We start from the raw sequence: 71,773 nt of genomic DNA on the forward strand, positions 1-71,773 counted from the left end.
AAAAGCAGATCCAAAGACTTCTGGGTCCCGGCAGGCTCCGAAGCCTGGGGCCCTTCTGTTTGGGTGGTTCTCCAGCTCCTCTGTGTCCCCACCGGCCCCAGGCCCGGGAACTTCTCCAAAGGAAGACAGAGCAGTGATGAACTAGCTCAGGCTGGGAACCAGAAAGGGCTATTTTTACAAGTCATACACAGAAGCTGAGTCTGTGACATAGAACGAGTCTGTGTACAAACAGGAAATGTGACCCATCTTGTGACGACTTTCAAACGTCACAGAGTCTGAGGTCATGATGACATATGAAAGGAATGTTTCCTCAAGGTCTAGGATCTGCTGAGTTTTATGCAATAATAAAATTTGGAAATATTCAAATATGAGAATAGTTTATTAAAATATCCACATTTGAAAATAGTGTCAAATTAGAAATACAAGTATATGACAAATTGCCTAATATCACTAAGGATGAGAAATGCAAATCAAAGCCACAGTGAGGTCTCATCTCATGCCAGTTAGAACAGTTACTATCAAAAAGGCAAAAGTGAACGAACGCTGACAAGGCTGCCAAGGAGAGGGAATTCCCACACGGGGTGTGGGAATGTAAACTAGCACAGCCACTTTGGGGAACGGTATGGAGGCTCCTCAAAACACTGCAAATAGGAATATCACATGATCCAGCAACCCCACTAGTGGGCATTTGCCCAAAGGAAAGGACATTAGTATATCCAAGAGACATTACACCCTCATGTTTACTGCAGCACTTTTCACACTTGCCAAGATATGGAATCTACCTAGATGTCCAACAACAAATGCATGGATAAAGAAAATGTGGTATATATACACCATGGACTACGATTCAGCTCTAAAAAAGAATGAAATTGGGAGGTTGAGGTGGGTGGATCACCTGAGGCCAGGAGTTTGAGACCAGCCTGGGAAACATGGTGAAACCCCATCTCTACTAAAAATACAAAACATTAGCCAGGTGTGGTGGTGGGTGCCTGTAATCCTAGCTACTAGGGAGGCTGAGGCAGGAGAATCGCTTGAACCTTGGAGGTGGAGGTTGCAGTGAGCCGAGAGCACCCCAGTGCACTCCAGCCTGAGGGACAGAGCAGGATTTGGTCTAAATAAAAAAGAATGAAATTCTGTCATTTGTGGCAACATGGATAGGACCGGAGGATGTTATGTTAAGTGAAATAAACCAGGAACACAAAGTTAAACATCCCCTGTTCTCCCTCATATGTGGAAGCTTAAAAAAGCTGATCTCATAGAATTGAAAAGTAGAACAGAGGATACTAGAGGTTGGGAGGGGAGGGCAGCTAGGGAGAGATTTGTTAAAGGATGCAAAGTTACAGGTAGATAGACAGGAGGAATAAGTCCTAGTGTTCTAGACCAGCAGTCCCCAAACTTTTTGGCAGCAGGAACTGGTTTTGTGTAAGACAATATTTTTCATGGGCCAAGGTAGGGGATGATCCATCTCAGATCTTAAGGCATTAGATTCTCATAAGGAGTGTTCAACCTAGATCCCTGGCATGCGCAGTTCACAATAGGGTTTGCACTCCTTTGAGAATCTAATGCTGCTGCAGATCTGATAGCAGGTGGAGCCCAGGCTGCAATGCTCGCTGGCTTGCCACTCACCTCCTGCTGTGCAGCCGGTTCCTAACAAGCCAGGGTGCTGATCCATGGCCCGGGGGCTGGGCACCCTGTTCTATGCCACTGTGGGATGACTGTGGTTAACAATAATATATAGTTTCAAACAGCTAGAAGGAGAATATGGAATGTTCCCAACACAAAAACGTGCTAAATATTTGTGAGACTGGGTCCGCTGATCACCCTGGTGTGATTACTGTACATTATATATACTGAAACACAATTTTATGAAATTCAGCAAGCCCTAGGACCCATAAACACGTACAATTGTTATGTGTCAATTAAAAATGCATAAATAAGGAAAGTCTTGAAAACAAGCCTGAAAGTATTACCCTGTCTTAAGGAAAGCTCCCTGAAATGGTGGGTGAGACTCGATTTATTCTGAAGTGCAACTCCCCAACGTCATACTGTCTCCTAAACTGAACTCGTCTGATATTAGTTTAATCTTCCTCCCTCTCTCCCTCTCTTCTCCTCCCTTTCTTTCTCTGTCTTTCTCTCTTTCTTCTCAGACAAGAACAACTGAATGCGGAAATGGTCAAGCCTGGGAAAATCCATGACCCGCTCAACCAACTTTTGTCTTTGACCACTGCACCAAGATCTTTCAGACTACATGGACAAGCAATTGTCGATTGATGATTGAAGATGAGCCACAATATTAGGCCTAGTCTCAAGAGGGTTTCCAGAAAGATGTGATTGTCCTTTCAGGTGGCAGTTGCATAAATGTGCTCCAGACAGCCTACTTTCCCATGAGAATGGCATGGAAGCATTGTTCATGAACTCACGCAGCATCTTGTGGCTGAAATGTATTCTTAGCTTGCATTGACTTTTGTTGAGTATGGAGTTCCGCAGGTTTGCTCACAGTGGCGGGGCTGCTCTTCCTTTTGCCTTAGGCTTGCATCTCTCATGCTCTGGCGAAGCTGTTTTGTTGCAGTAGAGATTTTGTTGAGTGGTCTCTGTTGGGTTGATTTTCTGGGCACCACCAACAGAATTACTTAATTGGGAGTAAGTTATTTAACTTCTGTGAAATTTGTGTTCTCATCAATAAAATGAGGATAGTCCTTTCTCATACTGATTGCTAGATTAGATGTAACGTTTCCAGAATTCCTAGCTCATAGGAGTCACTCAGATATCTGTGATCTGAAAGACATCAGTAACGGTTCCCTTCAGCTTTATTTTCATCTCAGGTGTCTACAGCATCATGATTCAATCAGGGGATTTTCGACTTTGGCACTACCAATATTTTGGGCCGAGTGAGTCTTGGTGGTGGGGGTTGCCCTGCACATCCTAGGATGTTGAGCAACATCCCTGGCTTCTACCATCTGGATACCAGGAGAAACCCCTATGCCGGGTGTCTCCAGACATTGCCTAGCATTCCTGTGGGGGCAAAACCCCCCTGGCTGAGAATCACTGATTTAACCTAAAAGGATAGAGTTTTTAGTTATGAACTTCAGACTCATAGTGAGTTTGGGGGATTCTCCAGATGCCACCCTACAGCTTTCTGACATGTCTCCAAGGCATGTTAGCCCACCTCAGCTTCCCTAGTAGCTGGGATTATAGGCATGTACCACCAGGCCTGGCTCTTTTTTGTATTTTTTGCAGAGACCAGGCTGATCTTTAACTCCTTGGCTCCAGCGATCTGTCCATCTCAGCCTCCCAAAGTGCTGGAATGCACCCAGGCTGTCTGTGCAAAGGGAGGAATAGGTGCTTGAACAGAAGAGAGATGCTGCTCAGAACTACTTAGGGACTGAATAGTGTTGTTAGAATCTGAGTAAAAGGATGTGGTTTTGAGGCTATGGCTACCCCCAAAGAAGATAATTGGTACTAGGAATTTGCCGTGTCCTTAATTACTGTGACCATCTTTAATTTTCTGTCTGCTTCCAGAGAAATGTTGGAATAGTTTTATGAACAGTGGTTGTACCAAGCATGATAAACTTTATTTCCTTTTTTTGAGATGGAATTTCGCTTTGTCACCCAGGCTGGAGTGCAATGGTGCGATCTCAGCTCACTGCAGCCTCTGCCTCCCGGGTCAAGCGATTCTCCTGTCTCAACCTCCGGAGTAGCTGGGATTACAGGTGTGTACCACCATGCCTGGTTAACTTTTGTATTTTTAGTAGAGATGAGGTTTCACCATGTTGGCAAGGCTGATCTTGAACTCCTGACCTCAGGTGATCCACCTGCCTTGGCCTCCCAAAGTACTGGGATTACAGGGATGAGCCACCGCATCAGGTCATAAACTTTACAGTGCTTCTACATGACAAATGTCATTTGATTCAAGATCTATGTCTATACATCAATAGATGCTTTCATGCTTCCACCTATTCATTCATTCTTCCATCCATTCATCTATTCGTCTGTCAAAGTCCCTTAGAGGTAACCTATCTCAAAAGGCAAAAGGCTAAATGTTTTAGTCAAGTGCAGAGAGAATCAGGATCTCCAGTATGATCTGCTTTTAAAGATGATATATGTGCATATATATACACGCCTATAGGTATATATGTTTAAGTATGCATAGATATATGTAACATATATTTTTAATATATGATATGCATATCTATTAACACATATGTTATCATAAATGATATAATTAGAATCAGATACTCTAGGTATATGTTCTCCAGTAAAAATGGCATCAGGCATAGAACTTGCATATGTTAGTGAGAGGGAAGACAATTTCTGTTCTCAAGGACATTTTAATCCAGTGAAGCATAGCATATGAATTAACAGTATATTTTTAAGAAAAAAGTAGCAGGAAATAAGAACATTGTTATTATTATCATTGCTATTATCTGAGACAGAGTCTCGCTCTGTCACCCAGGCTGGAGTGTAGTGGCACCATCACAGCTCGCTGCAGCCTCGACCTCTCGGGCTCAAGTGATCCTCCCACCTCAGCCTGCTTAGTAGCTGGGATTATAGGCGTGCACCACCACGACTGGCTAATTTTTGTATTTTTTGCACAGACAAGGTTTCACTATGTTACCCAGGCTGGTCTTGAACTCGTTAGTTCAAGCAATCTGTCCACCTCAGCCTCTCAAACTGCTGAGATTACAGACATGAGCAAGTGCACCCCACCAATATCACATTATTAAATATGTACTTTCTTGTGAAGGAGAAAGATGGCTTGGTAATTGGGAGACTGTTATTTTCCTTATGAAAACTTATTTTTCTGTGCTCTTTGAGTCAGTGATTTCCTTTTGCTGAGTCTCAGTTTACTCACTTTTAAGATGTTTTCATTTGTATCTACTGGAAGTTCTTGCTAGAGCTTATTCCACGAGAAATCTGGGACTCCTGCAATGACTGATACCACCTAGTCAATTCCTATTTTCCTCCTTTACTTACACATTTTCAAAACTATTTCTTAATCTCTTGCTTGTCTGAAGGAGGTTTTTTTCCACTGTGTAAATGTTTGAGTCTAGCTGGTTGATTTTTATGAGCTGTTTGCCTGAAGCTTAATAAATAAGACATCATTTTAAAAGGGCTTTTACTTTATGAAGAATGAGAAAAGTTAAGCTGCAGTATTCCCAGATTTGATCCACAGCATGCTCGATGTCACATGTACACTTACAGATGTTTTTATTGGAACCCCCCTTTTATTTGTCAGTTTTCATCTGCTTCCCATCTTTACAAGTCGTGGCTTATGTCTGCAACTCTCCAGATTTCATCTATTTCCAAAGTCAAATGATTTTTCATTTATTTGAATCAAATGAGGTCTGCTGTTAGTCAATTTTGCAGGTGTGAAAAAGATATTGTTCATTTTTTCTACAACATTTCCCTTTCTTGTAAAATGACAAATTCTAGCAAATCAAAATTTGACGGGAAAGCAGTTCTCATATTTACATGCTTAGAATAAGCAATAAGCAGGTAACTTTTAAAACTCTTCCTTTTAACCTAAGAATTTAACTCTTCCTTTTAAGCTGAGTAATAAATAAAAGTTTCGTTCATTCACTCTTCATTCATTTAATTAACATTTGGTGAATGTGATAGATTTTGCTGGGCTTTGATAGAAAAAGAAAGCAAAGAAGGAAGGAAGGAGAAGGAAGGGAGGAAAGAAGAAAGAGAAGGAAGGAAGGAAGAAAGGAAAGAAAGGAAGAAAGAAAGAGAGGAAGGAAAGAAAGAAAGAGAGAAAGAAAAAGAAAGAAAGAAAGAAAGAAAGAAAGAAAGAAAGAAAGAAAGAAAGAAAGAAAGAAAGAAAGAAAGAAAGAAAGAAAGAAAGAAAGAAAGAAAGAAAAAGAAAGGAAGAAACAGAGAAAGAGAAGGAAGGGAGGAAAGGAGGGAAGGAGTAAAACACACCACCAGGGGTTTCCAGGCCTATCTTCTGGTTCCGCCATTCTCTCCCTGGGCACACACAGACTCAACTGCACAGGTGTGTGGGGCTGTCTGGGAAAAAACTGGCGCTTGGCTCCCTGAGGGCCAATGAGCTAGAACCTCTTGGGTGAGACTCAGACATGGGTAATTTGAAAATCTCCCAGGTGTAAAGTATGCAAGGTTGGAATTGCTGGCCTCGTTAGACAGGCAGGTAAACAGATCTCCCATGTGGTGCACTGAGTGCCCTAACAGAAGCTAGTGCCAGTGCCAGGATGGAGGATGCCTTGGTTCTCTACCTGGTAGACAGCACGCCCCAGGAGAGACTGGGCTGGACGGGGAGGAGTAGCCCCTCACAGCTGTGCATGAATGCCTGGTTCTTGGGAGCACAGCAGCCTTCCAAACGCACTCCTGCTGGGTGAGGCCCACGCTGTCGTGCTGTGGAGTGCCCTACATGGTCAGTGTGGCCAATGTGAGGTGGACGGTGCTCCCCTCCAGGGCCACACACTGACTCTGGATCCCCCAAGGTAACTGGCTGGGCACCAGGACAGACTCAGACTCTGAGAGGGGGACGACCTTGGTACAATCATCCCATAAGATGAGGGCGCTGGCCTGTCACCCGAGGGCCACTCTCTGGTCTGCATACTCCACTGTGGTGAGTAAGAGACACATCCTCCTGGATGGGGACAGAGGGCACGCCACCAGATGAATTTGCCCAGCTGGGACAGCACAGCACGATGGCCCCCTCTGCCCCAGCGATCCCAGACTGGAGGCAGAGATTCCATCAGGAAAAAGGGACTGCAGGGATGGCACCCCTGGTGACTCGTAGAGTTAAAGTTAATCAGACTTCCTTCCTTCCTGTGTTTTTCCTCTAGATGGAAACCTTTTAAAGTTTCAATTCATTATTAAAGAATGCTGACAGATCTGCCCTTGCTCCATAGAACCAGTGCTTCCTAGCACACCGCAGGGTCCCAAGTATTCCAAAGGGCGTCTGGTGGGACTGAGAAGCGTGACTGCAAGGGACTGTTTACAGCTAGCTTTAGTTTTTGCTTGTGTTCTCTGTGGCCCTCTCTAAGTTCCTCCTTGGCCCTTAGAGTGTGGTACATATTCGCTTTCATGCCCACATCACCTCTCTCTGGTGAGTGCTTTTCTTTGAACAGAGGAAGTTGGGCCAGGCAGAAACTCAGCACCATTCAGGTCAGCAGTGACTCAAGAGGAGCCCTGAGGGACAATGAGGCTGGGCACGGAGTCCAAGTGCACGAGGCTGGGCTCTGGCCTTCACCCGTGCGTCCCACAGCCCTGCCACGGCCTGGGTCTCATATCCGTCCCTCAGAGACTCCTTGTCCCCTTGTGCAAATGTGCCTATTAAATTCCCAGCTCCTGGCCAGGTGTGGTGGCTCTCACCTGTAATCTCAGCACTTTGGGAGGCCGAGGTGGGCAGATCATGAGGTCAGGAGATCGAGACCATACTGAGACCATCCTGCTAACATGGTGAAACCCTGTCCGTACTAAAAATGCAAAAAGTTTGCCGGGTGTGGAGGCGGGTGCTTGTAGTCCCAGCTACCTGGGAGGCTGAGGCAGGAGAATCGCTTGAACCCGGGAGGCGGATGTTGCAGTGAGCTGAGATCGCGCCACTGCACCCCAGCCTTGGTGACAGAGTGAGACTCTGTCTCAAAATAAATAAATAAATAAATAAATAAATAAATAAATAAATAAATAAAATTCCCAGCTCCTGAACAAAAGAGATGGTCAACAGGGAGTGCTGGGAAAACCGAGGTGATCATCCATTTCCAAATACTTGTTTTTGCTTTTGTTTTTGACAGAGTCCCCCTCTGTCGCCAGGCTGGAGTGCAGTGGTACGATCTAGGCTTACTGCCACCTCCATCTCCGGGTTCAAGCGATTCTCCTGCCTCAGCCTCCTGCGTAGCTGGGACTACAGGTGCCCACCACCACGCCCGGCTAATTTTTGTATTTTTAGTAGAGATGGGGTTTCATCATGTTGGCCAGGATGGTCTCGATCTATTGACCTCGTGATCCACCCACTCAGCCTCCCAAAGTGCTGGGATTACAGGCATGCGCCACCACCCCTGGTCAGTTCCTCCCCTTCTTCCCTCTTCCCCTCCTCCCCTCCTCCCTTCCTCCCCTCCTTCTCTCTTTTCTTTCTTTCTCCTTCCTTCCTTCCTTCCTTCCTTCCTTCCTTCTTTCTTTCTTTCTCTTTCTTTCTTTCTTTTCTTTCTTTCTTTTCTTTCTTTCCCTCCCTTCCTTCCTTCCTCCCTTTTCTTTCTTTCTTTCTCTTTCTTTCTTTCTTTCTTTCTTTCTTTCTTTCTTTCTTTCTTTCTTTCTTTCTTTCTTTCTTTCTTTCTTTCTTTTCTCTCTTTCTCTCTCTTTTCTTTCTTTCTTTCTTTCTTTCTTTCTTTCTTTCTTTCTTTCTTTCTTTCTTTCTTTCTTTCTTTCTTTCTTTCTTTCTCTCTCTCTCTTTCTCTTTCTTTCCCTCCCTCCCTCCCTCCCTCTCTCTCTCTCTCTTTCTTTCTTTCTTTCCTTCCTTCCTTCCTTCTTTCTTTCTTTCTCTTTCTTTCTTTCTTCAGCTTTTTACCACTAGCAAAATTTCTCACATTGACTTTTAATGAAGTGGTCTGTGCCTCACTGTGGGAGCCCAGCAGAACCATAACAGGGAACATGAGTAACTGACGGAAAGTGGGCTGGCTTCCTGGAGCAGCCGTAAGGAAGCACTGCACACTGTGGGGCTTAAAACAACTCAGATTCTTTCTCTCACCGTTCTGGAGGCCGGAAGCCCAGGATCAAGCTGTTGGTGGAGCCACGCTCCCTCCAAAGCTCCAGCAGGATCCCTCTTCACCTCCTCTGGTATCCAGGGGCTCCCTGCCATCCTGACATTCCTAGGTTTGCAGCTGCCTCACTCTGATCTCTGCCTCCCTTGTCATGCAGCCCTCTTCCCTGTGTGTCTCTGACCTTACATGGCATTTTCCTCTTGTTTTCTTTCTTTCCTTCTTTTCTTTCTTTCTTTCTTTCTTTCTTTCTTTCTTTCTTTCTTTCTTTCTTTCTTTCTTTCTTTCTTTCTTTCTTTCTTTCTTTCTTTCTTTCTTCCTCTCTCTCTCTCTCTCTTTCTTTCAAGATGGAGTCTCGCTCTGTCACTCCATCTGTCAGGCTGGAGTGCAGTGGTACCATCTCGGCTCACTGCAACCTCTACCTCCTGGATTCAAGTGATTCTCCTGCGTCAGCCTCCGAGTAGCTGGGACTACAGGTGCGCATGACCACGCCCAGGTAATTTTTGTATTTTTAGTAGAGACGGGGTTTCACCATGTTGGCCAGGATGGTCTCAATCTCCTGACCTCGTGATCTGCCCGCCTCGGCCTCCCGAAGTGCTGGGATTACAGGTGTGAGCCACGGCGTCTGGCCTTTCTTCTTCTTATAAGGACACCACTCATGGGATTAGGGCCCACGCTAATGATGTCATCTTAATGATATCTGGTAAAAAACCCTATTTCCAAATAAGGTCACATTCACAGGTTATCGGGTTAGGACTTCAACATGTCTTTTTAGGAGGCACAATCCAACCAGCTGCAGAAGATGAGAGGAAATAAGAGTCATGCTCTTCTGAAAGATGGCAAACATGAGCTAGCAAGAAGGTGTTGGTGAAGGTGGGGAGCACGATCTTGGGGGGTCTCCAGAGACATGAAGATGGGGCAATGGCAAGTCCTCTGCCATGTACCATTGCCCCCAAAACACCTTCCAGTTCCCGTGGCAGTGGTTTTTCACTTGTGAATACGGTGTTATGTCATTGACAGAATGTAAATGAACAGAATTTAACCATCTTGATTTGTGGGGCAGAGTCCACAGTCTGTCTTCCAAGCCGAGTTTTGGCTGGACTGGAAGGGGGAACTGGGTCAAGGTGAGCAGACACAATGAAGAAGGCGGACGATGACTTCATCTGCGGTTCTGACCTCAGGCACATGCTTTACAGCATGGCCTGGGCACCACGTGGCACCTCTGCGATCCCCTTCATGTCCTCCTTCTGGTTATGCCTGCCGCCCTGGGAGCTGTCCTGGCAGTGTGGGTGCACCCGTGGAGCTGTGCAGCCCTGCCTCTGACTCCAGAGGCAGGGACTTCTTCAGTTTAAAAAGCAGAACACGAATCATCAGATCCAAATGCTCCAACACTATAATCACCATACTTAGAAAAATAACCATAAAGCTGAAGGGTTATACTTGTCCTCTAAGTTAAAAATGTAAAATTGTAGAAGTGAGTTTTCCAGTGACACATTTGTGACACACAAGGGGTTTCTGGTTTCCTCTAGGGGACCTGTAGGGCTCTTAGATGCCATAAGGCTAAATTAAGACTGATTTGCTTTAATTACCAGGACAAAGAGAAGCACTAGAAAGTGGCAGGTTGGGCTGGTAAGTGCATGAGCTTTAGAACTGGTCAGACCCGGCCGGGCACGGTGGCTCACACCTGTAATCCCAACACTTTGGGAGGCCAAGGTGGGTGGATCACGAGGTCAGGAGATCGAGACCATCCTGACTAACACAGTGAAACTCTGTCTCTACTAAAAATACAAAAAAATTAGCCAGGCATGGTGGTAGGCACCTGTAGTCCTAGCTACTCGGGAGGCTGAGGCAGGAGAATGGTGTGAACCCGGGAGGAGGAGTTTGCACTGAGCCAAGATCGCGCCACTGCACTCCAGCCTGGGTGACAGAGCAAGACTCCGTCCCCCCCCAAAAAAAAGAATTGGTCAGACCCAGTTTTTAGTCCTGATTCTATAAGTGCTAACTGTGTCAACAGGTCAAATCATTTCGGACAAATGGAAGTACATTGAACCTCTGCCTTGGGCTTGTGGTGGGTTGTGCCTGAGACTGCGTACAAAGGACTTGGTGCGATGCCTGGGACTTGGTGGGTCCTTGGCAAGTGTGTCTCTGCACAGCGCACTGATCAAGGATCAAACCCATGAATGCGGTGTGCTATGGAGGGAACTGTGGTCCCCCCAAAAAGATATGTTGAAGCCCTGACCCCTCATACTTCAGAGTGTGACTTTATTTGGAGGTAGGGTCCTTACAGAGGTAATTAAAGTTAAAGCAAGGTTATTAGGGTGGTTCCTAACCCTATCTGAGCTGAGTCCTTGTAAAAGTAACGTGGGGACACAGAGATAGCCATGCACAGAAGGAAGGTATGCAGTGGAGTGGGTGGGACACAGGGGGAAGATGGCCACCTAGGAGCCAAGGAGGGAGGACAGGAATGAAGCCTTTCCTGGCAACTTCAGAGGGAGCATGGCCCTGCCAACACCTTGATCTTGGATGTGTGGACTCTCCAAACTGTGAGCAATAAATGTCTGCTGTTTAAGCTCCCGGTCCGTGATACTTTGCTGCGTGCGCCAGGACATTAATACACAAGGGTTGAAGCATCACCAACGCAGGAGATTGGGGGCACAAATTCAGTGGATGCTATAAAAGTTGGGGGCTGTTTGCACCATAGGGTCCAACCATATTCAGTACAAGTCTGCATCAGCTCCAGTAAATGCCACAGCCGCCAAACACCAGCGAAAGCACAAATATTCAATATAAAGGTGCCCTTTTTAGCAGCCGCCTTGCAATTTCTTTCTCTATTTTTATTAGTTAGGTCTATAAAAAGACCAGAACATCTTGAAGATTGGGAAAGCATTTGGATGCAGCATAGCCACAGAAAAACCCCCACCAGAGAGAAGAGTTCGAGTGCATCTCTGACATCATGCTGTAACAATGTATAATTATAGGAGATATTATTAAATTGTAAAATGTGAAGCTGGGAAAACATGTAATTTGGTAAGCTCGGTCTCCTGCCTGGTATAATTACATGCCTCTCCTTCCGTTGACATTGTATTTACAGGGCGAATATTTTCTGGGCTCTTGCCACAGTGGTTAATGTGAGACACGTCAGAGAATATGCCAAGGTGACAAGTCAGGGTCGAAAAGAACACTCATCTTATTTAGCACCTAATTTTTTATTTACACTATGACGTGATAAGATTGATCATTCAGTTTTAATGAATGCCGACTGGAAAGTTAATGGTGACTTCCTTCCTTACATTCTACTTTCTTCTGTGGGCTTTGTTTTGTGTGACCCGCTTTGGTATTTATGATGTGACCATTTAAATATGTAAATTAGTAATGATTGGATTAGATGAATGACTTGAGTTTTAAAACATTGTAACAACTTAGAGCCTGAATCTTTGGGATTAGAGCAGATTTTTCAGCCTCAGCACTGTTGATGGGGTGGGGTGGGATGGGATGCCTGTCCTGCACATTGCAGGTGTTTACAACACCCCTGCTGTGACAAGCAAAGTGTCTCTAGACACTGCCAAGTGACCCTTGTGGGACGGGGGATACAAAATTGCCCCAGCGGAGAATCACTGGGCTATGGGAAGAGGGTAAAGGATTATGCAAGGATTAGTCAAGGTCAAATCTGGCGTGAAATCGTAGCAGCTCATGCACCATGCCTGATGCTGGAGTAGTAGAAAATCAATGTGGATTTTTATCTTTGGACAATTAAAATTCCACTTTCCCAAGTCAATTGTCTTGTTTGTTTACCCAGTTTTGCATGACGAAATCAAATACGTAGTTATTGATAAAGCTGAAGTGAATGCTAAGATTGTAATTCTGTCCAGATGTACTCCCAATATATAATCAATCACAGAGAATGGGGAGAAATGAACCCCTATCCTCTTTAAGCAAGGTCTTTCCTTTCTAGCACTCCTTGTCCCCGCTGGTGGCATCATCTTGTTTGGGGCTCTCTGGCTGGTCTTAGAGCTCCCAGGAAAGTTGATTTAGAGGGTGTGTAAATTAGCTGATCATTAAAATGAGCCCCCATGGCCTTGGAAGTAAGTGATGTTGGAAACTCATTGCAGATTATTAGTGGACTGGGGTGCCTCACGTATGAGGGGCATGAGGTTGGGTGGGAGATCAGGGCCACAGCTGACTCAGGCCTTCTCAGGCTGCCAGCATGGATGCCACTCATTGTTTTACCATCTGACACCTGCTTTTCCTCTTGCCCTCCAAGATATTCAAAGAGATGATTGGGGCCCTTCATGAATCTTAAAATATCCTGTGGTTTCTGGTATCCAGGGTCCCCTTCATTTCTCTTCCTGTGAAATGGGTGGTGAGGTCAAGGGCATTCCATTTTCTTCCACTCTTAAAACCCAGGGCCTGTCCAGGTCTTCAGGCTTCAGCTCCTCCTTCTAGGCCCCCACTGTCCATGCACACCCTCACCAGGGGGGCACATGACCCTATAGCACCGCAGTCTCCCTCATGGCCAGCAATCCACCAGAGTGCCTCCTCACTTCATCGTCAGTGGTCTGTGGTCCCCAACCTCTTTGGCACGAAGGACCAGTCTTGTGGAAGACAATTTTTCCATGTACAGGGTGGTGGGGGAAACGGTTTTGGGATGAAACTCTTCCACCCTAGATCATCAGGCATTAGATTCTCATTAGGAACTGGCAACCTAGATCCCTGGCATGCGCAGTTCACAATAGGGTTCCTGCTCCTATGAGAATCTAAATGCCAACACTGGTCTGGCAGGAGGAGGAGCTCAGGCGGTGATGCTCACTCACCTGCTGCTCACCTCTTGCTGTACGACCTGGGCTCAGTTCCTAACAGGCCATGGACCAGTACCAGAGTTGGGGACCCTGGCTCTTAGTAACACAAGAATGCACCTGCTGCATCCTCACAGGACCTTCCACAGGGCTCTCTGGTCAGAACTGTATTTTTGAGAAATTTCCCTCCCTTCTTTTTTTTTTGAAACGCAGTCTCACTCTGTGGCCCAGGCTGGAGTGCAGTGGCGCCATCTCGGCTCACTGCAAGCTCCGCCTCCCAGGTTCTTGCCATTCTCCTGCGTCAGCCTCCCGCGTAGCTGGGACTACAGGCGCCCACCACTACGCCCAGCTAATTTTTTGTATTTTTAGTAGGGATGGGGTTTCACTGTGTTAGCCAGGATGGTCTCGATCTCCTGACCTCGTGATCTGCCCGCCTCGGCCTCCCAAAGTGCTGGGATTACAAATGTGAGCCACCATGCCTGGTCTTCTGTCCCTTCTTGATCCAATGTCCCTTTTAGAGATGGTCTCTATGGACAGGCTCCTTCCTGTGGTCCCCAGGAAAGACCACGCCTTCTGGGCACCACCATACTACCCTGCCTCGTCTCCCAGGCCAGCACAGTCCCACGTTGTACGGATGCCCTTCGTTCTCCTGGATTCTCATCCCTTTGAACGAGGTCTGGGTTAGCAGCTCCTTTTCTTCCTTTCTCCTCCCAGAGTGACTTTATCATCAAGTTGAAGCCAAGGAGCTTCATTTGTGCTTTTACAGTTATTTGCAATTGCTGAAGTAAGATGCTTGTTAAATATACTAAAACCTCACCACATCGGCAAGCAGCAGACGTCGCTTCCCCGCCTGTCCCCTGAGGAGTCGTTCCTGCGCCTTTGGACAGTGTCTTGCCTCTGATTTTTAAACAAAAGAAACTGTCTGCCTGTGTGTTGTGGGTGAACTGGGGCTTCTGCAGCCCTCTGTGACACCCCGCACCCACCGAGGTCATCACTAACACTGCAGGCCAGATCCCTTGCTAAGGGCCTGCGTGGATTCTCTCACTCAAGCTGTATTTTTGTCCATACGAACTAAGGCCTGGAATGATGGAATCACTGGCCCCAGGTCACTCTGGCAGCTGTGAGCTTCAACCATAGTCTGAAATCAAGGTGCCAGGAGGGCTGCTGTCCTTCAGGGAGCTCTCAAAGAGAATCCTTCCTGTCCTCTTCCTGCTGTTGGCTCCAGGTATTCCTTGGCTTGTGGCTGCTTCTCTCCAATCTCTGCGTGTCTCTTCACCTGGTCTTCTCCTCTGCATCTCTGCATCTTCTTCCATCATAAAGACAGTCTCATTGGATTTGAGGCCCACCCGAATCCAGTGTTTCATCTTGACCTTGACCTTAATTACATCTGCAAAAACCCTGTTTCTGAATAAGCTCATGTGCCGAGGTTCTGGGAGGGCATGAATTTGGGGGAGACACTACCCAATCCACTACCATCACATCAACAGAATACCTCCATGGCAACACCCACATCAGTGTTTGGTTGAATAACAGTGCAATAGCCTAGCCAAATAGACACGTCAAACTAACGATCCTGGGGGCAACAAAGCTACAGGACAGTGGTATTCGTGCTTGGCCATGATTTCCGTCTTTTAAGTTAATAGTGTTGTGCTTCCTTCATGGTCTCCAAATGCACGGTCCCCAACAGAAGACATGCCACAAATGACAGAATTTCATTCTTTTTTATTTCAGACTATTGGTCTCTTGAACAGCGAGGGAATACATTTCTGTTCTTTTTCAGCCTGCAGTTTTGAAATGTGCTAAGATAGCCTTAGAAATTAGTATAACACCCCACAGCCAGCTCCAGGCTTAGTCCGGATCCTGGGGGCTGCAGATGGTTAACAGAGTTCTGGATTCAGAGACAGAGAATTTGGTTTACGTCCCAGTGACTTCTCTCAGAGCTGCACGGACTTGACCATATTTCTTCATTTCACTGAGCCTTAGGAGAGGACTAATACTCATTCACCTGTGTTTTGAGATGTATCGTAGATAATGCCTGTAACGAGAGCCTGTAAATCGTCATGGAATGAAAAGGTTCTGCTCTGATGTATATACACCCACACGTAATGTTCCCTAAATGACCTGTGAAACTCTCCCCATGCTGGAAAACGGACTCTGGAGGTTTTATTCTATAATGTATTTTTGGTTGTTCAAGGGTTGACTTTTTAGTTCTAGGATTTCCAAAAAAAAATCAGTTTGCTGCTATTTTGGCTTTTTGCCCTTTTCCCGATTCCTCGTCTTTCTAGCATGTCAAGAGACAAAAAAAAAAAAAAAAAAAAAAAAAAAAAGGGTGGCGATTGCGGATCTTTCCTTTATCCGGGCTGCAGCTGGGAAACACTCGGTGGGGTCGGGGGCAGATCGAACAACTGTTTACTTTTTTATGCAAACTCTGACTCTACCTTTTGAAATGATCACTGGTTTTGTTTTCTAAGATGGGGCTTTAAGAATCTTCATTTAAGCCCTCACGGTGGCTCATGCTTGTAATCCCAGCAGTTTGGGAGGTGGAGGTGGGCGGATTGCCTGAGGTCAGGCGTTCAAGGCCAGTCTGACCAACATGGTGAAACCCTGTCTCTACTAAAAATACAAAATAAATAAATAAATAAGAAAAAAAATTTGCTGGGCGTGGTGCTGTGCACCTGTAATCCCAGCTACCCGGCAGGCTGAGGCAGGGGAATTGCTTGAATCAGGAGGTGGAGGTTGCAGTGAGCTGAGATTGTGCCACTGCATTCTAGCCTGGGTGACAGAGCGAGACTCTGTCTCAAAAAAAACAAAGCAAAAAAAAAAAAAAAAAAAAAAAAAGAAACTTCATTTAAACTAATAATAAACTGGTTGATTATGAGGCTCATGGTCCTAATCTTTCTTTCAGGACATCATTGGTACAATGAATACCATTTGAATATGAATTATGAATTAAATAAATGGTGTCAATGTTAAATTTTGATACTAAAGTGTGGTTATAAAAGGGAAGTCTTTGCTTTTGGGAAATATACAGAGAGAAGTATTGAGTGATAAAGGGATATGATATTTCTAGCTAACTCAAATGATTCAAATGATAATAATATATACATAAACAGAGAGAATAATAAAGCAAATAGGGAAAAATGGAAGTAACTGTGAATATGAGTAAAAGATATACTGAAGTTCCTCATTCTATTCTTGCCCTATTCTTGTAAGCTAGAGATTATATCAAAATAAAAAGTCACCAAAAACAGTTAAAAAAAATAAAATTGTCACTGAAAATGGATTAATCTTGTTTATCTGAAGAGTTTTTATCAGTTCATGTTTGGACTTCATGATTGTCAGAGCATGATCTGACACAGAGAGCACCCGGCAGACAGGAAGGAGAGGAGTGGACCTGATCTAACGTTCCATCCTGCATTCTCACGTCGGGACTCGGAGAAAAATCAAAAGCTCAACAGTGCACTCTCTGCAGTGAGGAGCAGCTCTGAGCGGGTGACCTCAGGAGGGGCAGGAGAGGCTGGGCAGCTACGTCCACACCTAGCCCAGCCTCTCTCTGGTGGACCCAACCATGGGACCCAACCCCTGCAATGTTCCCTCCTTTGTGCTTAACTGTCTTGAGCAAAAGCATCCCTAAACCTAGCAAACTCAAACCAAACAGCCCCACAGCTGTGTGCAGCCAGCCACCCTCCAGTACTGACCACATTCCTTCTGTTTCTGACTCTAAACTTCCATGTGGAATGTTGCATTTCTCAAGGACACTTTTGATTTCATGAGCAGCCTATTCTGCCTTTCCTGCGAAAGCTGCCAAGATGGGGGAAAGGATTCCTGCTCTTTGGAGGAGGAGGAACAGGCTTCCATTTATTTGACAGCTGCGCCGGCCACTGAGCCAAGCCTTGGGGATACAAGAGGAGCCACAGAGCTTGGCCCTGCCCTCACTGCACAGAGAGGAATTACATCTCACAAATCAGTGGCTTCCGACTCTGTCCACAATGAGGAGGAGAGGTTGACAGAACTAGGAGGCCTTTGACCATGAGTTTTATCTCAGGGGAAATCAGAGAGGGCTTTCTGGAGGAAGTCAGAGCTGAGCCGAGATGCTTTTAGAGAAGAATGTGCATGCTTGTTTTAGAAATGAAGGTCTTGATTTTCTCTATGTGATTGACACCCACCAGGACACTAGAGTTACAGTGAAACTGGCTATGCTAAAATGCAATTTGGGATTATTTATTTTAAGGAATTTCATAAAGTTTTTCTAATTAGGGATACTCCCCTGAATACAAACAGAGAGCCCCAGACAGTATTAAAGGAGAAAACTGAAATCTTTTCTGCTTTGCTGTATAGAAGCAAAGGTGCCACGAGCAGAAGGGCTTGGCCCAGGAGGTGCGGAGGATGATGTGGTGGAAGTGTTTCTCACAGAGATCTCTGGTTTGCTGTGATGCAAGGACCTAGAACAAGTGCAGAACCCCGCAGGTCATTGGAAACGTCAATCAGGAGTGGTGGTCTGGGAACAACTAGGGCCCAGAGTATTTGAAACAACTGAGAGGAGGCACTTTTAACCCTGGGGCATTTTGGGAGGAGTTCCCTCCATCCCCCACCCATCCCCACCATCTGATTTTGGAGATAATTTCAGATGTTGTTCGGAGAGGAGAAACTCTACCCAGAAGAGAATGGGGTGAGAGTTAGTCTCTGATTCTCAACCAAGGTTGCACATTAGGATTAACTGAGAAAAGACAATGCGAAAAGTCTAAAACAATTAAATGAGAACTTTTAGAAATCTCCCTGGTTTATTTTCAGGTGCAGTCAGAGCAGTGAATCCTGTGCTAGAACTACTCTCAGAGAGAAAGGAACTTTCAGGGCCTGGAAGACAGAGCAACGCCAGGTTTGGGAGGAGCCTAGACTCAGAGCTCTGGGATTGTTCTGGGCCAGGAGTTCTCGAACTTTACTGCCCGTCAGAATCCCTGGGGCGTTCCGAAAAGTCCAATGTCCACACATCGGTCCTCATAGAAACCAAACCATAATCTGTGGTGATCAAGATGTTAGCATTTTTTAAATCTATTTTTTAAAAAATTCCCAGTGAGAGATCAAGCATTTTGAAAACACATACAGACCAGTTGGAGAACCAGGCTCCTAGATCAGGGGTTCTCGCCCGTGAGGCTGGGTCGGTAAGACCCCGCAAGAGTTCATTCACAGATGGCTGGGCCCCACCTCCAGAGTTTAGGATTCAGCCTGGAGGAGGGGTGAGGATTGGCATTTCTGACAAGTTCCCAGGTGGTGCTTCTGCTGCGGGTCCTGGCACACCCTTTGAGAACCATGGTCAAGGTCCAGCTGACCCTCCTGGTCTCATTAGCCTGGCTATGTGCTGGTTCCTGCTGGCTCCGAACGAGGCACCCAGCGCAGACCAGGCCCATTACGCCGCAGTCCTGGGTTGCTGCTCTGAGGACTGAGGGTCATGGTCTTCCTGTGGCTTCAAGGAAAACACACCTGACCCTTAATTAGGTGCTTCTCGGGGGTTCCCATTTGTCATCTGTCTTCATGGACCCTGGCTTGGACTGTGACTGAAGAGCGAGCAGAGCCAAGCGGAAGCAGGCCGGCGGAAGGACAGCCGCCTTCCAGCCACAGGGAGCCCACACCACCCTCGGGAAAGGAGACAGCCAAAGCCTGTAACAGACAGAAGGATTTATTCTGGGCGCTCATGTCTGAGAACCCCTTTCCCCCAACCCTTTAGAAAATAAAGCAAGGGTTGAGTTATTCAGGATAAGAAGTAGAGATAAATTATTCAACCAGTTAGGTTGACATTTAAAAGGCTATTTATAAAAATGATCATTTCTCAAGAAAATAAAAATAGTGAGAAACTCAAAATTGGCAGTTCTAGCAGAGGGAGATATAATGTTATGCAGAAAGCATTTTCGAGGTTTCCTGAAAACATATTTTGGGTTTATTCAGTGTTATTTCTCCTCACTGACATTCGATTAATCCTCAGGCAAGGTTCCCTAATCCTAAACCTTCTTTTTCACCTTGTCAATTAAAAGAAAAAAACTTACTTGTTCATTATTATGTCCATGCCAACCCTGGCATCAGATAATTCTGGAGGGGGCTGGCTCCCCTCAGCTCCCTGGAGCTGCACGGTGGAGGAGGAAGAACTGGCAACTGTGTTTTCCACGCGTGGGTGTTTCGTGGCATTACACCGGAAGTTACGTGGCACTGCACACATGGGAGAGCTCTTTTTAGCTCTCGATTCCAGTAGGAGGTGACTCTTCCCCCCAGAAAAAGAATTTAAGTCTCTTCCCTCCCTCCACATTGCCCCATGCCTGGTTGCAGTTTATTGAGGACACAGCTGACAAAAGCATCCACCCTCCAGAGTGATGTCAGGTGGGGAATGCCCGGATGGGAGCTAGAGACCTGGAGCCTCATGGCGTTCACTATTTCAGTTAACACGTGAAGGCCGAAAGTCCCATGGCCAACAGGCGTGGGGCCACCAGGCAATAGCATCCTCCCAGCCAGTCCAGATCACGGGAGTCCACATCGGGATGGGCCACCATTCAAGACCCGGCTGGATGCTGTCCATCCTGATTTAGGACTATGGTCAGTCCTTGAGGGAGAAGAAAATGGCAATTCTCATCAGAACCCATAGTATATTATCCATGGTGCCTGTGAGAATTACACAGAGTCCATTAATACATCAATGGCCTATGGGTCAAACATCCTCAACTTAACTTAATGGGTTTATAAAGCCTCAAGTTAAAGAATCCCTTTAGGTATCGTATATATGGATACTTTACCTGGGGAGCTCCTACGTAACTATCATGCCCAATATTTGGTTGCTGGGACCATCAAATGCCGGTATCTCCTGTACTGCACTTTTACCCCATAGGTCCGTGTGCACCTGGGTGGCATGTACAACCGGATGACCCTTCTCTCCCAGACCTGAAGTGGGCTGGACCCTCCTGGACATTGTGTGTCAGACTCTCCCTTTCTCTTGCTGAACATGTAGCTGTTTTGTACCCTAAATAAGATATTGCAAGATTCTAGCCAGGGCCTTATTCTTTAATAAAGTTTTTGCTTTGGAATAATTTTAGATTTGTAGAGAAGTTGCAAAGATAGCACAGGGTCACGCAGGGATGGTTCCCAAAGTGAGCACCTTCCTAAATTCACACTCCGGGCACCTCGCTTACCTACACCTAATCCTAGCTACATTCCCGCATGTCCTTCACCCAGCTTCCTCTGATGCTCCCATCTAACGTGACCATTGTGCTTTTGTTACAGCTAAGAGATGAAGGTTGGTGCGTTCCTATGATCCAAACACTAGACTTCATTTGGATTTCACTTGTTTTTCTACTTATGTCCTCTTTCTGATCCAGGATCCCACACTGCTTAATCTTAGTTTGTTTGTGCTGCTGTAACAGAATACCTAAGTCTCAGCAGCTTATAAATAACAGAAATGTATCTCTCACTGTTCTGGAGGTTGGAAAGTCCAAGATCGCAGCGCCGGCAGGTTCTGTTGTCCAGTGAGGGCTGCTCTTGGCTTCCAAGGCGGCACTTTGTAGCTGTATCCTTCAGAGGGGAGGAACATTGTGTCCACCTGTGGTGACACGGCAGAAAAGCAAGTCAGCCAAATGCTACACGAAGCCTCTGTATCGGGGCCTTAATCCTATTGACAAGGGAGAAACCCTCACAGCCTAATCAACCCTTAAGGCCTCACCTTTTGATACTATCACATTGGCCATGAAGTCTCAACACCTCAGTTTTGGAAGGGACACAGTCAGACCACAGCACTGGTATGCCTCTTTAGTCTCGTGTGGTCTGTGACAGTTTCTCAGCCTTTCCTCGTTGTTTTTCCTGACCTTGACAGTTTTGAGGAGTGCTGGCAAGGCATTTTGTAAAACGTCCTTCCATTTAGCGTCTCTGTTGTTTTCCTCCTTTTTACACTGGGTTTCTGGGGAATTTTTGGAAAAAGTACCACGAAGGGGAAGACTCCTTTGTATTGCATCATGTCAAGCGTCCATGGCATGGACGTGACATCACTGGGGAGGATACCCTTGACCTGTTTGGTTCCGGTGGTGTCTGCCAGCTTCCTCCACTGTCATCATGTTACTACTTTTCCCTTCCTCTGCTCTTCGGAAGTGAGTCACTAAGTGGAGCCCACACTCGAGGGGGTAGGGGTGGTGTTAAGCTCCACGGATGGAGGGGAATGTTTGCATACATTATTTGGCTTTTTTTGAGAAGTGGGTCCACATGTACCTAAACTGACAACAGTTAACAAAAACATCAGTAAGGCAGACAGCTCTTGCTCAGTGATGACATGACAGATGTCAGTGTCTGGCGTCTGGATGGCCAGTGCTACAGGAGTGGCCATTGTACCCGGGATGATGGGGCACCTGACCAAAGGCAAGAGGTGGAGCGACGTGAGCCTGATCAGATGGCCTGCTGACCTCAGTCCTGTTTTGGAGAGCTGCACTGACCACTGACCAGGAAATGAGACTCTGCCCCAGCCTGAGACCCGCTGCCAGGCCTTGGTGGTGTCGGGGAATTGGAAAGCTTCCTGGCAATATATAGACAGTCATAATTAATGGAGACATCACAAGACAGTTTCCTGAATGAAGGTAGAACTGACAACCTCCTCTTCCAAGGCTATAATTAAAGAAGCAGTTGAGAAATGTTATCTTTCCAATCCTGCATATTCAAACTTATCTGTCACAAACATATTGTTAAACTCCCCCTTAGGTCTCAGTTGTCACTTTCAAATGCCTGCTTGCAGCAACGGTTTATTATGCCTTTACTCTTGAGTACTTTTATAGAGCACTTATGCCTTTCAAAGGGCTATCTAGGTCTTCGTAGGAGGGTGAGGGTTCAAAGCAAAGCAAATCCACTTTATGTCTTTATCAATTGTTCCAGTTACCTGTGCTGGGAACAATCTCATAAAAAGCCCAGCTTTTTTAGATGCATTTTCTTCCTATTAGGTTTTCACATGGGAAGATCAACCGTGTTATCAAAAACGGACTGGAGTCTGTAAGTCATTAATTGAGCTCTGTCCAGGGTGCCCAGGATATTGTTTCTCTCATTTAAAATCTTTTAATGCAGTAGCTTTTACTTGTGATATTTATTTATTGTTGAATCTCTTCAGAAGAGGAGAAGCACTTTTCACCCCTATGGCAAGATCTGTGCCTATAATCTCTGGAGGGAGCAGAGGTAAGGAGACTCGTATTGCATTTGCAGGGTCAGCACAGGACTGAGCCATCGTTTCCTTTTGTTGCAAGTTCGTGATGTTCAGATGACACGAGGCAGGATTTGTGCCTTGTTGCTGCTCAGGGCTGGCAACACTGTGGGTATTCCATGATCGTATTGTAATCACAAAGAAAGCAACGTGGTGGCTCCGAATTCGTGCCTGCTGGATCAATACGGCTCGTCTGGTCTGATTTGTTTGTTGTTGTCAAGTCAGGCTGCTCTGAAATTGGAATATTGAAGGGAATGCATTTTAGACATAATCGTGGGAAATCCTCAAAGGAACCACCCTAATGAGAGAGCAGAAAAACTTCTGGATAAGATCTGCCAAATACCTGAAGTTACAGTGTCTGAGGAGCTTATTTATTTCATCCCCAGGATCTGTTGATTACTCCCTCTCCCCATTTTATTAGAGGCACTTCCCCCACCATTATTGCTTTGTTCTTGGAGCTGGTTGGGCAGAATGGCCAGGCTAGGCTCTGCTATGCATTTTGTTCATTTCTTCACCTGGAGACACACATCCCTCTGCCCTATGACGACTGACTCATTCCCAGGGTTTCCAGGCTGATGGTAAGGTAAACGCTCTCTTCTGTACAGATCCCATACCTTCTTTGAAACAGAATCCTATGAACGCTGAAAGCAATGCTGGTTCAGAGAGAGTTATAAGGGGTAGAGGGCGTGGAGGCTGGCACAAGGCTCGCAGCTCCCTGAGGTCTTTGTTCTTCTCATCAGCAGCTCCTGCCTGGCCCTGCCCTGTTCGTTACGATGTTGAATCAGGTCACCACCCAAATAACAGCTGGCTTTGGTTTAACCTGTGTTTTTCCAGAGAATCCTTTGGCGTGGAATGGGCATTCCTGGAGCCACTGGAATTGTGTGGTGGCAGGAGGCCAGAAGCTGGAATGCCTCTGTGGGAGTGTCCTTGCTGAGGAGTGGGGGTTGCCACAGCTATTTGACCTCTAGGGCGCCTAACCCCCGTAGGAGCAGGGTATGGCCTGTGCAAGCAAAGATACCTGATCGAGCTGTGCATTTCTGCAGCCATTTGTCCCGTGGGAAGGGCCATGCTACGAAATTGGAGCCGTCGAGGGGGAATGTTTCATTACAGAGATCCCTGCTCACCAGTGCTTCTGCCACAACGAGTCATGCCATCAATTTTCAAAGTGCTGATGCAAATGCCCATGGATCATGCTCGAGATTTTATGAAACTTAATTAAACAAGATTATTCACCTGTGTTATGTAACTGTACATGCATATTTGCACTTATAGTATTTCTAATTCAATGTCAGCATCACAATTCACAACGAAATATGACCCTGAAATTGAAAGGGAGGAGTTGATGTGAACACTTTTAAAAGATTTTTAATGTGCTCCTCACTGGGATAGATAGCATTTTCAGCTTCTGTGCAATCTGAAATGCATTCAGCAGGTTGGTAAAGAGCTCTGCAGGTTTCAGTTAAAACAAACAAACAAACAAAAAACCCAAACAGTTGCTAAAGCCAGAAGGGACATTTTAAATGGCTTGTTTTTGAACTACATTCCATGGAAAAATTTTATTTCACTTGTGACATAGAAATGTAGGCTGCTCAGCCAGGTGTGGTGGCTCACACCTGTAATCCCAGCACTTTGGGAGGCCGAGGCGGATGGATCACCAGGTCAGGAGACGGAGACCATCCTGGCTAACATGGTGAAACCCCATCTCTACTAAAAATACAAAAAAAAAAAAAAAATTAGCCGGGTGTGGTGTCGGCTGCCTGTAGTCCCAGCTACTCAGGAGGCTGAGGCAGGAGAGTGGCGTGAACCTGGGAGGCAGAGCTGGCAGTGAGCCAAGATCACGCCACTGCACTACAGCCTGGGTGACAGAGCAGGACTCCGTCAAAAAAAAAAAAAAGAAAGAAAGAAAGAAACATGGGCTGCTGGCGCTGGGACAAACGCTGCAGGTCATTGGTCACAGAGCCCCATTTTGCAAGTGAGTGACCAGAAGCCCAGAGGAGGAAAGTGGTCCACCAAGGCTGCCACTAATGAGGGGAGAACCATGCACTGGAGTCAGGACTGATGGCAGTTCTGGGCATGCCCACTGTTCGTTCAGGGAGATGCAGGCCTTGCTGGCTTCAGAAGTAACATCCGCGGATTTGACATCCCTGCCCCCATGGCCCCTATTATTCTCAAAGCTCCTTTTCTTATATTTTGAAATTTTCCTCCAATACTTTGCTAATATTAAGTTACTTGCTAAGAATTCTGGGCAGAAATAATCAGATGGAATAGCCAAAAGATTGGTTATCACATTCAACTAGTACAATCCTGCTACAAAACCACCTGTATTAAAACAGGGACAATGGCAGGTGCCAGATGGTTGAAAAGGGAACTTTGTGTGTGCCAGGTGGAATTGAGAAATTTTTGATCAACAAATATTTCTCGGACTGGGCATGGTGGCTCACGCCTGTAATCTTAGCACTTTGGGAGGCCAAGGCAGGTGGATCATTTGAGGTCAGGAGTTTGAGACCAGCCTGGCCAACATGGTGAAATGCCATCTCTACTAAAATTACAAAATCAGCCAGGTGTGGTGGGGGCTCCTGTAATCCCAGCTACTCAGGAGGCTGAGGCAGGAGAATCGCTTGAACCCAGGAGGTGGAGGTTGCAGTGAGCCAAGATCGTACCACTGCACTCCAATCTGGGCGACAGATTGAGGATCCATTTCAAAAAAACCCCAGCAAATATTTCTCATTGAGATTCTGTATCCTGACGTGCATTCATTTCAAAATTAATAAGTTTTTTATTTTTGAGACGGGGTCTTGCTGCGTCACCCAGGCTGCAGTGCGGTGGTGTGATCATAGCTCACTGTAGCCACGAACTCTTGAGCTCATGGAATCCTCCTGGCTCCTTCCTGAGTAGCTGGGACTATAGGCACAGGCCACCATGTCTAGCTAAAATTAATAAAATTTGAAAGTTGTTATTGGAACAAATGTACCATGTAAATGTATACTACACAGTCCTATTAAAACACTCCACAGAAAAGGTGAGCTTCCCAAGTAAGCTCTAGACACATCATCTTTTGTTGTTTCACTGAATTTCACTGCAAATCAAATAAAGGAAAGTTAACAAGGGAATAGAAATACATTCTTTAAAGTATTAAGCATACGTAAAGATTTGGAATCCAAAGTAGATTTCTGAGGAAATGGTATGAAAATAATGTCTCACAGCAGCTGGTTTGAGAAAATTCCCATCTTGAAGATCCCAGGAAATGTTTGGAGGAGCTTATCATTACCAGAATAATTTTAAAAATCATTAATTAGGATACAGCCTTATGTCTTCCTTGTAAGCACGTTAGTCACACAGAGATATAGCCATATGTGATTCCACTTTTTAAAAGAAAAATGGTCTGTGTGTATCTAGAATGAGTAGTCTTGGGGAATGTGTCAGCTGCTATTTAACCACATATCTGGATGCTCATGATCTGAGGTCCATGCACCTGGCTGGGGAACAGTGTCCTGTGGGTGACATGGCATAGTGAGTAGAAAAGCCCCAGATGGGAAAGCCCCTGTCAACCATCCAGCGCTGGCTGTTCTGTTCTCTGTCATTTATTCACTGTGCAAATCTGTTCGAGTTACTTATGCATTTTGTTCTTCACCTGTAAAATGAAGACATCAGAATGGCTCACCTCTAAGGCCTGTTAGAATTCCTAACACATTACAATTCGTCAAATCTCTGACTCTTCTTAGGAGCCATCTAAATCAGCTCTGACAGCTTCATAAGGAGGACTGAAGAACCATTTGGCTTACAAAAATTCACCTGCCCATTCAGACAATAATGGTTGGAATGGATTTATGCAAATGTGTCCAGAGGTGTCTTCCTTGTCCTTTAAAAGGCCACCTGAAATGCTCAGCTTATATTTTTCAGGTAATTTTGATATTTTGCAAGATCTGTTGGGAGTTAGAACACCCAAAATTTCTGCTACCGGGACTTACATCTATATATTAACACACCAGAAACGCATCCCAGCCAGTACCTCAGCTAGAATACATCAACCCAAACCAGCAAAACTAGGGACAGACCTGTTATGGTTTGAGTGTTTGCATCCCTCCAAAATTTGCATGTTGGAACCTAACACCCACTGTGATAGTGTTGAGAGGTAGGGCCTTGTAGGAAGTGAGTAAGTCATGAGGGCTTTGCCTTTTTGCCACGCTACCCTTCCATCTCTTCTGCTATGAGGATTCAGCATTCATCCCCTTTTGCCCCTTTTGGCCATGGGAGGACACAGCAAAAGGGTGCCATCTTGGAGGCAGAGAGCAGCCTCCACCAGATACTGAACTGTTGGTACCTGGGTTTTGGCCCTCCCAGCCTCCAGAACTATAAGAAACACATTTCTGTTCTTTATCAATCACCCAGTCCCAGGTATTTTGTTATGGCAGCACAAAAACAAGACCGAAGTGTTTTCACTCCAATCCCATCTCCCTTCTTTTGTCTCCCACTTGTGCTTATGTGACTTTGACATTTCACTTAAAAAAAATTCCTTGGGCTTCAGTTTCCTCATCTCTAAAATTAGAACTTAAACCAGGTGACTACTAAGGCATTTTCCACCTCTAAGACCGTGGCAAGTAAAGCTACCTAGTTTCATACATAATTTGAGGAAGGCTGATACACTTAAGTAAGAGGCAGCTATAAATAGTAGGAGCATGCATTTCAGGACAGACCACAAACCCATGCTGATGCACAGTAATTGAAGAGTTCTGTTTCATTTCAGCTCCAGTCTTTACATGCAGGAAAGCCCTGTGGTTTTTGTACTCATCAGGGATGTTGTAAAAGTTTAGTCTTTATCATGATCTAAAAAGGTCAGACCAGTTTTTTGTCTGGGTTTGAATTCTGCTAGTTTTACTGGCTTCACAGAAATCTCTGATTAAATTTCCTTGCTCGTTACTGTAAGTTTTTGACATGATGGCAGCATATGCTATAGTTTTTAAGGATTAAACACTCCTCCAGTTCCCAGGAAAAATATCAAATTACTAGGAATTTGTTTCTAGTACAAGCAACAACAATAACAACAACAAACACAAATAATCCCCATGCCCTCATCTACCCTCTTGCCCGAAAGTAGAAAGATTTTCTTAAGGAATTCAGTGAGATGTTGGGGGAGAACTTAGGTAGTTCTGGAAACTGGTTTCCCAAGCAACGCACTCCACCGTCTTGCATTTAGGGACCCTGAAGCATAGGGGTCGCCTCCCACCGTCCCCAGCCAAGCGAACGGAAGGGAAGCTGGCCAGTTAATGAGCTCTACCCACACAGACTGAGCTCCTGGGCAGCTTTGCTCTGCTTTGTAGTTAACTGAGAAGGGTGAGAATCAATGGATAAGGAAAACCGATATTAGGAGCTAGAAAGACCAAGCTAGATAAACAGGAAACGAAATATGCCAAAGCAAACACAGCTAAACATGGAACAAAATAATACTTTTTTGGTAAATAAGAAATAAACCCCACTATTTTGTATTGTCAGAGATTCAAGATATATTGCTTCTGCTAAGCAAAAATACGGTTTTATAAGAAAAGGGAGCCATCGGAGAATAACAAAGAACGGCTGAAATAAAAGGCAATTGCTGAAATTAAAAAACAATCAATGAAGTTTGGAATATAAATAGAGAAAATCTCCCAGAGGAGAGAATAATAGCAAAAGAGACTGAATACATAAGTAAAAAGGAAAGGACCCGAGGGAACAACGTAGGAGGTCCAATACAAGACTAATAGCCAATAAAAATAAAATCAAGCAGAAGGCATCACATACACAGACATTATGAATTTCCCAGAATTAAAGAACAAAAGTGTTCAGACTGAAAAATTCCACTGAGTTCCCAATGTTATGAATGAGCAAATGTAGCCCCAGACACGTTCCTGAGGGATTTTGGAAAAGCAAGTAGGCAGGAAATCTCTTTCGGAAAACCAGCATCAGCTTGGAATAAGATCTCTTGCTCTCCACCATGGATCTAAAAAACTACAGTGTGGCATTATCCAAATTCTGAAGGAAAATGGCATCAAACCAAGATTTCTCTACCCAGCCAAACTATCAATAAAACACGGAGGCAGGAATAAAAACATTTCAATGTGTATGCATTCCAATATTTTATATATCAATGTCCTTTCACAGTTACTTGCTCAACTTTGTGTGCAAGTAAAGCAAGAAACAGGAAGACAGGGGCTCCATATGCCAGGTCCCACCCAGCAGGAGGGCATCTCCCAGGGTGAGGTAGTGTTGCCTGGACAGCAGCCAGAGTTGGGCATGGCACCTGGGGAACCCCTAGACAGGTTTCTGGGGGGAAGAAGAACTTGGTTGAATAGAACAGACGCTGGAGAGGTGGAAGAAAATAATAAAAGGATGTAAAGAAGGCAAATTTTTAAAAAGTAAAAGGGATTAGAAACTTCAGGAAAAATAACACCAGTACGATAAAAGAAACTCAATCCAAGCACACTATTTGGTTGTAGGTAAGTATATTATCATAGTCTTAGCAAGGTAAGCCCTGTTGGTTGGTTTATAACAACCTCCTAGATAAAGCACTGAAGAGTCATTGAGTAGGGGCTAGTATCTTACATATTTGAGGGTCATAATATGTGCATTATACTTGATGGAATAATAAATGAACGTGTATTCCTTCATATTACAAAGGAACCAACAGAAAAACAAAAAATAGTGATGCACTTCATTGGGTATAGTGATAGAATATAATTAAGTTAAACTCTCAATATCTCAGAGCATGCCATCAATAGCCAATGCTTAAATCGACAAGTTAAGTAATGCCCATATGAGCACATTAGTTAGAGAGATGGCAGAGACCACCAGAAGAGGTCACAGCAGGGACCGTTCACAGGACTCCTCAGAGGGGGGGACCGGGAAGCTTGGGGTGGAGGATACTTGCTCTTATAAGTCCTCCTGCACTACTGGAGCCTTGTATTCCTGTACTGTGTTATTAGGGAAATTTATAAAACTGTACACAACAAATGAAAAACAAACAGACAAAAGGTCTTTTGCCAGGATGGCCTGGGCAGGATAAAGGGTGGATGTGGGGTCCACCTGGACAAGTGCTGTGATGCTGGTCCTGGTTCTGGGCTCTGAATTCCATGCCCTTGGTGCTCCTGACACTCCTCACTTTCCTGGCTGCTACCCCAAGGATGCAGGCTGCCCTCAATGCCCCAGGTGTCAGGATCCGGTCCCATCAGAGTTTCTCCTGGGGACACACACAGGCCCTTTGTCCTGCTTTGATTCTTAGATGTCCCAGGGGACCTGCAAGTTAGGTTCATTCACGTTCACTGAAGAATAAATAAAAGATTTCAATAATAAAGTCAAAGATGATTCCTCAAGCAAGTGCTGTGGCTCTCTCCATTCTGAAAGTCCCCATCCACCCACCACCCCCCTACACACACATATTCACAGATACAGGCACATGGTAACATACATGCATACACATGCAGATTCACAGACACCCACATGTGCATGGTCACACACACGCAGTCTCACATGCACACACATATGCTGGGGAAGAAGCACATCAAGCTTCCGCAGGCTCCCACTGGACACAACCTGAGGGGATTCTTCTGAGTCGTGTCTGACTCACCCGACAGAGTGAGCTGTGGACTGCGGTAATTAATCAGCTGTGAGTTTCCCAACCTAGCATTTCGGGAACAGTTCTGGCAAGTCCGTGTGCGGAGAAACCACTGGCTGTCATCCCGTTTCCACCCGGAGGCATCCTGTGAAGAGGAACCCGTCACAGAGAGACGAGAAGAATGAGGCCAATGCACCAAGTAATAACAAAAGGAAAAATGGATTTCTAAAATTAATGACGGTAACAGATGTAACAATGCCTGCCATAGAACCGTTCTTTAATACCTGTTAGCTAAAAAGAAAAACAGAAGATTCAAGTCCCCAATTTAGCATCTATAAATGTGCCAAGTTTTGAGAAACGTGAATTCTCTCTCTTAAGAAATGAGAATTAATATGCTTTTTGCAAAATATGGAATTCTAAAAGCCAATAATTCTTACAGAAGCTGGGATAAAATATATACCTTAGAACAGATGATTGATCAGAAGTTTCTGGGTTAAGTGTAAAAGTCCTTTGAGAATTTTGTGGCCAAGCAATTCTTAGGTCAATGTACAGTCACGATAGTCACACATGTGTTATTTACACCTTTACTCAGAAACAAAGCTGGATAATTTCTATGATGATGATGCTTGTAAAATGTGTTACCCTCGTATCCACCGCCTGGAGATCAGCATGAGAAGAGGAAAGGTTAAGAAAATACAGTTCTGGGATGAAGATGACATTATTGTGAACATATATACACACTATATGTGTGTGTGTGTATACATATATATGTATATATAGTGTGTGTGTATGTGTGTGTGTGTGTGTATATACATATATATACAACTCAGCAAAGCAGATACCAAGCATAGGCCCATGACCCTATTTTTTGTGATAGTTTCTGAGCAATGGGCAAAAAGTATACCCAGGAAAAAGAAAAACTGACAAGCCATGAAAAAACAAGAAGACTTTAAAAAAAAAATTGTTTTTGTCAGCTTTTGCTGTGACCACAAACAGCCTGAACATGTCAATGGCTTGCATCAAGATCTCTTCTGTCTTGCTTGTGAGACATGAAGTGCAGACAGGGGTGGGGCCGGCCGTGGCTCAACTGGACCTGCTCAGTTTGACTCAGGTTGGCATAACTCATGTCTTCTCACCCAGAACCCAGGCTGGAGGGACAGCCACCTTCTGGGACGTAGTGATTCTGTGGTGAGACAAGTGAGAAAGCCTGGACCAGGCCACAGGGTCACATGCAAAGGCTCTGCTGTGCTAACAAATTATGACACCTCTCTCCAAGATCTGGGAAAAAAGCATGGTATTGAAAGGAGCCAGCACCTAACCCTCGTAACAACTGGAGCTGACTAGTGCCGCGTGGTCAAAAGACACTGAGGGAACTGCATTGTCATGGGTGGGAGGGGAGGCTATCACTCCATGTTATTGCTTTGCACGCCTTTTGAGTACCACTGGGAGGGGGGCAGGCAGTTGAGGGCAGCAGAAAGGCTTGGACGAGTGGCCTGGTTGAAGGGCAACTTGCTTCTCGTTCCTTCTGCTGTATGATGAAGAATCATTTCAGATGGTGAGAATGGGTTTGAGTGAGGGCAGAAAAAGTTGTACCATACAAAATAAAATTGAAATATATTGAACCTGAGCAAATCTTGGACTCAGTCACCAACTTCTTATTCTTGCTGACAGGTAAGCTGCTGTCAGACCCCACCTCACCCAGGCTCATGAAAATCTGAATTCTGCTGGTATGACATCAGATGCTCACACACTCAAGACTCCTCAAAGTACATTCCAGGTCGACAATCCATTGCTCGCAGAGTCTTCAAACACTCTCTGGGGACCTCACTTTCTAGGACCCAGATGTGGTAACAGGAACAGTGATATTCGGGACTTGAGGTGAGCAGAGAATGAGCTCAGGGTAGGCTCTGGGAGATCCTACATGGTTTTCATATCAGAGCATGTTAGTTTCCCAGGGCTGCCGTAACCAATCACCACCAACTGGGTGCCTTAAAACTACAGAAGTGTATCCTCTTGCCATTCTGGAAGTCACTAGTCTGAAATTGAGGCCCTTTCTCAGGGCTCTAGGGGAGACTCCTTTCTTGCCTCTTCCAACTCCTGGGAGCTGCAGGCACTCCTTGGCTTGTGGCCGCATCACTCCAGTCTCTGCCTCCCCATCATGTGGCCTTTTCCCCTGTGTGTGTTTTTCTTGTTTTCTTGTCTTTTGTAAGAACTCTTTTCACTGGATCTAGGACCACCATAGATGATATCCTCATTTCCAAATCGTAATTACAGCTGCAAAACCCTCCCCACTCCCAGCAAGATATGGTCACATCCAAAGGTTCCAGGGCCCAGGACAATGGACACGTATCCTCTGGGAGCTACCATTGGACTTGGAGCAGAGATCATCCAGGAGAAGCAGGACACCTGAGGGAGGATGTGCTGGTGGCATCTCAGTGAGCCTCATTGCTGGCGGCAGCACTGTGTGTCCTAGGAATTAGACTCGGGGCCGATGGCCACACTCAATCCTGGCACAGGTCTCCACAGGCTACTCAGACTCCCTGTGTGCCTGCTCCTTATCCGAGAAAAGGAGATAGCAGTAATCCTTTAATAGCTGTTGAGAGCATTAAAGGAGTAACATGCACGAAGTGATTTTAAGGGAACCTGCCCATGCCAGCTCTGTGGAGTGTTAGCTTCAATTTTAACAGCCTTGCTGGGGATAAGGGTGTTGCCATCTATGACATGAACACTCCCAAGCCGCAGAGACACTGTTCAAGACCCCAAACCTGCATCTTCCTAAGGCCCTGTTCACTGCCCAGGTGCCCTATGATAGTAGAGCAGTCCCAGCCCCATGTGTCCCCACAAGGCCGTAGTTTCTACCTCCTCTAGGTGCCTCACATGGGCCTCGTCAGCCCGTGCTGCCCTATAACCTGCCTGGGATGGCCTGCCTGTGGCCTGCCTGGTGGCTTTCCCTGTCACCTGGCCTGTGGCCTGCCCTGTGGCCAGCACTGTGACCTGCCCTGTGGCCAGTGCTGTGACCTGCCCAGTGACTTGCCCTGTGACCTGCCCAATGGCCAGCCTGGTGGCCTACCCTGTGACCTGCCACCTGCTTGCCTGCTGCTGATGTGCCCGACTCCTGCCTATGACCGCGTCCTCTCTCAGCCCTCGGCCTCCCCGTTCTCCTACCTCTCTCCAGCACCTTGTGGTGCCCTCCCTCCTCCCATTGCTGGAGGCTGTCCTGCCCTGTTTTGTTGCTCTGCAGACTTCCCTGGCTCCCACCCTCAGCCCTCATGTCTCACTCCATGCTCTCTTTCAGCCATCCCACCTCTGACACGATATGGAGATTGACAGCCCGTGATTCTGAAATCTCCTAAACCTCTCTCTTCACATCTGTCACAGCCTTGCCCCCCTACACAGGGCCACACACTCAGCTGCCTCCAGACGTCCCATGAGGACCTCAGCCTCACATCACTCCCTTGATTTCTCCTCTGGAGTCTTCCATCATGTTTTGCTCTCACTCTCTCCACCAGGCATTTGAGCTGGAACCACAAATCATGGGCGACTCTTCCGTTCCTCTCTTGTCCCACCAACCCCTGCACCCTCCCGTCTCCAGCCAACTCCTCTCATTTCTCATGTGAATCTGTGCACCAGCCGGGGACCACTCTGTGCTGCGGATGAGGTCACACTCACCTCGGTCACCCTGGGAGAGACTCTCTGCTGGGGTAGGCAAAAGCCCTGTGAATTGTCCCTTCACAGGACTCCCCCGAAAGCCTGTGCTCCAGCTGGATGGGACCCACAGTTCTTGCCTAAACGCTGGGGTGGCCCCAGATCTGCATCAGCATTTGGGGTGTCTAGTTTCATTCATCATATGGTCGTGATGGTTAATTTTACGTGTCAACTTGGCTAGGCCATGATATCCAGCTATCTGGTCAAACACAATTCTAGATTTCTGTGAGGGCATCTTATTTTAAATGAGGTTAACATTTAAGTCAGGAGAATTTGAGGAAAGAAGATTAGTCCCCATAATGTGGGTGGGCCTTGTCCCACCAGTGGGAGGCCTTCAGAGAAAAAGACTGACCTCCCACAAGGAAGAGGGAATTCTGCCTTCAGACCTGACCTGCTGCCTCAGCTTCTTCATGGGTCTCCAGCTGGCAAATTGTATACTCGCCAGTACCCTCAACTGTGTGAGCCGATTCCTTAAAATCAGCCTCTCTCTCTCTCTATCTACCTCCTATTGGCTCTGTTTCTCTGGAGAACTCTGACTGAGATGATAGTGCCTAAATAGGATAGTATACACGTGTCTGGGTCAGTACCCTGTCATCAAATGCATTATTATTTTTGAAGAGAAATGTATAAATGCACGTGCTCAGTTGTATATAAGAAGATTATCACTAGCCTTCTATTCAGTCCAGATCTTATCCTGCTGTGGAATGAATGGCCACACCCCTAGGGTTTGAGGCCTGTTAGGATTTGGGACTGAGCAAGAGGAATGTGGATTCAGACTCCCTGCTCATCTGCGATCCTCAGGGCACCTTGCTACGTGGCCTCGAGCCAGTTTTCAGAGGAGAACACGGAGGATCGGAGAAGCCGAGCTTCCTGCCACAGCTGTCCTCACTGCAGGTGACAGACAGAGGCTCCAGTAGCCCCAGCCTCCCCTGACTTGTGCTGCCTCGGGGCCGTGCAAGAATGTCCTCTGTAGATTGGATGTGATCTCATAAATTACCCACTCCCATCCCTGCTGACCAGAAGAATTTATGAGCTACGAGGCAGACATACCTCTGTTGTGTTATGTGTTACGTCTGCCAGCAGACATCAGAATCTGCGTTTCCTGTGCCACTGCAGGGGTCTTAGGGCGGGAAGACTGCACTGTGTGATATAGAACTGGGGCTGCTTCCATCTGGGTTGAATGTTCCACACGATGAGACCTGCGCAGGACCAGGGCGCATGGGACTCTCCCAGGTGAACTGGGGGTGGGTCCTTCCAGCTTAGGGGGAATTAACCAGAGCAGAGGGTCTGGGGGAAGGGGTGGATGGAATCCCAGGGCTGATCTTGCAGCAATGAGCAATCCATTGGGTTATCGCTCCCAACCCTTGCTCCTCCATGCACAGGATGCTGGGTGACTCTTCGCGATGTGTTTCCCACTGGTTCAGCTCCTGGGAAAAGCATCCTTCCACCACACAGGCTCGTGCTGGACCATGTGAAATGCGCTGTTCATCCATCAAGTGTGAGTGGCCAGACATTGGCCATGGCTGAGCAGAGCCTTTGCATGTGACCTTGGGGCCTGGCCCAGGCTTCCTCATTTGTCCCACCACAGAATCAGTGAATTTCAGAAGTGGCTGTCCCTCCAGCCTGGGTTCTGGATGAGAAGACATGAGTTACGCCAACCCAAGCTAAACCGAGCAGGTCCAGCCGACCCTGCCCCTGTCTCCACTTCATGTCTCACAAGCAAGACAGAAGAGATCTTGGTAGAAGCCACTGACATGTTCAGGCTGTTTGTGGTCACAGCAAAAGCTGACAAAAACAATTTTTTTTTTAAAGTCTTCTTGTTTTTTCATGGCTTATCAGTTTTTCTTTTTCCTGGGTATACTTTTTATCCATTTTCTTATATGTGTAATGAGGGGTTGACTGATGTCATTTATCATAGCCTCCGGTTCTCCAGTTCTCCATTCTATGTTTGTTACACATGCCAGTGGGTACAGGTGCAGAAGTAGGTGCCATCCTGTCGATGTCTTCTGGGCGGACCTTGTATCTTTCAGCATTCATTATGAATGTCTAACAACTGGGGTCGCAGAGAGCAATTGAGTGCAAACAACTAGGTGCTTGGAAACCTCTGGACGTCTTGGACACAGCTCTAGTTACCTGCAGCCCCTTTTATGCCTTGCTGGGGAAGCCTGGACCTCTGCAGAAGACATGGGTGAACATGTGGAAGCCACCTGTGACTCTCAGGCTCTGTTTCCCGACTCCGGTCTGCATCACCAGTATGGAGGCCACAGGCACCCACCTTTCCCCCACTGGGCTCAATTTCAAGTCAATGTCCTACAGGAGTGCTTCTGACAGGTGGGGCCTCCTCAGCTGCACACTCAGGCAGGCAGGCTGGTCATTGTAAGCTGAGCTTCTGGTCTCTGCGTGGGAGAAGGGCTGCACTGGTCTCTGAGTACCTGCACAGGTGTCTGTCTCATTTCTCTTTTTCTCTGTATCTCTTCCTCTTACAAGAAGCAAGATAAGGTGGTTTCCCTTTATTTATTTACTTTTTTGGAGGCTACAATTACAGATTTAGAGGGAAACTTGAGATGAAAAGCAAAGCTCTCCTGTCCTTTTATCCCTCACCACACACAAAGCAACTTAGAGTAGTGGGACTCCAGCTGCATTTCTCAAGAGGGCACTATTGGCATTTGAGGGGAACACTTCATTGTGTAGGAGTGTCTCATGGTGTGTGGTGTCCCCAGGCTCCAACCTACACTGGGCCCACAGAGTTACTGTGGTGGGCAGAAGAATCCCTCCCTACCAGCCAGCAAAGATGTCCTTCTCTTCAGAGCCTGTGAGTGTGTTGGGTTCCATGGCCAAGGCAGTTAAGGCACTGAGTGGGATTAAGGTTGTAATCAGTTGACTTTACAGTAAGGAGGTGTAGTAGTCTGTTTTCACACCACTGTAAAGAACTGCCTGAGACTAGGTAATTTATGAAGAAAAGAGGTTTAACGGACTCATAGTTCTGCAGGCTTAAGACGAAGCATGACTTGGAGGCCTTAGGAAACTTACACTCGTAGTAGAAGGTGAAGGGGATGCAAGGACCTTCTTCACATGGTGGCAGGAGAGAGAGAGAGAGCGAGGGGGAAATGCTACACACTTTTATTTATTTATTTATTTATTTATTTATTTTTGAGATGGAGTCTCGCTCTGTCGCCCAGGCTGGAGTGCAGTGGCCGGATCTCAGCTCACTGCAAGCTCTGCCTCCCGGGTTTACGCCATTCTCCTGCCTCAGCCTCCCGAGTAGCTGGGACTACAGGCGCCCGCCACCTCGCCCAGCTAGTTTTTTTTTTGTATTTTTAGTAGAGACGGGGTTTCACCATGTTAGCCAGGATGGTCTCGATCTCCTGACCTTGTGATCCGCCCGTCTCGGCCTCCCAAAGTGCTGGGATTACAGGCTTGAGCCACCGCGCCTGGCCCAATGCTACACACTTTTAAACCATCAGATCTTGTGAGAACTCACTCACTACCAATGAGACCAGCAAGGGGAAATTCTGCCCCCTTGATCCAATCACCTCATACCAGATTCTTCCCTTAACACGTGGGGGTTAAAATTTGACATGAGATTTGGGTGGGGCCACAGCCAAACCATATCAGGAGGTTATGTTGTATTATGCAGGTGGGCATGATGTAACACAACATGCCAAGGGCACTCAGAAAGCAAGGGGGAGGCAGGAGAGGCAAAGTCAGAGAGAGAGAGAGACGTGAGGACAGAAGGACAGGCTGCAGTGGTGGGATTTCTAGCTTTGTGGATGGAGGAGGGGCCGGGAGCCAAGAAATGCAGCAGCCCCCGGAAGCTGGGAAAGTCAGGAAGCCAATTCTCCCTGCAGCCCCCAGAAGGAGTGCAGCTTTGCAAAGAGCTTGATTTTAGTCCCATGACACTTACTTCAGACTTCTGACCTTCAGAACTTATGTATTGAGTGTTTGTTGTTTTAACCACTGCATTTGCAGTAATTTGCTACAGCAGCAAGAGGAAGCTGGAGAACACAGTTATCCAGGTGTTGTAACACCAAAAAAACACCCCCTCACCTTTCCTAATGATGCCTGGGTGAGTGGCGATGCCCATGAAGAGACGTTTTGCTCAATGTTGCGAAGGTAAAGGGTGAGGGAAGGATCTGGGCAGCAGGGATAGAACGCCTTTGTTTGGCCATGCTGTTAGAGTACTATAGGGATTTGATGGCCAGGGGACACCTCAGAAGCAGCAACAGGTACAGTATTGAGTTTTCAGGTAAACTAACACTAGAGGAGTTATTTATCCAATCAGCTAGTCAATCGTATTGAGTACCTTCATTGTACTAATCAATGAAGAACAAAAAGAGAAATGACAGTCCCTATCCTAGTGACACCCCTGAGGGAGACACCCAAACAGATATGGATACGACAACATGGGACTTTATATAAGGGTGACTACCAACATTGAGTGCTTGATGGGGGCCAGACACAGCACTCAGTACTTCACTCGCATCACCCCCAAGAACCCAAGGAAACAAATGGCACCCAAGTGGTAGATGTGGGAGCCATGAGGCAAAGCCAGGTGCATTCATGCAAAGCTAAGATGCTGTAACAGAAACCTCAAATGTCATCACAGTAGCTAACAAATGGGGATGCTGTATTCTAAGTGTTTTACATTTATTACTTCATTTGATTCTCACAACAAGCCCAGGTGATATGTGGACTCGGTGTCCCCAGTGCAGCGAGAATTCTGGGGCGCACGGAGATGAAGTCACTTGCCCAAGGCCATAGAGTTATTAAGTGGCAGGGCTGGAATTTGAACTCAAAAGGTGAGCCCCAGGTCGCTGATATACCCACTATGTCACACTATTGATATTATCTTCCTAACTGTCCTAAAACATTGCCTTGTTTTTCTGTCACTCAGTAGTTCTGAGATAAGTAATCCATTTAGGTGGAGAATCTCTGCTCCACTGGGCATTCTAAGATCCATATTCCTTCTAAACCATTGCTCCTTCACCCTCAGGGGCTCTACTGGCTGATACAGTTGCCGCTGGTGACACGTAACTATTTTAATTTTAATTAATTTAAATACATTTAAAGACAATTGAAATTTCAGTTCCTAGTTGCACTAGCCATAGCTCAAGTGTCTAGTGGCTCGCACGTTGGACAGCAGACATCTCAGAACACTTCCATTATCTCAGAGTGTTCCACTGCTCTGGGGTACTGTCACCTGCCTGGTGGGACCAGTCACCAGCACATCAGGGGCAGCCTGAAGAAGATGTACCTGATGCCTCATGTTCCCACCCCTGAGCAGATACCCATCATTCCTGCTCCCATCCCTTAGTCCAAGGGCCACAACTCACTTCAGGGAAGCCTAGGTGTATTAGTGTGTTCTCACACTGCTATAAGGACATACCTGAGACTGAGCAATTTATAAGGGAAAAAGGTTTAATTGACTCACAGGTCCACAGGTCTGGGGAGGTCTTGGGAAACTTATAATCATGACAGAAGGAGAAGCGAACACATCCTTCTTCACAAGACAGCAGGAGAGAGAAGAATGAGAACTGAGTGATGAGGGAAGCCCCTTATAAAACCATCAGATCTCGTGAGAACTTACCATCATGAGAATAGCATGGGGGAAACTGCCCGCATGATTCAGTTACCTCCCACTGAGTCCCTCTCGCGACATGTGGGGATTATGGGAACTACAATTCAAGATGAGATTGGCAGGGGGACACAACCAAACCATACCACTGGGAAACACGGACAGTGGGCAGCCACGGATCTGGTTTCAATTCCATTTCTATGGCAGAAGGACAGAGCAGGTTTCATTGGGATGCAGGCAGTAACACTAAACGCACTCTGTCTAAAGGTGGAGACTGCTCTCAGCCTCTGGCAGATCCTCTACCTCTCAGGAGGGAACAGGGCCCGGATTTGTCAGAGCTGACCAGGAAGCTATTAATTCTGCCTGAGGCAGTAAGCAAAAGCTTCACCAACATGCTGACTTTTATTTCAGGTTTCCCCAAGCAAAGGAGAAGGTATGGAAGAGGACTTTTAAGCAGAGAAAATAAACCAGCAAAGGCAAAGAGGCAGGATTGGCGAGGGCCCCGTGAGGCTCTAGGGCACTGGTCAGTGGGAAGGTGGTATCAGGTCAGGTGGTAAGGATTTAGAACTTGTTCTGAGGACCAGCAATTCTCAAAGGAGAAATGAGGGCTGCAGAGCAGCTTCCTGGAGGCCGACTCTTTTCACACTACCTGTCCCACCCCTCCTAGAATCCTTTCCCTCCACCAGGGGCACACGCACCCGCTCCTCTCCTCCTGCCCCACCAAGAGAATTGGGGTAACAGAGTGAGTACATGGCCATGTGGATGGGGCTATGCAGAGAGGGGATTTTAACATCCCTGGTGTGGACAGCTGGGTGATGTCAGGAGGTTTTAGATTGAGGAATGATATCATCAAATACATTTTTGGAAGAAAGAGCCAGTTTCCAGCACAAAAAGGAGAGCTCGGCTTTGTGCATGTGGGGTAGAAACTGATAGAAGGAAGCCACATTTACCAAATGCCATCTACATTCCAGGTCCCATGCGAGATGCTCCACACGTCAATAGGCACATTTCTTCTATTTCCAGGGGGAGAAATCTTATGTAAGGGAATCCAGCTGGGATCTGCTCACTGGGCGCAGCGAAGTGAAAACTGATGTTGGGATAGTAGAGAGAGAAAGCGAGGTGTTTATGTAGGGCCCCAAGCAAGGAAAATCAGGCATCTCATGTGTAAGACCCAAACTCCCACATGGCTCATAGGCAAGGGTTTTTAACAAGGTGGAGGCAGAGGTTACAGGTAAAGTCATGAATTCACACATGGAGACTATATGTTGGTTTGACCTAAAAAGGTAGGACAACTCGAAGTTGGGGGCCCACAGGTTACAGATGGATTTAAAGATTTCTGATTTGCGATTGGCTAAAGAGGCAAAGCTTTGTCTAAAAATGTGGGATCAGCAGAAAACAATGTTATTTGATTGGTGCAAAATTGCAGGTTTTGCCATTGAAAGTAACAGCAACAGAACAACAAAACTGTAAGTACTTTTGCACCAAACCGATAGCTCTAGCTTCTGGGTATGACATCCCCCAGGCCCCTTAGGAAGAAATTTAGAACAAAGAACAGTAGCCAGAGTTTAGTTTTTAGTTTCCCTTAATTTGAGGTCTATGTGTTAGCAAATCTGTTTGGTGGGGGTTCAGGTTTTTGAAAAATAACTCAGGGACATATGTTAAGGTGTTCTTTTTAGTTTTTATAGGGAATAACATATCTCCTGACTAACTTTTTTGGCTACTGTTTTAAGCTACTATTATCTTTTTGTTTATTCAGTTGTTTATTTTTCAGGGCGAGGTGCCTGGAATTTTTCAGGAAGGAATTTGTGAGTTTTCTTTATTTCTGTGTTGGGCGGGGGGTGACCTGCAGGCCCCTAGGAGGAGTCCCTGCTCCATCTCACTGAAGACCAAGGCAATTCTAGAAATGGCCCAAAGTCATATACCAAAGAAGTACTGGGGCTGTGTCCCTTCCTGGCCATACCTGAGCTCCATTTTAGACAGCCAGGAAGACATAAGAAATGCCATTTGGGGTCACTGAGGGCTCGATGTGGTCATGATTTCCTTGGTGGGAAAGTACAATGGCTCTAGTTTCAAACATTGTCACTTATGAATTAAGTAGAATGAATGCTGCAATTATTTATATTGTAAAAAAAAATTAAATTGTAAAAACAAACCCCCCTGCCCAAACCCACCAAACACTCAACTTTTTGACTTAATAAGTTCAGTGAACTCATTATTTCTTACTGCAGAAGCAAAAATGGTCTCATTTGTTTGCTGTGGTAAGAATATGAAGCCTGAAGGATCAGATAGTCACCTCTACACCCTTTCTTGGCAAAATATTTACCCAAGTTTCAATTTATTCATGAGAAAATGGGGAGCAATCATACCCAGCCTGGGGGGGATTGTTCTCGATAATTATGTTTAATATATGTAAAATACCTAGTACAATCCTTGACTTTGGATAGGTTGTCAATAAATGGCATCATCATCATCATCATCATCATCATCATCATCATCATTGCTGCTTATCCTAATGTGGCACCCACGAGAATGCATCTTTCAGATCTCTGACGATAAGGGCAGAGTTAACCAAGGGCCCTAGTGCTCTCCTTTGAAATCTATTGTCCAACCCCCATGGGTTGCTCAGCCAATGACTGAGTGAGTGATGCAGGAAGGCTAAGGTTTGTCCATTCCTGGGGACTCTGCTGGTGAGGGATTTTGGTTTAAGGGCTTCTCAGTGGTCTTACCAAACTCTCCTTAAAACTGTACCATGGTCTAAGATGCTTCTAGACTCTCTTTGTTTCCTCCCTCCCTCCCTCTCTCCTTCCTTCCCTCCCTCTCTCCCTCCCTTCTTTTGGGATCAGACCTGCATTTTGTTCTGATGGTTCTTCCAGCCGTGCTGGTTTCCTTTTTCTCTCACATGTATTTATTCTAAGAAAGTTCTTGTTTAATCCCATCTTGGGATCTGCTCCTCAGAGGATGTGGACTAACAAAACTACAGCCACCTTCTATAAAGTGAAGGAGGTGAGCCAGTTCTCTTGTCTTGGGTGTTAATAGCCAGGTCTTTGTTCAAAGCTGTGCAGATGTCAGTCATGTCCCCTCTGAGCTTCCATCTTCCACAATGAAGAATTTTCCTATATTTTTACTTAGTTTTCTGAAAAAGCTGCTTTATTTTTGCTTATTTCAGATGCTTTCTGCCGGACAGCCTCCTGGTTATCTGTCTTTCTTGATCAGAACCGGAGCAGGTGTTCCAGGCCTGCGTGCACCAGGATTTTCTGCAAGGTAAGACTTTGTTTTCTGGGTCATCCACAATGAGAAGAGCATATTTGAGAAGACAAATTGAGCATAGCTCATTTCTCTTTGGAGTGTTTAAGACAAACTTAGACTTCAGCCGAATGTCATTAATTTTTACAAAACGCTATGAGATAACAGGGCTTACGCCGTGTGCCGAAAGACCCAGGAGGGTGAAGTTGCTATGCAGCCTAGAAAAGTTTGTATTTCTATGCTTGTGTGTACAATTTGCTAAGGAGTTAGATGTCTTACCTTATCCCTATTTCTGTAAGGCTGTCCTGCCCTCTCTTTTGAGCTTGTGACAATTTGTAAACAAACAAACAAACAAACAAAACACCCGACAGTGAAAGTCAACCACATACTTCCATTTGCTGATTGGGTCACACGCTAATCTCTATTAGTGTAATCGCATCTTTTTGCTTTTTAAAATTTGATCACATACATCACACAGAATTCCAGGTAGAGCTGCAAATATTCCATAGAAAGGAAAACAGAAAAGAAGAGAAATCTTACTGCTTCTCAATGCTCGTTAGCATTAAAAAAAAAGATACAATTTCTATTTTTTTATTGCACACGTCAGGCACTCTCATTGGTATGTGAATCTAATAGAATGAATGGGAAACCTAATTTATTTGAACATTCATGTGTCAATGTGGCTCTTGAGGAAAAACAACGTCAGCATTTTCTATCAGATGAAATTATTCTGTCTCCCAATTCTGTATTTAGGGAAACTTTTTTGGCTTACATTTCACCATGTATGGTTCAAATTATAGTAGCTTCCTTTAGGGTTATGAAGAATAAATGAGACAGTCTATAATCTATAAAATATGTTCCAAAATGGCAGATATTGTCATCAGTATGATCATGACCATCATCATCATCATCACCATCATCATCAAACAACAGAGTTGCAAATCTTCCCTCTGCTAGAACTACTAATGTGCTGAAAATCTTCAAATTGAGAAGCAGAAACCAGCTGTTTCTTCCTCTGGGTGGGAGAGCTGCATTTTTTTTTTTTTAAACTTAAGCTGAATCTGGCTCTTAGAATAAATTAGAACGAATGGCAAAACATGTTCCAAATTGACACCACTAAGGGCTTTGGGTGCTGATGGAGCAGGAATAGTGTGAATTGAAAAACAAAAGGTAAAGAAGAAGGGAAAAAACAGCCTTCAGATTTCAAGGTCACGAAGTATCAGAAGTAAGGAAATTTCCTAGTGGCAGCTCATGTCGACCTTGGAGAGAAAACAAGGTGACAAAATCTATAGTCAGCAATGATCTGTAGGCTTTCTGCACACAGCTTCCTGGCCGACCTTCTGACTTACTGGAATTTTCCAACCTAATTTCATTTACATTTGGAGCCTGGAGTGTTAAATGTTAAAACACTTCTTATAAACAAGCCAACAGTATTTACGTTGCTAAATAAAGGGAAAGCAACCATTACTTAGCTGTTTGAGTAAAAGGGAGAATTTCAATGTCGGTTTTTTTTTTTTTTTTTTTTTCTTTTTTGAGACAGAGTCTTGCTCTGTCTCCAGGCTGGAGTGCAATGGCGAAATCTCGGCTCACTGCAACCTCCGCCTCTTGGGTTCAAGTGATTCTCTTGCTTCAGCCTCCTAAGTAGCTGGAATTACAGGCACCTACCACCACACCTGGCTAATTTTTGTATTTTTAGTAGAGACAGGGTTTCACCATGTTGGCCAGAATGGTCTTGATCTCTTGACCTTGTGATTTGTCTGCCTCAGACTCCCAAAGTGCTGGGATTACAGGCGTGAGCCACTGCACCTGGCCTCAAGTAGGTTTAAGTGGGCTTGGGATGCTTTCGGTTTTAGCAGAGAACAATCGTCACTGGAGTAGTCATTGTGGACAACTGGGAGATGAGTGCTTTAGAAACTGGAGCTGATGGTTAATCACAGGGACCAACACCATCATTATGCTCATTATGACCTGGTCCTGAATTAACCATCCCACGATCACAATACAGACAACAAGTGCTGCTGGTCTTGAGCAGAGAAGGAGGGGTGTTACAGTTGAGTTCTGTCCCCTCAAAAAAAGATATGTTGGAGTCCTGACCCCCGGTGCCTCCGAACGCAACCTGATTTGGAGATGGCATCTTCACAGAGGTAATTCAGTGAAAAAGTTCAGTCATCGGGGTGGTATTTAAGCCAAACCAATTGGCGTTCTCGTGAAAAGGGGAAATTTGGCCACAGAGATGCACACAGGGAGAACACCGCGTGATGCTGGACATGCAGAGGAGGAGGGATGCTTCTGCCAGCCGAGGAACACCAACCACTGCCAGCAACCACCAGCAGCCGGGAGAGAGGCCTGAAACAGGTTCTCCCGCACGGCCTCGGAAGAAACCAACGTGGCCAACACCTTGCTCTCAGGCTGATTAATTCCTGTTGTGTAAGTCATGGGTTTGTGGTATTTTGTTACCACCCCTACGGAACTAATAATACAAAGGGCTTGATGATCATGGACACAAAGAGAGGTAGCCAGGCAGGGCGGAGGAGGGTGAGGGCAGTGGCATCGGAGACCAACCCGGGGTGGCCTTGCCGTGGACTCCATCCACCTGTGCAGGAGGCAGCAGAAACAACTCTCCCAGACCCAGAAAAACAGAAGCACCTGTTTTTCTATGTGATTTGGCAAGGACAGGGCTGCTAGGCTCCAGCTCACAGAAAAGGAGTACTTCCCAGGTAGTTACATCACAGAAGGAAACAGGCAGCCTTGGGTTTCCTTCTGCCCCTCCCTCTGTCTCCTTTCTCCTCAGCCTTCAGGTAGTCCAAAGCCATTTATTGAGCTAGTTCCTATGTCTGGGGCTCTAGGGCATCTGTAAGATTAGACGCTTGTCCTGGAATGCTGGAAATATAAAATATAGCTGGGAAGCTAAGGCATAAAATGCCCGGGAATGTTAATGATATTTCAGGAGGCACAAAAATGTTGCAAAAGGCAGACAAGAGGGATGACCGAGACGCAGCTGAGTGCTACTCAGGGGACTGTGTTTGCACCGGCCAGCGTCTGCTCTGCGGTGACAGTGAAGGTTCCAGCTGTGTCCAGGACTTTAACAAACATGCTCCTGAAGTTTCATTACTGAGTCTGGTGCTTTCTCTAGTTCTTAGTAGATAAAACATCTTTCATCAGGTTTAGAAAGTTCTTTTCTATTCTTAGTTTTCTCAAAGGTTTATTTTATTTTATTTTATTTTATTTTTATTTTATTTTATTGAGATGGAGTCGCTCTGTCACCAGGCTGGAGTGCAGTGGTGCGATCTTGGCTCACTGCAGCCTGTGTCTCCCGGGTTCAAGCGATTCTCCTGCCTCAGCCTCCCAAGTAGCTGGGACTACAGGTGCATGCCACTATGCCCAGCTAATTTTTGTATTTTTAGTAGAGACGGGGTTTCGCTATGTTGGCCAGGATGGTGTTGATCTCTTGACCTCGTGATCCGCCTGCCTTGGCCTCCCAAAGTGCTGGGATTACAAACGTGAGCCACCGCGCCCGGCCTCTTTTTTATTTTTACATCATGATTTGGGTTCAATTTTATTAATATCCAGGGTCTACTTAAAAAATCTACCTGAGGTATTTTATGTCCTTTAATCCTTAACAGACTGTTATAATAATGGATGTTATGATATTTCATAATTCATGCAATCCTAGGAAAAGCACAATGGATCATAACTTTTTTCCCAATGTGATGGGCGACAGGTTGTATTTTTCAAAAACAGCTTTGTGAAAGGAAAATAAATCTTGGGACCACCGAATCACTAAGCCAAAGGAAAAAGCCAAGCTGGGAACTGCTTAGGGCAAACCTGCCTCCCATTCTATTCCTAGAAAGGTAGCTACTAAGATTAAAAAGCGACATACCTCCCTCGCAAGGAATTTCCCTGTGGACAAAGGACAGACAGAATTCAAAGTTGCCCTCTGGTCACTGAGATAAATGCATATCTGATTGCCTCCTATGGAAAGGCTAATCAGACACTCAAAAGAATGCAGCCATTCGTTTGTCTCTCACCTACCTACGACCTGGAAGCCCCCTCCCTGCTTCTAGTTGTCCTGGCTTTCCGGGTGGAACCAATTTGATGTCTCATGTCTCCCTAAAAAGTATAAAACCAAGCTGTGCCCTTGGGCCCATGTTGTCAGGACCTTCTGAGGCTGTGTCAGAGGCGCGTGTCTTTAACTTTGGCAAAATAAACTTCCTAAATTGACTGAGACCTGTCTGTCCCAGATACTTGGTGTTCACAGCTTCAACAAGGTCTCTCATCTCACCTGCCCATCTAGCAATGTGACTTCTTACTTCTTCCACAGGGAGGACAGGTTATGTTCCCTCCCTGGGGATCTAAATGTGCCCTGGCTGTTGGGGGACTTGCCAGGCAAGGTCATAAGAGGTGGTGCTGCTTTCACCTGCTTCTCCTGAGCTCTGTGTTCTTGGCACCTGCCACCATCAGGAAGGAAGCTCCCAAATCCCAGGGACACACCCACGTGGAGGGGAAGTGCGGTCGCCAGCCCACAGCCCAGCTGAATGAGCCATTGTGAAAGTAGGTCCTTCAGCCTCCAGCGAAGCCACCTTGGCCCATGTGACACGGAGCAGAGAGAAGCTGTGAATGCTATGCACAGCCCACATTGCAGATTTGTGGGTAAAATGAAGGACTGAGGTTGTTTTAAGCCATTAAGTTTTGGCATGGTTGGATATACAGCAATAGATGCCTGATGCATGACAACTGACCTAATTCTGATAATATTTAATACTTTTGTATCTACTTTCATAAGGAAGATTGACTATATTTTCTTGTATTGTCCTTGATGATTTTCATATAAAAGTTATAACACTCTTTCAAAATGAGCTGGGATGTATTTCTTCTTTTTCTAGTCTCTGAAAGTATCTGGGTAAGTTTGAAATGATTTGTTCTTTAATGTTTGATTTTTAAAGACTTAGCATACAAAACTGTCAGAGCTTATGTCTCTTCTATCTTTGAAAGAGATTTTTGCCTACTGGCCAGTTTATTGAAAGACTAGGAACGATTCTAATTGTTTATTTTTCTTAAGTTAATTTTTGGTAGTTTCCTAGAAAATTGTTTATATCTTCCAAGCTTTCAAAATTATGAACATATAGGTTTCACCCTCACTCATTTATAATACTGTATGTTTTTCTCTTTTAGCTCCTTTCTTTTCTTCTTCTCTGATGAGACTTGCCAGAAGTATATCTATTTGACTCATCTTTTCAACAATCAACTTTTCTTCATTTTTATCTTTCCAGCTTCTAATGCAGCTAGACAGAAAACTAATGCAATAGTTTTCATTTTCATCAGTGTGTCTTTACTTTGTTACTCCTTTTTCTGTATTTTTTGGTGCCTATGATTTCCCTTTTGATTCTTTTTATTCCTATTCTTTGAGTTGAAACCCCAGTTTATTTTTTCCAGGCTGTTTTCCCTCAAATTATTACTTCAGGAGCAAAGCAGAAGTTTGACAAGGAATTCTTGTCATTTAATTCCAAATGTTTTATAATTTTCCTTTTAAATAGGATGTCCACATAATATATCAAGCACGTTTGACAGTAAGTGGAAGAGTGCTATTAATAATCACATGAGGACAACAGATGTAACTGGGTCTTGCCCATACTCAGATGCATGTACACTCATGAATTATTTAGACTGTGTTTTGATTTTCAAATGTGTATATATGTGTAGAAAATGAATAAATTCATAAATTTCTACTGTAATTAGATTGAGGTCAGAAAATCTGGTCTATGTGATAGAATTTGAGTTTGCTGAAACTTTCTTTGTGGTTTAGTGAATGGTCAAGTTTTTATAAATATTTCAAATGTGCTTGGAAACAATCTGTTCTACAAGGGTCACTGTTTTTCACAGATCACAATTCTTAATATATTATTTAAATCTTCCATATTCTTCTATGCTTTTTGGCCTGCTTGATTTATTGTTTCCTGATAGAGGTAGTCTAAATCCCCTGTAATCATTATGGATTTTGAATATTTCCTCATATTTTGTCAATTTTTGTGCTAGATATTATGGGACTATATTGTCAGTTTCTTATAGGTTAATAGTATTCCATCTTTAATGAGTCTTCTCTTTACCATTAAAAGCATCTTTTTTGGCCGGGCGCGGTGGCTCATGCCTGTAATCCCAGCACTTTGGGAGGCCAAGGCGGGCGGATCACGAGGTCAGGAGATTGAGACCATCCTGACTAACACGGTGAAACCCCTTCTCTACTAAAAATACAAAAAAATTCGCCAGGCGTGGTGGTGGGAGCCTGTAGTCGCAGCTACTCAGGAGGCTGAGGCAGGAGAATGACCTGAACCCGGGAGGCGGAGCTTGCAGTGAGCCGAGATCGCACCACTGCACTCCAGCCTGGGTGACAGAGCGAGACTCCATCTCAAATAAATAAATAAATAAATAAATAAATAAATAAAAGCATCATTTTAGTGTTTCTTTATTAATTTTTATATGCATTAACAACTTTCTTTTGGTGGCCTGCCATATATTATTCTATCCTACCTCTTTATTTTCAACCTGTCTATAAGTTTGTTTTCAGTGTGCCTTTGAAAAGCAACATAGCTAGATTAAGACAACAACAAAACGTTTCCAATTTGATTCTAATCTGAGTGTGGATCCTTTGAACAGTTAAATCTGTTAACATTTACTATGTTCACTAACGTATGTTTTTAGTGGGGAAGACACATATGTAATGGCAGGGAACGCAGTTCATGATACACTTTTATTTCATTTTATTTTTAATTAACAAATAATAATTGTCTATTTTTACATGGTACAGATGTCAGTAGCCTTTGACAACTGCTAGAGCAACTCTATCTTGAACAGGAGCTGGGTAAAATAAGGCTGAAAACTACTGGGCTGCACTCCCAGATGGTCAGGCATTCTAAGTCACAAGATGAGATAGGAGGTCAGCACCAAATACAGGCCATAAAGACCCTGCTGACAAAACAGTCTGCCACAAAGAAGCCAGTTAAACCCCACCAAAACCAACATGGCAACGAGTTCTCACTGCGATACTCCCACCAGCGCTGTGACAGTTTACAAATGCCATGGCCTGTCAGGAAGTTACCCTATATGGTCTAAAGAGGGGAGGCATAAATAAGCCACCACTTGTTTGGCATGCAATCAAGAAATAACCATAAAACAGTGTGCAACCAGTAGCCCTCGGGGCTGCTCTGACTACGGAGCAGCCATTCTTTATTCCTTTATTGTACTAATGCACTTGCTTTTACTTTACTATATGGACTCGCCCTGAATTCCTTCTTGCACAAGATCCAAGAACTGTCTCTCGGGTCTGGATTGGGGCCTCTCTCCGGAAACAGAGATATCTCTTTGACACAGTGATTTCAATTCCTTTGCATATTGTGAAAGGAAAATAAATGTTGGGGCTCCCAAATCACTAAGCTAAAGGGAAAAGTCATGCTGGAAAATGCTCAGGGACAACCTGCCTCCCATTCTATTCAAAGTGATCCCTTTGCTCACTGAGATAGGTGCATATTTGATTGCCTCCTTTGGAAAGGCAAATCAGAAACTCAAAAAATAATATAACTATTTGTCTTTCACCTATCAGTGACCTGGAAGCCCCCTCCCTGCTTTGACTTTTCCCACCTTTCTGGACAGAACCAATGTATACCTTACATATATTGATTTATGTCTCATGTTTCCCTAAAATGTATAAAACCAAGCTGTGCCCTGACCACCTTGGGCCCATGTCATCCAGACCTCCTGAGGCTGTGTCACGAGTATGCGTCCTCAACTTTGGCAAAGTAAACTTTCTAAATTAACTGAGATATTTGGGGTTCACAGTATATACTCAGAAGCAGGACCGCTGGATCATATGGTAATTCTGTTTTTAGAGTTTTGGGAAACTTCCATACTATTTTCCATAAGGGCTGCACTAATTTACATTCGCATCAACAGTGTACAAGGGTTCCCTTTCCTCCACATTTTCACCAACACCCATTATCTTTGGCCTTTTTGATTATAGCCCTTCTAACAGTGTAAGGTGACATCTCATTATGCTTTTAATTTGTACTTCCCTGATGATATGTGATGCTGAGCATTTTCGCTGGTCATTTTTATGTCTTCTTTTGAGAAGTATCTGTTCAGGTCCTTTGCCCATTTTTAAATTCCTTTTGGTTTTTTTTTTTTTTTTTTTGCTATTGAGTTGTGTGCCTTTAATTTTTGTACTTTATTTTGTGCATTTTATTTTCCATGCTTGTTCTTTGTTTCTTTATTCCCTCCTTTTCTTGCCTTCTATTGAGTTGATTGTGTTTTCTTTATTCCCTTCCCCCTCTCTACTAGTTTGGGAATTATATATACTAGCAAAGAGATACCCTTAAGTTTTTAAAATAAATACTTACCAAAGTCTAAATTCCATCAATTATCTATCTCTTTCTTACTTATGAAATTGAGAAAGGCTATTCACTCCATGTCGTTACCTCTCCCTAATAACTTCAAAATGTTTTTTTGTCCAGTATTTTATTTCCACCTTTTTTTTTTTTTTTTTTTTTTTGAGTCTTGCTCTGTTGCCGAGGCTGGAGTGCAGTGGTATGATCTTGGCTTACTGCAACCTCTGCCTCCTGAGTTCAAGCAATTCTCCTGTCTCAGCCTCCCGAGTAGCTGGGACTACAGGTGCACGCCACCACGTCCGACTAATTTTTGTATTTTTAGTAGAGACAGGGTTTCTCCATATTGGTCAGGCTGGTCTCGAACTTCTCACCTCAGGTGATCCATCTGCCTTGGCCTTCCAAAGTTCCGGGATTACAGGCGTGAGCCACTGTGCCCAGCCTTCACCTCGTTTTATAATTCCCTAAAGTTAATTGTTGTTAAATCAGGAGAGAAGTATTTTATGTAACATTTCTGTGTATCAGCCCAGCCTGTCATACCAACTGGAGTGCCCTGATTCCTTAAGTTTGGCAAGTCACTTACCTTCTCTGGGTTTCCATTTCTGGTCACAGCTGACAGAGGCTCTGGAGATTCATCTGGAAAAGGAGCTCCCTCACTTTGCCTGTTTCTAGGCACTGAAAAGTACAGGCCACAAATACATTCAGTAAAAGAAATCACTTGAGGAACTCAAACAGGCTGGAGGAGATATCAGCTATCACAGGAGATCGGGCAGGAAAGTTTCGTTTCTTAAACATCAGAGTGAAATGATCTAAATTGAATTTCAATGAGATGAACAGCAGTTTACTAAAAGCTTTGTGAAGCAGGGGAGGTTATTTTCAGAGACAGGGCAACCCCATAGGGTGCTGTTTGGTCAGAATTGGCCTGAGGAGGTGTGACCCTGACCTAAGAAGGCAGCAGGTGTCCGGGAAGCATGGTTAGCAGCAAGATCTAGGGGAAGTGGCCGCCGATTACATAGAGGAAAGGAGGCAGGCCGGCGCTGATCCCAAGGGTTCTGGTAGAGGGGCAGGGAGACTACCGTTATTGGTCCTTCATGCAAACTTTAGGATTTTCATCCGTGTGTGTTGCTTGAAGATGCTGCATTGCACGAAGTCTTCAACTTCTCCCATGACCGAGACAGGTCTGATGTGAGTGCAAGCAGTTAGCACTCGCCCCGCTGCGCGCCGAAACCTCCTCCGGAATCCATACAGCATCCCCGAAAGCCCGCCCCGCCCCGCACTTAGGCCCCGCCCCCAACACGCCCGTCCCGCTAACCAGGCTCCGCCCCCAAGAGCTCGCCCGCGCGCCCCCCAGAGGAAACGGAAGTCGTATCTGTCCGGACGGAAGCAGGAAGTGGGAGCGTAGGGCCTGCCTGCGGCGCAGCTGGCTGAGGGTCTGTGGGCGGGGGTCGTGGGGAGGCGATGGCGGAGAAGTTTGACCACCTAGAGGAGCACCTGGAGAAGTTCGTGGAGAACATTAGGCAGCTCGGCATCATCGTCAGTGACTTCCAGCCTAGCAGCCAGGCCGGGCTCAACCAGAAGCTGTGAGTGGCGGCCCGAGGTTGCCGGCGTCTCCCCAGGGCCTGGCCCGGCAGCGTGTGCTCGGGGAGCGGGGATCTAGGGAGCCAGAGCCGAGCCTGACTGCTGCTCCTGCCCCGCCAACCCTCTGGTCTGGTCTCAGAGCCCGGGGCGCCTTTCCTGGCTGTGATCAGAGGGCGGGGCCCGCGCTGCCGCCTGTTGCCAACCGCCCCCTTCCCAGTTTGCGTTAGAGGAACCTCTTTGAGGCCCCTTTGGAGACGTAATCATGGCCAGATGATATGTTTTCCGTTTCCCTATCAAGTGAATAATGCTTTCTTTTTTAGCGTCTCCCCTCTCATGTGTAACCCCCTCCCAGCATTTTCCTCCTGGAGCTCTTCTGGGAATTCAGTCCCTGTCCCCAGAAGGGAGGCAGGCTCCGCAGTGAGTGCGCGCCCTAAACTAGGCCTCAGAAGGTGAGGCTCGGAAGCCACCTGCTGCATAGGCCTGACAGTGGAGGAACTGGGGGGGGGAAGTGGTGCTGAGAAAAGCTGCAGACGTTTATTATTATTATTTCTTGGCACCAGCCTTGTGCTGCTCATGGTGCTAGGCCCTGGGATGGAGAACATGCAAATGCAAGTACAGCACTTTGGAGAAGGGCTTTCTGTGGGGCGCGGACACAGAAAATGTTGCAGCCAAGGTTCCATACCCAGTGCTGTGGGAATAGCCAGGCCATTCTGCCTGTGTAGGAAGTCTCCAGAGAGGAGAGGAAGCTAAACCAGACAGGATGGCTTTGTTTCCCTCAGACTTTTGAGTATAGTCCGCTGCCCCATGTGTTCGCTGAAACCGCACACACAGTCATATGCAGGTAGTTGTTTTGGAGAGAAGGTTCATATTTTTCACCAGGTTCCGTCTCCATCCCCCTTACTGGAAATTTCTAGTTGAGAAGGAAAGTCACAAATATGTAAGGGTATTTTGTAACTGTAACCGTGTCCTAGGAATCCTGTAGCTAACCAGAGGTGAGAGCCGTGTGTAACCCGCACAGGTGTGAGTAGAACTTGTGTGGAGCCGCAGTTGGCCGGGTAGCTCTGTGGGTGGTGCTTATGCTGCCAAGTGAAATTAACCAGACGCCTGTGTTTTTGCCTTTCCCCCAGGAATTTTATCGTTACTGGCTTACAGGATATTGATAAGTGCAGACAGCAGCTTCATGATATTACTGTACCGTTAGAAGTTTTTGAGTAAGTAACATTCTTGGTATTAGTCTTGGGTATAAATCTTGTTCAATTGTGGTGTGGTATCGTGACTTCTTCATCACTGACATTTGAGTGCCTGCTGTGTGGTAGGCACAGCCTGGGTGCTGGGGATGTGCCAGTGGAAAAAAAATCAACAAAAATACCTGCCCTCATGGAAACGTTCTAATGGGATTACAAAACTAAAAAAAGTATCTCCTTAATATTGTATTGTTGAAAAAAAGTTACATGGAAAAAAGCTTATTAAATATGTGAAAAACATCATAGGTTCTCAAAGTCCTGCTTCGGCTGAAGAACAGCCACAAAACTTCCTTTTTTCCTTAAGAGGTGAAAATTCTTATGAGGGCTATATTGTACGTTTTTTAAAAATGTCAGCCAGAGGCAACCTGAAAAGCAGTCTGGTCTGATGTTCCCAAACTGCCCGTGGAGTGCTGGTTCTGAGAAATGAAAATATCTGTTCTGTTGAAGGAGGAAAGAAAGGTTTTTTATTCTAAGCCTGTTTGGGGAGGCTGCTCACTGTTTTCTGTGGGAGAGTTGTGTGCATCTATCTTATCTTAGTAATAGTACTGAAAACACATACAGGAATAAGCTTTTAGGTTTTTGAAATCCAGGTTTTATCACATTGATTTGGTCACGTCTCTGATTTCACACGTGAAGGAGCTAATAAGTAACTGCAATAGGTTGTTTACCTAGTAAGTGTCAGAGTTAAGACAAAACCCCCGGACTCATACTTTCTTGACCAGTGCAGAGCAGCCTCTCCTTGATGGTGCTGGCTTGGAACAGCAAGAACATTCTAGTATTTCTTGCAGCAAAACTGCAAATGTAAATCACTAGATTTCCTTGAGCTGTAAAGGGAAAGAGTTATGGTTGTTTTCCATCCCTAAAGGTCAGATACAAGTTCTAGCTATAGTGCCTACAAAGACAGGACACAGAGGTAGTTTTCTTGGTCTCTGATCTTCTGTTCACCTGCTGATGACTTTGCCACGTGTTCCTTACCTGTGCTCAGTGGGCACCACTGAGGTCTCTGACTTTAGGTGGGATGAAGGTCTTGCACCTGAGACAGCTCCAGACTCTTGGCTTTGGCTTTCTGAGTCCAGGAATACAGAGCGTCCTCTTTTGTGCGCTTCTGATTATGAGTGCAGGGGATGCATATAATGACAAGTGGCAAGTAACTACTGTGTCTTCTGAAGCAGAACAAATGGAGACTGATGTGAACAGATTGCTTAAGGGCAGAGGGAAGTGCTAGGCACGGGTATGGATGAGATTGACCTGGGGTATCAGGAAGAGTATGCCAGTGAGCCCTAATACAGAGTAGATGCTAGGAGTTTATCTGCAAATCGATGGTCGATGTCTACCCAATGTGGAAGGAATTTCCAGGTCCCGGTGGCCTTTGCAGCATGTACGTTTTCATATACACCAACTGTGTCTTTAGCTAAGATGAAAGGAGCTTGGCCTTTATCTCCAGGACTGTGTGTATGGGCAGGAGTGGGTTCACCCTTGGGTCTCCAAAGAACCAAGTCTGAGCCGGATGTCCATGCTGTTGAAGAAACGATCGTCAGCTGACATGGTTAACCTTATTCTGTGAGCCTGTCAGGTTTTTCTTGAGAAATGGATAGGTTTTGTTTAGAATCAACTGTAATTTTGCCACATTACATTATTTCAAAAATCCTGAAATGAAATAGAATTTCTAGAACTTGTGATGTTTTTATCTTTTGCTATCTATCAAGGCTACTTTTTATACCATTAGTAATAACCTAATGATATCTTTGTTCTGAAGCGATTATGTATTTTTGGCCTCAATTATAAAAAATGAAAGTAGGGTTAGTTTTCAGTTTTTGTTTTTTGTTTTTTAAATAATGAATGATTCAATTTAGTTGAATGATAAGGATTTCTTTAGGGTACAGAAGTAGGCAGGTGGCCTGCTCTTGGTAAAATATAGATATTGATCTAGGCAGTATGTTTAATTAAATCTTCAGGATACTGAAGATAATATCTGGGGGAAGTGTCAAAAATTCTGAGTAACAGTTTTATACTGTTTAGAAATAATTGGCCAGAATGTCTCTGTTATATTCAAGTTACTTAGGTGTATTTAGTAAAGTGGTATATCAAGCCTCCTCTTCTTTTGAAAGCAGTGGAATGGTTTGTAAAACGATCTTGGGGCCGTCAGGGCTGGGGCTCTCGTGCTTGTAGTTCTCCTTTCCTTTCCCCTGAAGCTCCTCCACAGAGGAGGAGGGGCTTTGCCAAGCAGCAGGGCTGACCTAGAGTGGAGGCTGCGTCGTAGCAGGGTCCTCCTGTGTCACCCCGGCCCGAACCCCTGGATCTCATTTAGTTTTTTCTTTTGTCAAGAGTTGCCTTACCATACAAGCTGCTCTAAGGATCAAAAAGGTAATAAATAACATGAACGGATTTTGAAAAGTGCAAATGCTAAACAAATGTAAAGCGGTATGGCTTGTGAAGCGTGCTTGGGTTTATAAGTGATCATTACTTGATTTTATGAGCTGTTCATATTATCAGAAGTAATGAAATCAGATTATCTGTACTTGTGTAAATGAGGAAATCTTAATTCCCCTGGTTCCTACACTCAGTTTTGACTAAACAAGGCCATGTGCACTTATATATACCTGACCTTTTTTCCCCATATCTTTCAGAAAGCTGTGAGAATAGGTGTCAGTCATGGGAATTCTAATTGAAATGTATCATGTTTCCAGATATATAGATCAAGGTCGAAACCCCCAGCTCTACACCAAAGAGTGCCTGGAGAGGGCTCTAGCTAAAAATGAGCAAGTTAAAGGCAAGATCGACACCATGAAGGTAAGACTCTAAGGAGTGTCAGAAATACACTGGGAAGAGATGCCTTCTCCGTGAAATGTGGTTAAGAGACTCATTTTTTTCCATACTTGCTAGAATATTGACTTTCATAACTTTATACATTGAGATTTCTGAATTGTGTAATGGGCAGTAAGTAAAATTAGATATCAGCTCTGTAATAGCATAAAAAGCATATGCTAATCTTACTCTTAAGAAAATCCAGGGTAATTTTTGTGATTGGTAGTTCTCACTGGCTGTGATCATTTTCATTTTTTTAAGACGCACTTTTATTGCATTGATACTTTCTATTTCTGTAGTAATTCCTACTGTTGAAGGCTTTCTCTGTAGTCATGGTTCTTTGGTTTAGAGGATTCTTGAATATTGATTTTTCTCTTTGTCCAGCTTCTGACCTCCAAACTTCTTTTTACCATATCCACTGTCATGAAATTCTCCAGATCACTTAGTTTTTCTTTGCCTTGATGAGATGTAGAGAACTCTCTGTACTTGAACATTAATATATAATTTTTTCTTAAATTGACTCGAATGTGGTTCAAATTGGTGTTTTGTTTATTTGGACTTAGCGGCCACTCATTTCTGTTGGCGCCATGCGACTGTTGCCATGTGTGGTAGGGACCCCTGCCTGCCTCTCCTGCCGGCTCACACCACGTGCCCCTTCCTCCTCCCGGCCATCCACACCGGCCTAGTTTTTGGTTCTGGAATACATCCAACCCTTTCATTTGTGTTCTTTTCTCCTGCCATTTTCTCCGCCTGGAGCTCTTCCACGTTCTCTTTGCACAGGCGACTCTATCCTTCCAGTCTCAGATGATTTCAACTCCTCAAAGGGGCCTTTGGGACCAGCCTTTTCTAAAGCTTCTTTCCTTGAGAATGCTGGTCAAGATTTACCTTTTAATTTTGCTTTTTCTGTTTGTTCTGTCTCCTCTGTCAACTGCTTGAGCTCCAGGATCACAGAGGACATGAGTGTTCTGTTCCCACTGATGCCAGACTAGGCCACATGTGCTCAGCCATGGCTAATGTGCGCAGGCAGGGATGGTCACACAGTGGCCTCTTGGCGCTCTGGCCGAGTGGAGGAGCAAGGGGAGGAGCTGTCAGAAGGAGACCTGCCTAGTCACAGGCAGGTCACAGGCCTTCCAGAAACCCATCCAGGTGATCCCCTCCTGGTGGTAAACAGCACACATCAGAAGTGGTGTTTTGTCATAGTTGTTCTTACGGTGCCCACAGCCTCATCTCTGTTTTGTCCATTTGGGATTGAGGAGTTGTTGAGTCCAGTGTCACCTTCAGAGCCTAGTGCACTCCTTATCAGTAGCAAGGGCCAATGGTTTTGATTGTTCTGTTTTCGCTTGGCAAAGCTGAGTGAGAATTATATTTGCCAGCAGAAGCGTCTCTCTCCATGTGAACACAGCCACTGGGCCACAAGGGACGTGGCTTACAGTTCCAGCAGGCTCTGTCACACCGGTGCCTTTGGGCAGTACAGAATCATGCTGCTGGTGGTGATGTCTGGGGCTGTACAGTGTCGCTTCCTTTTGCGTATGTTGCCATTGGTGTCATTTCCTCTTTGAGATCAGTGGAAGTCTCAGGTCAGTCCCGTGGCCCCGTATTGCTTAGTGGCCCATGGGTTTAAACTTCCAAAAGGCATATTTTAGATAGTTATTGGAGTGTTGATGTGAAGAGCTCCTTTGATAATGTGTTTTCTTTGTAGAAATTTAAAAGCCTGTTGATTCAAGAACTTTCTAAAGTATTTCCGGAAGACATGGCTAAGTATCGAAGCATCCGGGGGGAGGATCACCTGCCTTCTTAACCAGCTCACCCTCCCTGTGTGAAGATCCCCCATGACTGCAATGCGGCGTGAGGCTGGGACTGCGAGCACTGACGCCACCTTCCTGCTGATGTGGGACTGGGCCCTGGACACACCCCTCAGCCCCTCTGTCCTCCTTGTTTGGCCTCATGGGACGGAGGGGCTGGAGGAGAGGCGGAGCTGTGCCCCAGCTGTTCCAGCAGCTTGTCCGGTGTCAGCTGGCTCTCAGAGTGCTGACCCCTCGTCACTGTGGGGATTATTTTCTCTGCGGGCAGATGAGGTGCAGGAAAATAGGCTTGGGAATGTTAAATATGATGGGTAAATTAAAAGTTTTACAACATTCTACCTAATATTTTTCTTTTAATGTGCTCTTTCTGTTCTATTTTATTATGGTGTCAGAAAGCTAAAACGACTAGCAAAAATTTTTTTAGAAAAAGAAAAATTGGTTTAATGTGGGAAAGTACTTAAATTGGTATTATATTTTACATTTTCAAGTATAGTGCATAAATAATATTTTGAATGTAACTGTTTTCGTGGATTTCAATTAGACATGCATATAATAAACTAAGTATGTGGCTTATTCCATGTAATTATTTTTGTAATATTTTTATAATATAGTACAATGTGTCTTGTAAACAGTTAATTATTACTTTCCCAGAGGGTTGGTAATATTCATAAGAAAATTTGTTCTCCGGGCATTTAGGAAGGAAAAGCTAAAGCAAAACGCTGAATTCCAGTTTTTTCTACAACCCGTTTCCTAGGGGCCATAGAACACCAATTTATTGACACTCTCAAAAGGCGCCCTGCAGGGCTGTGTTTCAGCTTCAAAGTGTGCTTACAGATCCCGAGGGGATTCTGTGAACCTGCAGGTGGGGATTCACAGGTCCGGTGGGCCTTGCAAACTGCATTTCTCATGAACTGTAGGTGGCGCTGTTTCTGTGGTCTGTAGGCCACCCTTGGAGTTGAGGCCCTAGTGAGGCCTGTGCCGAGGTTGACCTGTAGACGCCTGTGTCCGAATGGTCTGGGCAGGCTTGTTTGTAAGGTAGGGCCCTAGTTCAGACCTATTTAGCCGCAGGCTTTAGGATGGGCCCTAGGAATCTGCATTAATTTGCCTCCTACGAATGATCCTGAACCAGCTTTGATCCTAGCCAGGGCTGCCAGAATAAAATACCACATTCTGGGTGGTTTTAACAACAAACATGTATTTTCCCACAGTTCTGGAGGCTGGAAGTGCAAGCTCACGGTGCCTGCAGAGCGAGTTTCCCCGAGGCCTCCCTGGCTTGCAGACCTGCTCGCTTTGTCCTCACATGGTCGTTCCTCTGTGTGCGTCACCACCCTGGTGTCTCTTCTGTGTGTCCTAACCTCTTCAGAATCTAAGAACACCAGTTAGATGGTATTAGGACCCGCCCGAAGGACCCATTTTTAACTTAACTTCTTTCAAGACCCTGTCTCCAAATAGAGTTGCATTCTCAGGTCCTGAGGTTAGGGCTTTGACACTGGAGTTTCGGGGGGATGCACCTCAGTCCAGAATACTCCCCAGGAGGGTTGTATTTACCAAGAGTCAGGGCCAGGCCCCTTAGGAAGTTGGTCCCTCGTTAGCAGTTCTGTTCTCTCCGAAACAGCGCCAGAAAAGGACTCCTACCCCTACCAAGGGGAAGAATTTCTGCTAGAGTAGGGGAGTCCCCTGTCTGGCAGGTTCGGGTCCCTGCAGTCCCTGTTCCGCCTTGTTTTTCCGGCATCAGGATGCTGACTGTTGGCTGCTGCACGAGGGCCGTGTGGGCACGCGGCTCACTGGGCTCTTCCCACACACGTCATCTGCATCAAGTCACCTGGCCCTCGCCAGCCCTGTGAGGTCTGGCTTTCTTTACATTACCGATGTCGACGCTGGGCATCAGGGCTTACATAATGTGTCCAAAGCCCTGCAGCTTCATCTCCCTCTGTGCTGGGTCCTGGTGGGTCCGGCGTGTCCGCAGTTCCCTCTTCCTGGGCTCTGAAACGTGGAGGATGAGCCAGTAGTGGGGGCTGTTCTACATATCCTGGGACTGAGTTATTCGGGTGGCATCAGGCTGTTGTAATCCTGACGTCTGAGCCTCGGGAAGAGGGGGTGACTCAGCTAGAGATGTAGCGAGTGATAGCCCCACAGCATGATGAGTCTGCTGACCTAGGCCCAGCGGGGGCAGGTGTAACTGTCACACATTATTCTGGAATATTCACCGGTCTTTTTGAGTAAAAGTTTGGGTATATGGATGCACTGCCTTGGAACTCCTAACTCTCATCAATGTGTCTGATGACACCACCACAGTGGGTCACCAGGGAATTAATAGGTGCTCAAGCCTTTCGATGCTGTGACAGGCCACATGCCCCCTAAGTTCATGGGAAGGTCTCTTTTTTCCACCCCACCTGCCATTACTGTTAGTCACAAGTGCCCATCACTTTCAAATCCTCTAAATTGCTGAGGAATCTGCTTAACTCGCAATTCATGTCAGTGCGGGAGCGCTGGAGGGTTCCAGGCCGCATCTGATACTTGGCGAGGCATGCTGTGACTGTCTCTGGCACTGCCTTACAGGGCTGTCCACCCGGAGCAGTTTGGGTTCAGGTGCACACACCTGGCTGGCCCTACATCCCTTCCTCTCAGAGACCTCGTTTTGGTTAAAAGAATGATTGCGAGAGTCATCCTGGGGTGGTATCAACACTTTGAATCAGCTTCTTCACATCACCCCTGCCCCCCAGTTCGTTCCAATCCCTGCTTTGCTTCTGATCTCTTCCCTACCCCTTTCTTCCTCCAGACACAGATCAGGCGAACAGCCCCGGGGCCCACTGATTTTTGTTACGCCTAAGGACACCACTGACCACCACGCGGCAGGTACAGATTCAAACAGGGCCTGAACCTGTATCACTGTTCTAGGTAATCCGTGCTGCCTCTGTGGGTCAGAATGAAAGAGCAAAAATTAAGCCCCACCTTTACACAGAACTAGAACATTCTTTACCTTTTTGGGTGTACAGTCAGAAGTGTTCATTACAGAAAACCGAAAAATATAACTACGAAAATCTCCATATTTCTGCCCAAATTGTTGTTATTGTGATTTTCATCCATCTAGATATCCTTCTCTTGCACAGATGTGCACACACTGAACAGCTAGATGTGGAATTATTACTATGCACATGAGTTGGTAACCTTTATTCTTTTAACAGGATGCCATGAAATCTGGGCAACTCAATAAACTTCCTCCCACATAATTTTAATATTTAGCGTTCCATTAATATGTTAACAGCAGACGTGTGGTTATTTACATGCTGGACACAGCTTAAGCACTTTCTATGCATTGCCTCAATTCCCACAGTAAACCAGTGAGGTTTACAGAGGAGGGACCTGCGGCGCCTGCTCAGGTCACCCAGTTAATGAGTGGGAGAGCTGGGCCTGTGCCTTCCACGTCACAAGACCCTGTGACTCTCCTGGGCTTAGTTCATCAGCCCCAGTTGGGTACCTGTGTGCTTCACAGTTCTTCACTAATAGGAAGTTAGTATATTTGACCATACATCTTCCACTTGTTCAATTATTATTTAGGGTAAATTCCTGGAAGTTGAGCTATTGGAGTTACACTTGATTAGGATTGTGATACCTCCTGTCTCTATTGCGTGCAAGTCCTGAAATAACCAGATGTTAGTTAGTTACAAGGGGAAGTGCTCATCTTTGGGGAATATCAGTAATGTCACTGAATAGTTTGTCAATTTTCTGTGTTTTTTTATTTCCATTTTTTGAATCCTATCAAATATGTATGAATGCCTCATTAAAATATTTCTACAGTCAGTAACAATACAGGTGCTGGCTACAAACGAGGTCACATGCTTACCCTGTGTAGCCAGGTGAGCCTGCGTTGTTTCCTGCCCTCACCTGCACAGAAGTAACCCATCTGTACAAGCAACAGAGGTGCCATTGCCCTAGGGGGGTTTGACAGAATATACAGTCCTTTGTCCTGTTAAGACTCAGGTGACGTTAGGTAGCAGATGTACCACTTATTAAACTTTTAAAATGTACCACAAACCTAAGAACTTACAAAGGAAAAGATTGATACATTGGCTATATAGCTGTTAGAAAAAAATAAATAACATAAGGCTAAAAACACCATAAACTGAAAAGGCAAAAACACTAAGAAAGATCCTTTTTAAAAATTTTTTTTAGTAGAGACAGGGTCTCACTCTGGCCCAGGTTGGAGTGCAGTGGTACAATCATAGCTCACTGTAATCTTGAATTTCTGGGCTCAAGGGATCCTCCCACCTCAGCCTCCTGAGTAGCTAGGACTATAGGTGTGCACTACCATGCCCAGCTAATGTTTTTTATTTTCATTTGTAAAGATGAGGTCTCACCGTATTGCCCAGGCTAGTCTCAATCTCCTGGCCTTAAGTGATCCTCCCTCCTTGGCCTCCCAAAGTGCTGAGATTATAAGTGTGAGCCACCGAGCCCAGTTGTAATACTTATTATTACACATCACAAGGAACTTAATAACTGCTCTGCAGAGCCCTTTCACAAATAAGAAAAATAACCCAGCAGAAGAATTGGCAGGTGTTAATTTTTGCATCGTTTATAAAGGAAACAAGGCAATAACTTGAATGTCCATTAACAATGGCTTAGATAAATCATGCTTTATCCATTTGCTGGATAACTACTCTGTGACTAACATGAATGAATGAATGAATGAATGATCTATATCCTTTGATACAGAAAGACGGACAAATATGTAATTACAAAACACATTTGTTCAATCAACATTAGCTGAGGGTCGACCTTGTCCAAGCTCTCTCTGAATGGGTTTCTCCATGGCAGACTTCTGCCTACTCATGGCAGAACCAGCATGGAGCTTATTAAAATGCCGAATCTAGGCACCATTCCAACCAGCACAGCTTCCAGAGAGCCCTCTCTTTCCTTGACTTCTAAACAGCATGTTCCAGCAGAGGTTCAGGGTTGGGTTCCTCGAGGCATCTTTCCTTACCCACCCTCTCCCTGGGCAAGCTCATCCCCTGGCACCAGTTACCATCCTGTGCTGAGATTCCAGGTTTATAGCCCAGCCTACATGAGTCCTATACTTCTGTAACCTAGCTTCCATTTTTTCTTTACCTCTCTGCTATTCCCCAGGAACCTCAAACTCAGTATCTCTAAAATTACACAGATACCTTTCCCACCCAAGTCTCTCTCTGTGTCTGCCTCAGAAAGTGGCATGAACTTTTATCTGGTCATATCATCTTTGCCTCCTTTCTGTCCCTCCCTCTTCCCCTGCCCTGGTATCATTGCCTTTGCTAAGTCTCCTAGGTATCCTATTTCCTTGTTTTTATGTATATATGTATGTATGTATATATGTATGTATGTATTTATTTTCACTCCAGTCATACTCGTATTTCATCCTCCCGGTCCACCACACCTCCACATAGCTCATCTCTTTACCTGGCTCACCTGTGCCCACCTTTCAGGTTGCAGTGTAAAAGTCATTTGTGTTATCTCACCTTCTCTGACACCTCAGACCAGGACTGGTGGGTTTGTCAAACTCTCCTTTGACATCCAGTAAGTATCAAAGGTAACTCTCAGAGTTACGGAGGAAGTATCTGACCTTCAAGACTGTAATCTCCTTAAGAGCCTGGACAACACCAGCCTTGTCCACTACTGTACCCTGGACTTCTCACAGTGACTGAGACGTCATGGGTACATATCAATTATTAAACAAATGAATGAGCAAACTGATGGATGCATTTGGCCTCAAATTCCTCAAATTCTATAACACAAGTAAGTCTGGGTGTTTCAAGAACCAGAAGCAGTGTGTGTCTTCTTCATTGTACCAAAAGGTTCTCTTCTGTTTCTTGGAAGAAAAATAACTAAATGACACAAAAAGGAAACAAATGACATGACTTCGTGATAAGGAGGAAATACTGTGGGTGGCAGTGGGAGTCACCCAGCTGAGAAAGCTGGAATTTTTACAGATGGCCCTGGCATGCACACGCTTCAGCAGAACTCCGGGAGTGCAGATCCTCCGAGGGTAGGACGAGCTGCAGTGAGCAGGACCATCAGACCATGGGGCAGGAGTGGTGTGTGCATAGGTGGCGGCCGGCAGGAGGCATGGGGGGATTTCTGTGTCCCCAGCAGTGTCATAGGAAGCCCCTGAGGACGCTCTCCCAGAGGAAGACTTGAATTTCCTCATTTCCCAGGTGGAGGTCAGTGCCCCGTTCCTGAGCTGGTAAGTACAGGTTCTCTGTGGAAGACATAGACACAAGCTCCAGCTTGTCATTTATACACATAGTTTCAAAACCACACACATACTGGGCTGTTTGTTTTTGGTAAGTGCATGGCAAACACAGAGATGGGGTGCACGTGCCCATGTAATTTTAAACGCATTGGAAATATAGAGGAGGCCAGTTCTAATTTGAGGACTGTCTGGCTGCAGTGATTTATTGTACACAGACCTGAAGCGTCACCACACTGCCGTGTTGGCACAGATGCAGGTGGCATCATTCTCGCGGGTTTTTTGGAGACTAGAGCCCTCTGAAGTGTGAATACCCTGCTTACAAGCAGACCGAATGGCACAGCGGTTCCGTCACCAAGCCAATTGCTAATCCAGGTGTTTTGCAGGCAGAACATGATAATTTTGAATAAACTCGATAGCAACTTTTTAGTATCAACATAAACCCAGCCTTTCAGGGCTGGCTGACCGGCCACAGGCGTGTGGCTGGTCAGGGGGTCCGGGTGTCCAGCAGGATCCTGTGACTTACAGCCCTGTGCTCCATCCACTTTGATACCGGAAGGCTTGCACACACCATGTATACTCAAATGCTGAAGCTGAGACTTAAAAAAAGATTCCTCCAAAATAGTCATGAAGTCTATGTGGGTTGCGGTCCCCGAGCTGACCCGTCTGGGGGTGTTCTCTTACCTGGGTGGACACAGCTGGGGACCCAGCTCCTCCAGCACTCTCTGGAGCCCTGTCAAAGCCCAGGCCTGCTAGGCAGTGTCCCTGTGGTTGCCCTGATGATCCTGCCATCTGAGGCTTGGCCTCATCACAGGGCTTGGCTCTGGAGGCAGATGGAGCAGCTTCGATGGTGCCACTGCAGAGGCAGTGCCAGCTGCCATTGTCCTCGGGAGCCCAAGATCAGCATCTCCAACTCTGTGGAGAGACCCTGGTGCTGTTCCATAGGAAGGGGTGTTATCACTGACTCTGGATTGGGCACTGTGCACAGGTTTGAGGGATGGTACCTCGTTTATCCCCAGACCCACCCCACTCACAGAGGGAGCCAGGCTCCCGAATTGGGAAGGGACGTCTCCAGGGTCGGCCAACTGCAGCCTGGATTTTGCTTGGGGGGGAGTTCTGCTGCTCTGACTGCCTTTGGTCATTCCTTCAGACAGAATGTGCTAGAGGTGGAGGGGAGGGGGGACTGAGGGAGATGGGGAAGGTGACTAGCCTCGTGCTGGGTGATAGATACTAGGTGGGCTGTGCTGTGTGTGCTGGTCTCACCTTCAGCTTGCAGGAGCTCTGAGCACGTCACACCCTGAAATCACTGGGGCTGTACTCATTGCCGGTTGGGGTGAGCAGTGGAATGTATTGGGACGGTCGTTCAGGCAGAGTGTGGGTGGGAACGCAGGTGCCGAGGTGACCAGTAACCCCTGCGTGGAAGATGCCATTTCTCCCAGCTGCCAAAGAGCTGCATTAGGAGCAGGGACCTCATGGAACCCTGTTTTGTTTCCTCCTCCAGTCCCAGATTCCCAGTTCTGTTTAGAAGGCGGCCTCTAAGTAATAGAGCTAATTCATTTCAATATAACAATGTATATACACACGTATGTGTGTATCCATATGTACATACTTATGAGCTCCGCGTGCAAGCATCTGTGTGCGTGTGTGTGTGTAGTCATCCAGTCTTTTAGGGACTTAGGGATAAGGCAGGGCAATTGGGAAAGTTAGCAGATGGGAGCCTGGACTGGGTCCAATGGTGCTTCCCCCAAAATCGTGTCCACCTGAAACCTCAGAATGTGACTTTATTTGGAACTCAAGTTTTTGCTGATGTAGCCAGTTAAGTTAAAACGAGGTCATACTGGATTAGGGTAAACCCTAAGTCTAATGACTTGTGTTCTTATAAGAGAAAATAGAGACACACAGGAGAGCATGCCAGGTGAGGACAGTGGCCGATCAAACTGATGCACCTGCAAGCCAAGGCACCCCAAGGAGCTCCAGGGTCACCGGAAGCTGCAAGAATCCAGGAAGACCCTGCCCTGGAGCCTTCCGAGAGAGCACAGCTCTGCTGACACCTTAGTTTCAGACTTTTCCCCTCCAGAACCACGAGAGACCAAATTTCTGTTCTTTTTAACCACTCAGCTTGTGAAGATTTGTTACAGCATCCCGAGGAAAATGATATAAGCACCCAAGGATGGATGAGGCGAGGGATGGTAAAAAGGCACACGCTGTAGAGAGCTGCAGCCTTGGGGAATTTGTGCACCATTGTGGTAAGAAGGTGCTTACTCAAGTCTTCAGCTCAGACACAGCCCGGCCCTGGCAGCCCAGGCGAATGACCTGGGAGGTGGTTCCCAGCAAGCTCCCAGCCCCAGGACCCCGTTGCTCAGCCCATGGCCAGACCGTGGACCTCTCAGTGATGGGCTGCACTGCACGCTGAATCACCAGCCCCTCTTTCACTTCCCACCCTGATTTGGGGGCTCCCGATGTAGGCCGTACCTGGTTTGGCTGGGTTCCTGAGGCCTGACCTGTCTCCAGCTCAAAGTGATGTCTGATGATGGACACCCTGTGCTGCAGCCCGTGGTCCCGGCCGGGCAGGGGGAACTGGCAGGCATCAGTTTCGGGCCCAGTTTGGCCCCTTCCTTGCTGTATGGCCTGGTGGCTTCTCTCAGCAGGGGGCACTTCTAGAGTGGGGAGAACAACCGCCCAGTGTTGATAGAAGGAAGGCATGTGCTTACACGTTTACTCTCTGTGGTGCTGGGGACATGGTAAGTAATTGATCAGCCAATCAATAGCAATCAGTCAATAAAGGGTCACTTTGGTTATTCCTGTCTTTGTTTTACTGAGTTTGATTGCTAGTCTTGGTTCCCAGAGCAACTGTCTCGTCTTTCTTTCTTTCTTTCTTTCTTTCTTTCTTTCTTTCTTTCTTTCTTTCTTTCTTTCTTTCTTTCTTTCTTTCTTTCTTTCTTTCTTTCTTTCTTTCTTTCTTTTTTTTTTTTTTTTTTTTTTTGCACCTTGCATCTTTTAACATGTCTGCCGGACCTTTAGCCCTGGTTCCATGAAGATGGGGATGAGGACGGTGACGTTGAGAAGTCTCCCACGCACAGAACAGCATGCTTAGGTGAGCTCATGCTCAGGTCAGTTCATTATTTTCTTTCAGACATATAGAGAAAGGAGACAGATTAGCCATTACCTCGATGTGGGTACGGACCAGTTGAGGTCACAAGATCCCCGTAGCTGCGGTCTTCACAGCACAGCCATTATGATCATGAGAGCAGGAAGGAGGTTGGCTTCATCCTGCAGCTGAGCATGAAGAGGAAATTTGGAACATTGGCTGGGAAAACAAGGGAGACACTGGTGGAATATTTATTTCTAGCTTTATTTATAGCATCCTTTGCTCAGAATCAGAAATCAGCAAAGCAGCAGAGAGGTGGGGCTGTCCCTTGAGTACCAGTTGTGGCTGGGGCTCCTCTGGTGCTCAGGCAGTCACATGTCCCTTTGTTTTCCTTCATGGCCCTGCCCTGTTCTGCAGCACTGGGTCTGCTTGCTTCTCCTTCTGCAGTTGGCTTCTTGGGGTTTGTGACCATGTTACATTCTACAAAGCCATTTACTTACCCACAATTCAGGCAGTCAGGTAGGAGGAAGGCAGACTGCTAGGATCCCTCTTTCAGGGGGCTTTTCTGCCTTTGCGTTTCTGTTGAGGAATCGTATTTCCACTTGGGCTTGTGCTAGGATTTTTCATGATGGATTAAAAAGCATCTCTGTTTTTCCACTATTGTTGAAGTTTTCCACGTTTTTTTTAAGGAGTGAGCAATCTTATACAGGCTAATAACATCCATCATACCTTAAAATTTAAAAAATAGTTTTACATAACATCTCAATTTAAATATGCACTGAAAATAATTATAAATGTGCATTTATACATTTATTTATACACATATTTATACATATGTGTTGTAATTTATTTTAATTATGATTGTCCTTTACTGTTTCATGTAGGTTTGCTGCAAATTAGGAAAGGCTCAGGTAAGAGTGAGATGCAAAGATAGAAATTAATGTTTCTCCTGCAACAACAATGTGAAGCTGTCTGCCCAGACAGCAGTAGCTCCTCACAGACATCAACCAGGACCTAAGCTCACCAGTCTGCTCTGCCATCCTCAGCATGGGCTCTGTCCTCATGTTACAAGATGGCTGCTGCACCTCCAGGCATCATGTTTGCATTCCAGGCAGGAATAACATAGAAGAGGGAGGGCAAAGGTTGACAGGCAAAAAAATTTCTCCTGTGGAAGCTTTGCCGTTTCATTCTGGAAGGGCTATCTTTCTCAGGGACTTCTGCTCACATCTCATGGACAAGAACACTGTCATATGGCCCCCCTGATTACAAGGGAGTCGAGTGATCTTAGGTTTAGCTCTTACAGTCCTTACAACAGAGGCAGGCAGGGGCAGAGAACAGAGGCAGGCGGGGCAGAGAACAGAGACAGGCAGGGGCAGAGGGGATGGACAGGGAGTAGGAGTTCTCAGGCAGCCGGTGGGGCCTGCTCTGGCACCTTCAGGATGAAGGACGGCCTGGATTTCCAGTCACTGGGTGCTCATGTTGGCCCTTTCCTGTAGAAACTTACTTTGTAGGAGTGACTTAAGGCTAAAAATTGAATTTCATGTAAGTAAATTTAAACCCTAGATGCGTCATTGTGAGTTTTCAAGTTTAGTTCATCTGATGAGCGCAAGGCCCAGCATTGCACCTCACTGTCTAGACAGAGTTTGGAATAAGCAGCAGCAGCCATTCACGCAGGGCCATCTGCAGGCTCCCTCTGGGAGTGCTGAGGAGTGGCATGGATGGTGACAGTGCTCACCAGAGGTTTCGTCCGGAAGCTGTAGATGAGCGGCTTTGTCCATGGCCCTGCCCACATCCACGGCTGCTGCCTCCCTGGCTGGCCTCACCTTTGCCCCTGCCTAGAGTAGCCTTAAGTCAGGGCATAGATGCTGGCAGGACCAAGGTACACAATGGAACTGGAAAAGCAAGCAGGAGTCTTCCCGATTCTCCAGGTGGGAGGATTCCCGAGTCTCCAGCTGGAGTCCTGATAGGCACAGCCATTGTCGGGTGCCACCTGCAGCCACGGGTGGATGGGTCGGGGAGGCAGGGCCTCCTCTGTGTGCAGTGGCTGAAGGACTCGCAGGTGTCACCCTCTTTAATGCATCACACATGGTTTATTTTCACCTTTTCATCGGCCATCATCTGTTCCTAACTTCGTGTTCCTCTTCTCAAGGCTGGGGGAGGTGGCTGGATGCAGACGGCCCTAATGTCTGCCGCATCCTGCCTCCTTCCACCTCTCTCCCCTCTCCTTCCTGCCCAGCTTCCTCTTGAAAATGCCCTGAGCCCTTTTCCTGTGCCTTTCTCAGCCACCTGCCTGCGGAGGGGCTGCTGGTGAGGAAGAGGTGGTCCCTTCCCTGCCCGCCCTCCCATGCTCACTGCGTGTCCACCCCATCAACCCTCCAGGGACCTTTCTTTTTTTCCCGAGGTATGTTAGGGGAAGAGGCACATATTTTAAGGTGCCCTCTGGGCAATCTCTTTTTGCCCCAGCGTTTATTAATTTGCAGCCACATGCAGCCTAGAGTGTCAGAGTCCCAAAGGGATGTTAACACAGTCGTCCATTGATTTAATCAAAAGCAGCAGCTGGGGCCCGGGGTGTGGTCGAGTTATGAAATTAAGACACAATGCAACACACAGGATGCCTTTTATGCAAACTGTTGGTCCGACCGCTTAAAAGTTTGGGATGTGAATGAAAATTGAATGTTCGTCCTCAGATGTGTATCATGCCCCACTGTGAAACTAATTGCATTTCAGTAGCACGTGGAGGCCATTATCATTGCTATTATTAATAACCATTTATTAACTGTGCACAGTGTGCAACCAGAGAGCTTCCTCAGCACAGAGCACTTCCATACAGAAACTGGGCATACACAGGATCGATTTGGACCTGTTTTTTATTGCTGCTCTTGTTAAGCTTAAATAGTCTTTTGTTTGTACAAATGTTTTTTTTTGTGCAGCAAGCAGAAGCAGATAGCGTACGTAACACTGCTGTTTCGCACACTTGTTCTTCCTGGTGAAAAATGTGAATGGTGCAGAGCGTTCCAGACCCAGCCTCAGTGTTTTTAACCACATACATCTTCCCAGGCAAACCAGATGCCCTCTACGCGTATATTCAGGTTTGTGCTCAGAAAAATACATAGAGGATCGCATTATACACACACCCTTCAGGGTTTTCCCTTTTTTCGCTTAAAATATCTTTGCAAATCTTTGTCAGCGGGGCAGGGCTGGCAGGTCTGTCAGTGGCGCCCATGGCATGGAGGAGTCACATGTGCCTAGACTCTATGATGCCAGCAGTGCCGTGGGGCATGCCATTGTTCATTGTCCTCGACTGGCATCTGCGGAGTCCCTTGGGATTAATTTCTTAAGATGGAATTATGTGTACTTAAATGTTGCTAATTATTACCAAACTGCCACCCAAAAAAGTGGCACCAGTCAGCCCTCCCAGAAATGGCACAGGGAAGTGTCTGCTTTGGCTCTAGGTCATGTTGCTGAGCTCTCAGTTCTCTGGCCCCCTCTGCAGAGATCGACCACTAAGGCTGTTTGTTGAGTGTCCTTCTAGACCTTCTTATGTATGCCACATACATAGGCATGCTTGCTATGTCTCTCCTAATTCTCCTCAATGGTTGTGACAGCTTCTGCTAACTGGGGCCCAGGAGGGGTGGGATCACCTGTGCAGTGCGGAGCTTGGAGCCATGGCTGCAGGGAGCTCAGGAAACCAGAGACCGGTTCCCTCCAACCCGCCTGGTGGGACCCCTGCTTTCCTACGGGGACATAGCAGCAGCGTCCGTGAATGAATTGAAAAGAAAAGACTTTTCCTTTGTGCAGCCATTAGCAGAGGAAGACAAATGCCAAATGGCTTTGA

General features: G+C 45.8%; 1 protein-coding gene across 1 annotated transcript; it reads left to right on the top strand.

The window, feature by feature from the left end:
• Positions 1–29,582: 29,582 nt before the first annotated feature.
• MED10 (mediator complex subunit 10) lies at positions 29,583–59,203 on the top strand. The gene is made up of 5 exons (XM_050792948.1): positions 29,583–29,592; positions 52,567–52,781; positions 53,907–53,990; positions 56,711–56,813; positions 58,528–59,203. The coding sequence occupies exons 2-5, from the start codon at positions 52,660–52,662 to the stop codon at positions 58,624–58,626; spliced, it is 408 nt and encodes a 135-aa protein (XP_050648905.1). The 5' UTR covers positions 29,583–29,592; positions 52,567–52,659; the 3' UTR covers positions 58,627–59,203.
• Positions 59,204–71,773: the final 12,570 nt, after the last annotated feature.

This window comes from Macaca thibetana, chromosome 6, assembly GCF_024542745.1.
Source record: "Macaca thibetana thibetana isolate TM-01 chromosome 6, ASM2454274v1, whole genome shotgun sequence".
NCBI classification, from domain to species: domain Eukaryota; kingdom Metazoa; phylum Chordata; class Mammalia; order Primates; family Cercopithecidae; genus Macaca; species Macaca thibetana.

Excerpts from the sequence above, each read along its gene's own strand:
- MED10 (XM_050792948.1), top strand. The coding sequence starts at position 52,660 with ATGGCGGAGAAGTTTGACCACCTAGAGGAGCACCTGGAGAAGTTCGTG. Across the intron at positions 52,782-53,906 it reads GCCGGGCTCAACCAGAAGCT|GAATTTTATCGTTACTGGCT; the intron begins GTGAGTGGCGGC and ends CCTTTCCCCCAG. Across the intron at positions 56,814-58,527 it reads GCAAGATCGACACCATGAAG|AAATTTAAAAGCCTGTTGAT; the intron begins GTAAGACTCTAA and ends TTTTCTTTGTAG.